This window comes from Hippopotamus amphibius, chromosome 2 (assembly GCF_030028045.1).
Source record: "Hippopotamus amphibius kiboko isolate mHipAmp2 chromosome 2, mHipAmp2.hap2, whole genome shotgun sequence".
NCBI lineage: Eukaryota > Metazoa > Chordata > Mammalia > Artiodactyla > Hippopotamidae > Hippopotamus > Hippopotamus amphibius.
The window spans coordinates 3,523,086-3,592,240 of NC_080187.1; the positions used below are offsets into that span (position 1 = coordinate 3,523,086).

Genomic DNA, 69,155 nt, shown 5'->3' on the forward strand with positions numbered 1-69,155 from the left:
GTTGCAGAAGGAAAACAAAGAAGTAAAAGCAAACATCTGAAAAGCAGTAATCCAGTGTCTCTTTGGGGTTAAAATAATTGCTTGTACTGTCACCATGGGAACAAAGACCAGAGACCTTCACCTCTGGGGCCCAGGTGGTGCCGGCCCCTCCTGCACGTCTCCCAGACCTGTGCCCCCTGAGCAAACCCCAAAAGGAAACGTGGTGCTGGTGCTGTGAATCCGTCACTCACGAGACAGAAGCTCCGTGGAAGCCCCTGAGTAGCCCTCCACTGGGGCCATCGCCTCGCAAGCCCCAAAAGCAGCTCCTGTTCTGTTTTAGTTCCCAACATGACCTGCAGCAGCCCCGCATTTCTTAACCAAACCAAAGACTTTTGGAAGTGCTCCCAGAGGTCAAGCGGTGACCCGTGTCATCTCCATGCATGGGGATGGCCCACAAGGCGTTGGGGGGAGGGGAGTGGATCTTCCGTAAATAGCAGGTTGGGTACAGAATTTCAGGCTGTCTCCAATTGTTTTATCACTACTGACAAAATACTAACCGGAGAGCCCGTGGAAATGGATGTGCCTTATTTTATGTTGCCTTTTTTCTAAACCACGACCTTAGCTAGTGCATTTAATGGCCTTTGCTTTGCTTGTCGTCTTTGTTCTCAAATTGCACCCAGGGGAGCCTGACGACCAGGTGAAGCTGCAGACTCAGAGAGTGTGTGTCTCTGCAGACATGTACCCGGGGCTGAGCGGGGCCCCGCGTGGAGGAGGGGCAGCCGGGCTGGGGAGAGCCCGGCTCTGGATCCTGAGGGTCCTAGGTTGGAGGCGGTAACCCCCTGTTCCTGCCTCTGTCTCCTCATGTGTAAAATGAAGCAACAGCAGCAGACAGACTACAGTTTCTAGCCCGGGACTGGCACAGGCTCATTGCTCAGCAAGTGGCAGCTCTCTGGCCTGTTTCTGTCCCCTGATGGCTTTTGGCTGCAAGGGTCGAATTTGGAAGGAGGTCTCCAGCCCCAGGAGGGGGTGCGGGGGGGCGCTGACCCTAAACCCCGCCGGGCAACATGGTAGAGTGAGACAATGAGGAGGCTGGTTGCCGCAGCCCTGCAGCTCTGCCGCACCTGGGGACTCGGTCTCCTCACTCTGGAAAGGTGGAAGCAGCATGGCTGAAATTTAGATGCGGTGAGAATACACTTCCTGCGCCTGAGGTCCCCAGCGCCATGGAGCACTGCGAGTTTAACAACGACAGCATCCCTCCCTCTCCCCCGACCAGGAGGAAAGCGGGTGCTAGGTAGGCTACCAGGATGGGAACCCAGGATGGCGTGCCCTGGCCTCAGGGTCTGGGGTTCACGCCAGGTTACTATGCCTGTCCCTGCAGCCCTGTCTCCGCTGACAACCCCGCTCCCAGAGCCCATCAGACCCCCAGGGGCTGCCCACTCCCAGCGCCCTCCTCCGCCTGGGGTCGTGCCCTGGACTGCAGACAGCCTCTGTCTCAGCCCCTGGACCCGGCATCTCCTCCCAGGCCTGTCACCCACGACGATGCCCCACCCAGAGCTCCTGACTCCCCCCACCCCCTTCTCTCTGCGTCTCCCCCTGCAGGGGAAGCCCATTTCATACCAGGAGCCCCAAGCCGGCTTCTAGACCATCCTCAACTCACCCAGCCCTCAGCGCGTCCCGTCCCCACTCTCAGGACAAAACACTCCATCCATGCCCTTAAACGTCTAGCCCAGGCATTGTTCACGGGACCCTTACAGCTGCCCCAGGGCAGCAGCCTCGAGTGGTCCCACTCCAACACACACCCCCACTCCCTTCTCCACGGAGGCAGAGTTTTCAAAATGCAGACCAGATCCTGTCACCTCCCTCTCCAAATCCCGTGGCCGCCTTGATATGAGAACAGAATCTAAAACTTCTCCATGGCTGCCAAAATCCTTCCAGCTCTGGCCTCTCCTGTCCCATCTCCAGTCCCGCCCCCTCTGCCCACGCCGGCCACACTGGCCGTGTCTCTCTGCCTCCCCAAAGTCACCAAGTCTCCCCCCTCCCTGGCTCCCAGGGGGGTGCTGCCAGCCCTCTCCATGGGCTCCTCGGAGGGCTGGCCTGGCCACCGTCCCCCGAATGCCCCCACCCCGCCCTGCCCAGCCTCCTCATCATTGTCCTCACAGCACCTTCCGCAAGCAGTATTTGCCCAGCTTTTCTACTTGCTTGTTTGTTTGTTTCCTGTCCCTGCTCTAGGCTGAAAAATGACCGTCCAAAAGATGTCCACGTCCTGATCCCTGGTCCCTGCGAAAGGTACCTCTTATGGAAAAGACGGCTTTGCAACTGGGATCAAGTTAAGGATCTCAGCCTGGGGAGATCATTGTGGATCATCCAGGTGGCCCTCAACGTAACCTCAAGTGTGCCTAAAAGAGGGCGCCAGGGGGATCTACAGCCACAGAGGAGAAGGCGGGGTGAAGATGGAGCAGAGGGTTTGAGGACGCTGGCCTCGAAGACTGAAATGATGCGGACACAAGCCAAGGAGCACTAGCAGCCGCCAGCCACGGAGAGGCAGGAAGGACCCTCCCTAGAGGCTCCCAAGAGGGGCCCACAACTCCTGGCGAGGGTGCCTGAGCAACAGGAAGAGGGGGATCACGGTTCACCGGAACCGGGAAGGATGCACGGGCGTGGCACTGGGTTGGGCGGGGTACACAGAGCTGTGTCCGCTCTGCCGTGATTAGACCGCCAGGGCGCTGTCGGGCTGGAAGTCGGCTGCCAGGCTGGGGTTCAGGCAAGAGTCTGCACCAGATGCAAACGGAGGACAGCGCAGAGATGTGGTTGGTGTCGGGGCCCCGAGGAAGCACCTGGCAGAGACCTTCAGGAGGCAGGAGGATGGTGAGGACCGCAGAGGGCCTGGGAGGGCCACGGGGAGGGGCCTGCCAGGTCCAGAGGAAGGAGCGGCTCCAGGGAGGAGGGAGCGCAAACTCACTGGGGGCCGCTGGTGTTTTCAAGTGAGATAAAGACTCGTTTTTGACAGCTGGGTTTGGCGATTTGAGCTGGACCACGGCAGTTTGGAGCAGGAGGCTCAGGAGAGACCAGGCAGAGCGCAGCGAGTGAAGACCTCGTTTCCGGAAAGGGGAGCAGAGAGGTGGGGTGACGGTGGAGGGAAGAAAGGGAAGGAGGTGTCCTTAATAAGAGCGGAGAAAACGGCTGGTGGAAATGGTCCCGGGGGGAGGAGCAGACACGTGTGGGGAAGGGCGGCATTAACAGGCCCACAGTCCCCTGGGACAGAGGGGGCACAGTGCCGGGACTGGGGTCTCCTGGTGGTTGCCCCGATGTTCAATGCAGTGTGTGGGGGGAGCGGACCACGAGTGTGAGAGCAGATAGGAAGTCGGAGCTGGGGAGGGGTCTGAGGCAGGACTCCTGGGAACACCCAGGCGCCCTTGGGGGGAGGGCATGGGTTCACGACCATCTGCATGGTCACAGGAGCCGTCTGGGGGCGGGGAGGCTGGGGAAGGCCGGGGGGCTGAGGGCCCAGAGTGGCTCCAAGGATGGTTCCTGGAAGCCCCGCTGCACAGGGGAAGGAGAGGCTGCGGGGGAGGGTTATGGGCGTTGCAGCCAGGAGAATGGGGGTCTCCGTGCCGCTGGCTCCTGGATGAACACCTGCAGAATGAGCCTCACCTCCCACAAGGCCTGGGGGTTTCGTTAGAGAAGATGTATAAGCCCTCAGCACGGGCCGGGCACAGCAGGGATGAGAAAGGTGTCAGTGCTGTGGCCTCTGCTGCCGTGCTCGCCCCTTCCTCCGTGACAGCGCATCACATCCAGGACCGGCCACCTTTCCTCCCCGGGCAACTCCCCCAGGTTAGAAGCCTGCTGCCCCGGCTGCAAGACGCCCCCATGCCGACGAGGGAGGGCAGCTGGGGTCCTCATGGGTGGGAGCCCGTGGCCATCTCCCGGCCGGTGCCCGCAGCCCGGAGACGGCCTCCGTGTGGCCAGGCCTGTCGCACAGTGGGTCTCAGTCAACACCTGCCACTCACGAGAGTCAGTTCCACAAGGACAGAGGACATCGAGGGAGGCTGAGAAGGGAGGGTGGAGGCCCGGATGGGGGGTGGGGCTGGGTGCAACGCCTGGAGGAAGGGGCAGCGGGCAGCCCACCGGCTCTGGGCACCGGAGGCCGGACAACTCAACTCTCTGGGTTGGGCCCCACTTGCTAGCAAATGTGCTGGGAGGAGAGGGGAGAGGTAGTGCCGTTGCCTTGGCAACCGCTCTGTCACATTCTAATGAGCCTGGAAAGAGGCCCCAGTTAAAGGAGCCCAACGCACATTGATGTGGCTTGGCCGGTGTCCTGAGGAGTCTCGGCAGGAACTCGGATCCTTCTGAGCCCTGGCCTGAGTTCCATCAGGACAGCAGGAGAGGGGCTGGGGCGACCGGGACCTGCTGTACCAGCTGCAGGGGCTTGGGGCTGGCACGGAGGGACAAGAGGCTGCCCCAGCCGCCGCTGCTCAGACGGAGCCCCACCCCTGAGTCTACCTGGAGCCGCTGCTCTGGGGGCTTCAAGGTCTCCCAGGTGGGGAAGCCGGCGGGTGAGAAGAAAGACGGGCATCTAAACTGGTCAGCAGAGAGGTGTGGCCGCCCCAGGGGCTGTGGCCACCTTGCACCCTGACTCTGGCCAACCCCAAAACAGTGAATGGGAGCAAAGAACTCAGGAAGGGCTGCCGGGGGGTCGAGGATGGGCACTGGGCCCAGAACAAGGATCATGAAACGAGGGGACTTGGGTGGCACGCGTGAATGAATGTGATAAACCCTGATAATGTAAAATAATATAAGCACTGAAAAAGCAGAGACAGAAGAGGGGGTTCAGAGGAAGGGGAGGGGAACATTGCCCCATCTTTCAGAGCATGATGTGGCCGACATGGGCAGGACAGAGGCCTGAGGCAGAGGCCTGCCCACCCTCAGACAGGGAAGGGTCCACGCAGACGTTTCTCCCTCCGTATGACAGGGTCCTTCCAGGAGTTTGTAGCTTGTGCCGTGAAGATAAACGAGCTTTTAGTTAGCAGTGTCTTCAGTTTGCCTTCGTTTTCCCATCCTCTGTCAAGTTCAAGGACAAGCTAAGATCTCCACGTTGCAAAGCGCGTGGCGGTGATAGGCCCTCCCATCAGCGCCTGTTCATCTGTCCTCTGCCTCCAGCCTGTGAGCCTGGCACCTCCTGGGCATTTCCCAGGGCTGCGGCTGCCTCGCTGCCCACAGCTGGCAGGTGGGGGCTGCCTCACCCACACCACCACAGAAGGGGTGGGTGTGACAGGGTGACCCCCCCACGGCCAGGGGTCAGATTTGGTTTTAGGGGACACTGTCTGACACGTCTTCCTGGGACTTGCTCTGCACACACGCGTGGAGAAACATCTGTATCACGACCACCCGGTCACAACGCGGCTTATTCTGGGCAGTGGGCTTTTGTGCTGTTGCTACATTCTTCTTTGTATGTTAATTTTTAAAGCAATAAAATAATGAGTCTGTGTAACTTTTTAAAACAACTTTCTTAAGATATAATTCAGACCATCCACTTCACCCACTGACAGTACATAATTCAATGGTTTTGACATATCGTTATTATTTTAATTGTGGTAAAAAATTAAATATAGTAAAATGCATAAATATATTGAGTACAATTTTAACCATTTTAAATATAATTCAGTGGCATTAATGACATTTCCCATCTTGTGCAACTATCACCGCTATTTCCAAACTTTTTGTCACCCCGAAGAGAAATTCCGTACCATCAGGTAGTTACTCCTCATCCATCCTCCCCTCAGTCCCTGGTAACTTCTAGTCAACTTCCAGGTCTGTCAGCTTGCCTATTATAGATACCTCATTTACATGGAAACCATACAATACGTGTCCTTTGGGGACTGGCTCATTTTATACAGCATAACATCCTCAGTTTTTATCCTAGAAGGCTGTGTCAGCATCTTCTTGCTTTTGAAGGCTGAATACTCCATTATATGGACATACTACATTTTGTTTAGTCATTCATCTGTCCACAGACTCGGGCTTCCATTTTTTGCCATTGTGGGTAACACTGCTATGAGTATTGGTTTGCAAACATCTCTGTGAGAATCTACTGCCAACTTTTTTTTTAATTAATTAATTAATTATATTTATTTATTTATTTTATTGGCTGTGTTGGGTCTTTTTTGCTGTGCGTGGGCTTTCTTTTTAGTTGCGGTGAGTGGGGGCTACTCTTTGTTGTGGTGCGCGGGCTCCTCATTGCCGTGGCTTCTCTTGTTGCAGAGCACGGGCTCTAGGCGCATGGGCTTCAGTCGTTGCAGCATGTGGGCTCAATAGTTGTGGCTCACGGGCTCTAAAGTGCAGGCTCAGTAGTTGTGGTGCACGGGCTTAGTTGCTCCGCGGCATGTGGGATCTTCCTGGAGCAGGGATTGAACCCATGTCCCCTGCACTGGCAGGCGAATTCTCTACCACTGCGCCACCTAGGAAGCCCTACTGCCAACTTCTTGGAGTATCAGCCCAGAAATGGAATTCCTCCATATACAGTAAGGCCCCTGCACATGAACCTTCAAGTTGCGAACTTTCAAAGATGCGAACGTGCATGCAGGCGTGAGGGACACTGCAGCTGGCCCTCCGTCTCCTAGTGCTGACAATCCTTCAGCTCTACCACCTCCCACCTCCTCTCCCTCCTCCAGTCAGTAACTCTTCTTGCCTGTTCACTCCATGCCAGCCCCGTGTGCCAGCTGTTGTAATGGACTACTGTACTTTCCAAGGTCCTGGACTGGAAGATTAAAAATGTTTTCTTTATGTCCTGTCTTTGTTTTTTATGTATTATTTGTGTGAAAAGTATGGTAAACCTATCACAGCACAGCACTACGTAACGGATTGTGTTCGTTGGGTACCCAGACTGACTTTGTTTGGAAAGGCTTGCTATCTCAGGGAGGTGACCTTAGAGGTCGCCTTTTAATAAGATAGACTGAGGCTCAGACCCAGGAGGGATGATGGGGGGAGGGGGTGGTGTTGAGGGGGGTGGGTCCAGAGCTGGAAAGTGGATCATCTGGCACTGACGGGTCTTTTTCCTGTGCTTCTGGGGTGGCTAGCAAGAGGGCGAAGAGGGAGCAGACACTGCGCACTGGGGCTTCTGTGCCAGGCGGGGTGTGTGGGTGAGGGTCTGTCCTGTGCTCGTGGCTCACGTGCACGCATGCGGGTGGGCAGCACGGGCCTGTGGGTCTGCACGGGGTTGTGTGCACACGTGTTCACATGGAAGCGGAGACACAACTCTGCCCACCCAAGATGCCTTCGCTGAACCGGGAGCCTAGGAGCATGCAGCGGGCTCCCAGACCCCCCGAGCCCAGCCTGCTGTCTTACCCCCAGGCCTGGAGATCACCCTCCAGCTGGTGAGGAGATGTACCTTCTCCCTTCCCCCCTCTGTGTCACCCCCACGCTCTCCTTTCACATGTACTCCCAGCCCAGACCCAAGTCTTAGACCCCAGGGAGCTTCTCCTGGGGGCCACAATATCCACTTAAATCCCCTATTTGGGGCGAGAAATCCCTAAGCACCTCTGTTTTCTGAGAAGCGAAGCTGGTAATAGGTATCTAGAAACATCTCTCTTACCTCTTTCCTGGTGTTTACGGTTTAGTCTCTGGAAAATAAACTCTATAAAGGAAATATCTAGCAGCCAGAGGCTCCAGACCCAATAATCACAGAATGCAGAGCGGCCAGGGGTGAGGTAGTCCAGACGTCTTACATCACAGATGGGGCAGCTGGAGCCTGGAGGCAGAGCTCACATCGGGTCACTAAAGCAGGAGGTTCCAGAGCAAGGATGGGATGCCAACTGCTGCCCCGTCAGCATCCACCCGGGCCTTGAGGGGGCTCTGCCTTGGAGGAACTCTGTCCTCTGAGCCAGGGGACAGAGCTACAACCAGGGAAGCCAGGGTGGGCTGGGCTTTCTGGTAAGGAGTGAGCTTCCAGCTCTGGAGCTGTTTAAGCAGAGAGAGTTCCTGGTGAGATGCCCTCAGGCCAGGTCGACACTGAAGGTCTGAGATGAGATGGAAGGAAAGGTGAGGTGCAGCCGTGGGGGCTCTTTTCTCTCTGCCCCTCCCCTGTCTGATTGACCTGTGAGTGCTCCCTCTCCTCCAATGAGAGAGAGCTTTTTGTCAGCCTCGTGGCCTCTGGGCTCTGGATGACCCGTGAAAGACGCTGCATTTGGACCTGGGGGGGCTGGTGCCTGGCCCTGGCCCTTCCTGGGAGTGGCTTTCGGGGCCTCACGTCCACTCCCGTAGAAAGGGGTTGAATGAGGTGGTGCTGCATGTCTCACAGGCTGTTGACAAGACCAAGGGCAGGAATGGGTAAACGCATTTATAAACCTGAAAGAAGGATGAGGAAGCAGCTGAGAGAGCTGTGCAGACCCCGGGCTCCACCCAGTCTCTCCCTCTCCCTCCGTGATCCCGCGCTGGGACAGCTGCAGGGCAGGAGAGCACAGAGGCTCAGGACAGTGGGTGCCACGGTCACAGAGCTGGGATGTGACCCGGTCTCGGGGTTTTGTTTTATGGCCGGGGAGGAAGGCTGTGTTGATTACTTCAGGTGGACTGACAGCTAAGATCTAAGTGTAGCAAGAATTGTTTTTGTTTTAAAAATCACACAATTACAGTTAGTCCCTTACATACAAAGGAGTTCTGTTCTGAGAATGCATTCATTAAGTCAATTTGTCCCTAAGTCCAAGCACGACGAGACAGAAGCCCCAGCACACAATGTCTATTCCCTCTTCGCCCTCCTGCTAGCCACCCCAGAAGGACGGGAAAAAGACCTGTCAGTGCCAGATGACCCACTTTCTAGCTCTGAGCCCCCCCCCCCCCACCTCCCCCAATCATCCCGCCTGGCTCTGAGCCTCAGTTTATCTCATTAAAGGGTGGCCTCTAAGGTCACCTCCGGAGATGTCAAGCCTTTCCATCCCGGGCCCGCACCCCAGGTGCTGCCCGCAGCTGTCGTTCCCCCCTCCCCACTCTGAGTCCACGGTTGAGTCCAAGGGGGGCCGGGTCCCCGGCGCCGGGAGGCCCCTGCGACCCGCTCCCAGCCGCCAGGGGCCTTGGAGCCCGGTCGCCGCCTCGGCCAGCCTGGGTGGAAGTTTCTCTCCGAGTTAAATTTCCCCCGCCTTTTTGATGTCACATCCTGTCCCGGCCTGCCTCCCCGCCGCCGCCGCCGCCCTCCCCACTCCCGCGCGTGAGCGTGGCGCGCGGGGCCTCTGCGCCACCCCGCCCCGCCCCCTCCCCGCAAACTTTTGGCAGCGGGGCCGCCCAGCCGCGCGCGCGAGCTGTGCGGGCGCGGGACCGCGGGGAGGAGGGGCCGAGGAGGGGCCGCGGGGCGGCCCGCCCAGCCCCGCGCCCGCCGAGCCGCTCGACGCGCTCGCGATGCAGAGCCCAGGCTCCGCGCAGCAGACCTGCTCCGGGTGCTGAAGGCGCGGGGACACGGCCGGCCGCCGCCGCGGAGCCAGCACAGCCGGGAGCGCGTCCGCGTCCACGCAGCCGCCGGCCGCCGAGCACCCAGGGCTCCCGCACCCGGGACGTTGGAGGCGGCCGCGAGACATGCACCCGGCCCGGAAGCTCCTCAGCCTCCTCTTCCTCATCCTGATGGCCACTGAACTCACTCAAGTACGTGCAGCCAACGCCATTTTCCTCCCCTGCGTGCCAGGCGCCCGCCCGGCCCGGGGAGCCCGGCAAAGTCGGGGAGCAGCGCCGCGCAGCCCGGCCCCGCCTGCCCGCGCGCCCCGCCGCGGGCCTGGGGAGGGGGCCAGGGGGCCGGCCGCGCCTGGGGCGGAGGAAGGAGCGCAGGCTGAGCCGGGACTCCGCCGTGTCCCCCAGGACCCCCAGCCCCGAAGTCTCCCTCCTGGGTCCCTGGCTGCCGGCTCCCTGCTGAGAAGTTCAGAGGGCAGCATGAGGGGGCCATTTGGCCGCTTTTGTGGTCTGGGAGGAAGACAGGGCAGGATGTCCAAGCCCCTGGCCTTTCCAGAGGTGGATCTGACCTAACTCCCACCCCCTCATCCCTCTCCTGGAGCATCCTGCATCCCTGCCTTTGGCTGTAATGCTGCCCTTGGGGCTCCCCGAGCCGGCGGTGGGAATGATGCCTTGGAGACCAGACCCGGGAGGGCAGGCGGTGTGTCTGGGGCTGGGTACATTGTGGGCTCTGTGTGGAGGGTTGGGGGTAGGGTGGGTTGTGGCCACATGCGCGGCATGAAGTGTGAGTGGCAAGCGTGTGTGGGGACCGCGGAGCATTTTAAGTGGGCTCGTCAGCCCTGAACAATGTATCAATAGAAAGCCTGTCTCCGGCTGGTGTTCTCCATTTTAAAAATGTATTTCAGAGCTGGCAGTTCTGGGAGTCTCCTCCCAGGGCTGTCTGGGAGCGCCGGGCTGGGGCTGTTGCTTTGGCACCAGGGTGCTGAGAAGAGCCTGCCAGCTTTGGGAGCCAGGCTGCTCAGAGTGACATTAAAACGCCCTTTGGTTTGTGCCACTGTGCCACCGTCCGAGCTGGGGGATGCTGGTCCTTTGGAGCTGCAAGCCCAGGAGGTGGATGGGCTGCCAGCACCTTGGCCCCAAGAGCCATCTGCCCCGACCCTCCCTCCCTCCCTCCCTCCCTCCCTCCCTCCGTGCCTCCCTCCCTCTCAGAATAAAAAAGGAAACAAAGAGAGAAGATAGAGCAAGAGGTGGCTCACAGGAGAGAAGGCTCTGGAATAAGCTTCCCTTGTTTTGCCTTGAAGCCCTTGCCGGCTCCCTGGCTCTGCCGGGAAGTGCAGCCCCAGCCCAGCATCTGGAGGGTCTGTCGTCCCACCTACCCTCAGAGACCCTGCAGGAGCCACGCAGACAGTCAGCCAGGCCCTGCAGAGAGGTTCTGCAGGGGCTCCGGGAGAGAAGTTTCCTTGGCTGTGGGGAGGGCCTGGCCGAGAGCCGGCCTCGTGCCCCGTGAACGGACACCGTGTGTATACACGTGCATACACACTCGCACCCCACAGACACGGGCACACGTGGCAGAAAGGAGCCAGGCAGCATGCGGCTTCTTTAGACACCTCAGAAAGAGATGGCTTGTCTGGGTGGCCCTGGAAGTGTCTGCCTCGGGCCCTCCAGCCCTGCTGGCCTCCTCACCTCCAGGCTCTCCGAGCCTCTGTTCCCCGCCTTCCTCCTGAGGTTCGTGTCTTAGCCTTTTTAAAGGTCCCCTGTTCTTGGAAGAAACTTTTGGTTCAGCTTCCATCGGAAGCCTTGTCTCAGTGGTGAGAGCCGTCGCCCGTCCACGCTGATGGTGCCGGCCGTCTGAGTGTGGCCAGCCCCTGTCCACACACCTGCAGCCACACCATCCCCTTCAGGACCCTGGTCAGCTCCCCGAGCCCATGGTCCTCCGCAGCCAGGAAGGGAAAAGAGGCTCTTTTCTTTGGAAGGTTCCTCTTTCTGAAGCTGAGCTATGGGCTATCTCAGGGGACCATCTACCTCAACGCAGCTGGGAGGTAGGGCCCTCCCCTCCCCCGGCCTGCATGTGAGGCTATGCTTTCCACATCTTCCCTTGGAAGCCCAATAGCCCTAATCGTGGTGGCATTTTGGAGAAGAGGCTCACGTGGCAAAAATCTCTCAACAAGTTCCCGTCTGTGAAGGGGTCAGAGAGTAGCCGGCTTGGCCACCAGCTCCAGAGATCCCAGCGACCCTGGTCCCGCCCGGGTGGCTTCTTTGAGGTCAGGCCAGGTGCCTCTTTATCAGTGACCTCTAAGGCGGGGGCTAAGATTGGCAGTGGGAGTGGGTGCAGGGCTGGGCTGCTCTGAATCTCAGAGCTACTTGGGGGACAGCCCTGCCCAAGATCCTTGCCTTCTTGATCCCAAAGTGATTCGACCCTAGGCATCCACACTGCGTGGCATCAGGAGCAATGCTACCGACACGCGTGAGGAGTGACATGCCTCTGGGCTGCGGGAAAAGGAGAGCAGAGCAGTGGTGACGGAGCTGTGTCCGTCTCCCCTCCACCCTTGCCCTCTCCCACAGCCGCACCCTCCGTCTCGGGCCCTTCCAGGGGACGTGTCGCGAGGTTCCAGGGCCACTGCGTTTATACATTAGGACCCGACCAAATGGGAACAAGTCAGAGCCGTATGGGTTTTACCTGCACTTCACGAGCTCTGCTTGAAGGATTCAGGCAGACGGGCAGGGAGGGGGGGCGTGCACAGCACATGGCCGGCCATCTGTTCTCCCAACAACACACTTACGATGAGCCGCTCAATCAGAGCCAGCTAGTGATGGATAACCTACTACGCGCGAGGCTTGTGGGCCCAGATGAACTCTGTCCCCAGACGGAGAGATGCTTGACTGGCTCTAGTTCTGTGATTTTCAATAAAAGGCTGGCATTTCAAGCTCCTTGAGAAACACCCTCGGAGCTTCCCCACAAGATGCAGGAGAGGAGTTGATCGCTCCGTCTTGGGGGAGGTGGGGCAGTGCTGCGGCTGCCCGAGCCCCACCCACCCTGGCCCAGCTCGCCTTCCCTTGAGAGAAGCACATCATCCCCTGTGTGTGATGGCATGAAAGGGGAGGGCAGCTGTGTGACAATGACCTTGGACCCGGCTGCCCTTCCCCTTCCCCATCCCACCAGCCCAGTCTGGTGACCTTGAGAAAGGCTCTGAGCTTCAGCCTGAACGTCTACCGTTTTAAAACGGAGGGAGACGAAGCTAGGTGATGCTTGAAGTTGTCGGCCCCCCAAAAAACCCCCCCTCTGGCTCTGTCCTCCTTTCCTGCCACACGCAGCTCTCAGATGCCAGCTGGTCGGGCTTGACTCAGTCACACCTGGGCTGGCAATGCTGAGCCCAAGCTTGGGAGTCTGGCATCCAGGCCCTCGTGCTTAGTGGGGAGACCTGAGGCTCTGCAACATCTATTTGTTTGAGGCATGAGGGCTCTGGGATCCAGCTGGAGGGAGCTGAGGACCAAGGGGTGCCATGTGTGCAGGGTCCAAGCTTGCACCTGGGTGAGCCGGCAAGGAAGCTGGGAAAGAACAGGTGGGCAGAGTGGGGGCTGCACACAGAGGCCGCGGCATGAAGAAGGGCCCAGAACCTCGGCTCTCGTGTCTGGAGTCCAGCAGAGGAGGGCTGAGGGATTTGTGTCACCGCGGGAGTGATGCACACCCCTTCTCATCAGTCCCCAGGCCAGGCATGACCTTTCTTAATGACATGACGACCGCTTGGGGTGGGTGGCGGCTCCAGCTGTGAATGAACACAGGGCACCCTCCCATGCCACCCGGTACCGGGGCTGTCGTGTGCCCTCAGGCATTACAGAGCGACTGTTGTAGGCTGGTCCTGAGCTTGGTTACCCGTGTGCAGGTCTCCGCACCTGAGAAGAGGTGTGAGTGGACTGCGGGGGTAAGAGGTGGGGAGGTGATGGGTACTGTGTCCAGACAGGCAGGTGTCACAGAGGGGCTGGCGTGAAGTTAACCCCTTAGCATCCCACCTCTTCAAGTCTGTTCTCTCCTCCTTAGATTCAGCCAGAGTGGAAGACCCCCAACCCATTGCCCTGAACAAACTGAACAAGAATGAGACTGTCCATGCAGACGGAAGCATGAATTCTGTCACCTGCTTGAATCAAAACTTGAACCCAATGACCCCAATGATGTCGAGTCCACCTGCCCCAGCCCCTCATCTGCCCCAGCTCTCAGTCCACATGTGCCCTGGCTGCTGGAGTGTTCATGGTCCAGGGTGTTCGGGGGTTCAGGACAATTGGGGTCTTTTCCTAAGCCAGCGGGCTCAGAAAACGTGGGATTGATTCTGTCTTTGCACTGAGGTCGGTCACTGCCTCGGGGGCTGGCCGGAGGGTCTCCAGACACACAAACGGCCCCACACGAGAGAGGTGCTCCCGTTTTTGGGCGAGAAGGCTCTGTGGCACGGGGGTGGGGGCCAGGAGCTGTACATCCTCAGCACAGGCAGCTGCTTCACCGCCAGAAGCAATTTGCTCCCCGCCCCACTGCCTTCAGCCTCCCCAGTAAAAAGAAAGGTAATTTTCTGCCTCAGGTTGTACTCATTACCAAAGTTATCAGGCCCTGTAATCAGTATTAACATCCCCGTGTAAAGTGATACGAAACTAATTACTGGCTAAACTGAATGAGACGCACGGCAGCTGTGAGCGGGGCTGCCCGGGCACAGGAGCCAGTTTGTGGCTCTGAGAGGTGCCCTGTAGATGTTCTCTGCCTCCGGAGGCAGCAGCCGTGAGGTCATCCCCACGGTGCCTCAGGTTGGGGGGAGAAAATGGAGCAGGAAAATGCACGTCTCTTCATTTCTTCAGATTATTACACTTCAGAAACGGGCCAGGAGCTTAAAGCACTAGGGAGAAAACCAGTTATGAGGGTTAATATTTCTCAAGTGTCATCGACTGTCAAACTCCGCTCCCCTCCCCAGGAGCTTAATCTGGGTCGAGTAGAAGCCGCCCCAGCGACCCTGTGTTATGGTCCTTGGTCTCGAAATGAGGACACCGAGGCTCGGGGGACGGCAGGTGGTCAGTAACCTGCCCAGTGGCCCAGCAAGTAGGTGACGGACCCCAGATGCAGCCCCGGGTCTGTCTGACACCCGAGTTCATGTTCTTGTTAAGATGGAGATGGAAGAATAAAAAGTAGAGAAATGGTTCAACACCACTGAGAACCAGTAAGAAAGGGGGCGTCTGGCGCTGTCACGGCAGCCCGTGTTTGAGAGCTGTGTCTCTAAGTGTATGGCCCAGTGCTCGGGCTGCTGTGAACTCGGAGCTTGGCTTTTTGAAGGGGAAGAGCCTGGGGGTGTCCGACCCCTCAGAGGTGGTCTGCTTCCTGCCACTGAGGCTGGGTGAGCTGGACAAGCCGCTTCACCCCAGGAGCTGGAGGGCGCCTTCGAGGGCACACTGGGTCCCTCCTCTCAGTGCCCTCCAGCCTAAAGGTGGGGTGGTTCATGTAGGGATCCCCGCATCCCTCGAATCTCCCAGCATCTGCTTGGCAACTGAGATCCAGGAAGAAAAAGGACACGGACCTTCTTAGCGGATGTAGCATCTAAGTCTCCCAGCCGCCCCACGCGCCTTCGGTCCTGGTTACACCGTTTGTTACATTTGGCGTAATTTATAATTATGGGGGAGGACAGCACAGCTACAGTGAAGAGGGCTCCTCCTTGCTAATGGTGTCGCTTTCTTCTGTACCCAGATTCAGTCCCATGACAAACACGTAGGTGACAGTGGGCGACGGGGGCTTCCTCACTCTCGAGCAGTGTTTAGAAGATGTGGTCTTCCCCAACTCCTAGCCCTGGTCTCGGCAGTGGGGGCTTGGCCTGGGTGTTCCTGACATAGGGTTCAATGACATTTCAAATCAGACAGTCAATAAGAGGGTGGGCGACGAGGAAGAGTCTGGGTTGAGGAGTGCAGGGGAGAGAAGGGAGGGAAGATGCTGAACCCCAGGCTTTGCCGCATCAGAAGCTCTCGCCTTGGAGACGCTCACCTAGGGCAGCGCGGTTCCATGCGGTCGTGTAGTGAGCACACAGGACACCCTCTGGAGCTTAACCCTCCCAGCCTAAAAGTCCCCAGGTGCACGTGGCTCTCACGGGTGGCACTGGAAAGAAAGTCACTCCCACTTGCTTCAAGTGATGCTTTGGGGGTCTGAGGGTCAAAGAAAGAATAGAGGTATATTCATAAATATTATAAATAACTCGTCACCCAAGGGTGCTGGTTGTAAATCTGACAGCGTAGCAGGACTCGAAGAAAAGTACTCTCAGGATGGTAAACACTCCTGCTCTCAGGTGGGTGGGCGCCTGTGCCCCGCCCCCACCCGCGCAGCCCCTGAATCTTGTCCTGTTGACTCTGCACAGGTGGAATCAGTGGTGCGTGGCCCCTGGGGAGAGGGCCTTGGTCGAGTCGCCCTACAAGCAACTCGGGATTGCTGCGGAGTCAGCACCAGCCATTGGCAGGGGGGCCGAGGTTTCTGAGGCCGTGTCTGGGCTCCACAGGCAGAGGGTCCTCGTTGGTCTGAGATGCTGCTGATGTGTTGAGAGCGGTGTGTGTGCTCCTGTAGAGGCCACGTAGAAGCCCCTGGAATCGAGCAGCACCCAGTCCTCCGCTCTGAGCGAGTGTTACACTCTGGGGTGTTTCCTGCCTTCCCAGCTGGACCCCAGAGCTGACTCTCAGATGCATTTACGGCAACACCACCTTCTAATTCGTGTCAGCATCGGTTCCTTATTCAGTAGAAACCAGACGGTCCTCCATGAGTTACGGCGAGCTCCCTCACCTGGAAAGCAGGGAACGTAAACCCGCCTGGGGCCCCCGGAGCCAGGCGCTCAGCCCAGAGCACCAGGTGCCCGCTGAACTCTCCTGTCCTGCTCTTCAGCGTGCCTTTCCCAGAGCTGGACCCCATTTCTGTTGGGGCTGTGGCCTCCCTCCCACTGACTGCACCTGACAGTCTGAGGCAAGGTTTATGAAAGGAGCATGGAACTTTCTGGAGCTGAGCAGAGGGTGTGGAAGGAGGCCAGGGTGGGCCTCGGGCAGCCAGCTCTCTGGCTGGACAAAGCGCCAGGACGGAGGGCAGCTGTGGCCGCCTCTCAGGGACGGCTGTCTGTCGGCAGAGCGCTCTCCCTCGGGGAGGTGGCGCCCTGTCTTGGGGGTCTGAAGGGTCATATGTCCTGACAGCAGAGAGGGAGCTTGAGCCGGAGTGAGGAGTAGAGGAAGGACGGCCCACGGCGGTCTCCCATGGCTGCTGTGAGAGAAGGTTCCGGATACCAGTGGGATCCTCCCAAGGTGTCCGGCGGAGACCAGGTCCTTCCTCGGCTCCAAGGCTATTCTTCCTCCAGCAGGAAAGTAAAAGGAAGGGCCCATGCAGGGCAGAGGGAGCGGAGTCGCTCCGTGGCCCCCCCTTTGTCTCCTCCCTCCCTTTCTTTCTGGTCTCTTTCCTCCCACTTCTCTCTCCCCTCCTTCTCCTTGCCTCCCCCCTCCCCAGCTATATGCAAACAGCTTGAGGGAAATATGCATATTCTTAAACAGCAAAAGGGCATCCAAACTCTGTCCTTTGCGGATGTCTCTCTGCCAAGGAGCATGGGGGACTGGCCCCGGCCCCAGCAGGCCCCTCCCCCGCCCCCGCCCCGCCCCGCCCCGTGGACCTCAGTTTTCTGTCCCTGGAATGGAGACGATCAGATGTGCTTGCCACTCGCCCAGCGGCTGTGGTGGGGCTTTGTTTGTAGCGCTGCAGCCCAGCTAGCCAAGCCGTCCCTCATGAGAAGGACAGGGCTGTAGGCAGGAGGATGCTTTCACGCTTACGTAACGTCAGTCCTCATTTGCAGGGCTGTGAAGCCCAGGGCTGTGGAGGTTGGCGTCCTTGTTTGCATGTGTGCTGGTGAATTTGCACAGACCCCACCAAGGTCAAGGCTGGAATGGGCTGGCGTGAGGACAGAACCCTGGCCGGTGTAGGGCAGCTCGACAGATGACCCAGCCCCCAGGCCCTGCAGGAATGGAGGAGGCAAGGGGAGGGGAGAGCTTACAGCCCTCCCTCGGGCGTAGCTGACCAAAGCCCAGGAGCGCTCAGGCCGCAGTGTCTGGGCCACCGTGGCCCGTGGAATTGTGCAGCTGGCGGCGCCTGTGGCCATGCAGATCCTGCTACTCCTGCACCTCAAGAGATTTCACCGTTTGAATGTTTGTGTCCCCTCCAAATTGCACATGCTGAAATCTTACCCCCCAAAGAGGATGGCACGAGGAGAAGGGGCTTTCGGGAGGTGCTCTGCCCTCCTGAATGGGATCAGTCCCTCTTAGCGAGGCTCCAGAGAGACCCTCGTCCCTCCTACCACGTGAGGACACAGCCAGGAGGGCCCTCACCAGAACGTGACCAGGCCGGCGCCTTGGTCTCGGGTGTCCGGTTCCAGAACTGTGAGTGATAAATGTCCACTGTTCAGTTGGTGGTCTCAGACAGCCCGAAACACCATGGCATCTGCAGGGCAGAGGTGGACCATGTCTTTGAGCTTGGCCCTGGGAAAGCAGACTCACCATGTGACCTTGGACAGGTCTTGTCATCTTTCTAAGCCCCAAATGCCTCCTCTGTAAAGCCGAGCCGGCATTGGCACTCCCCCAGGGAGGCTGTAAGGGTTACGTGAGTCACACACTCAGTTTGAGGGTGTCTGGGGCGCGGTACCTGCTCAATCAGTATGATGGTGGTTGTTCAGTGTTGCAAATATAAGTGAGCCCCAGCTTCAAGGGAAACTGTGTGGAAACCGGGATTTAAATTCCTTCCACAGAACACTTGGTGTTGGCCGATGCCATGAACCCTTTAATCCAAATGCCTTCATCCTTCGACAAGCCACAGTTTGCTTTTGGAAATACTGCGTAGCTTCTAAATCAAATTACACTTGCTTGAGGCTTCTCGGATGACTCTTTCAAATGCATTAAAAGCATTCCTCTTTCCTACCGAATCACAGATTCCAGACACTGGTGAGGACTTTAGTCTGGGATGAGATGAGTTGGAAGTGACTTACCTTGAACCTCCCAGTGGTTAGAGCAGCACAGATGTAGGTGACAGAAGCACAGGTGCAGGTCCAAGCAGCAGGGGTGCACGTCAGAACAATAGGGGTGCAGGATCCCAGCTGGGTGGGGAGCAGGCTGTATCCACCGCACACCCGATTCCGGTCCACACACTCCATCTGGGAGGGAGGGGCGAGAAGAGTGCGTCTATTCAGTTCTCTGTAGAGAACTGACAGGTAATGAGATGATGGCTAGGATTTAAAGGCATCCGAGTGGGTGAGTCAGCTTTTCCTCCCATCCCTCCCAATGCTTTGCCCTCTTGGGGTCAGCTTACTTCCCAGGGAGCTGTAGGAATTCCAAGGTGCAGCCCACATTTGGCAAGCCCGGTGTGAGTAACCCAAAGCTTTTGAAAAGACTGCTTCTCAGCCATGCTTTAGGGGATGGCATAAACCCTTTCAAGCTCCCCATCAGGACTGCAAGCTCAGGAGAAATATGATAAGGGGGTTTCATATTTCCAGGCTGGCCCTAATTTCCTGTCCCCTGGAGCATCTGGGAGAGTCCTGGGCTGGGGCAGCTGAAGGTAGCCCCTCAACCCTTGGGTGGTCTAGTCTCCAGCAGGTCTTTGGAGCAGAACTTGGCTTCATCAGCACAAATGACCTGGATTTCATTTCGTCCGCTGAGCAGCCCAGCCAGGTTGGCACTCTTCTAATTGAGAGTACCAATTGTAAATCCCATGGGACATTACTGCCATGAAATCAGATCAGAAGTTCTTCAAGATCAGGAGAGATTTTTTTTTTTTTAATTGTCTGTATCTGCTCACGTGGAGCTCACCTTTCTAGAACATAGTGCGGGGTGTTGGGAGCTGTTTTCACATCCAGCAATACCTCTTCCGCGTTTGTGTGTCTGTATCGACAGCATCCTCATGGGCGGTCTTCAGCCAAAAGCAGCTCTTAGGAGAGGTGGCGGAGGTGTGTGGGGGCATCGAATCCCAGCCCTGTCACAGGCTCACGCACTGGTCACTCAGCTCAGGGTCCCCTCCGAGCACCTTTGTTTTTCTGAAAAGCAGGGATGATGAGGATGGGCACCTCTCCTGGCTGCCATGTCTGCTCCTGCACTGATTCACTGAAGCCTCACACACCCTGCTGTTAGTAAACCCCTCTTACGGATGGGGAAACCGAGACACAGAAGGGCTAATTACCTTGACCAGGATCTCAGTCAGTAAGGGGCAGAACCGGCGCTCAAACCCAGGCTGTCTGGCCCCAGAGTCTGCACATGGAGTGACCACCCTGAGATGCCTCTCCTGTCGCTGCGTGTGCTTGGTTGGTTGTAGCGCAGTTTGCGTTCACGCACGGTGCCCGGAATCTGCATTGGTGCTGCTTCTGTCCCGGGGTTTACGGCAAGGCAGTACCTCGTGTCGTGGTTTTCATCTGGCGTCTGCAGCACACTGCACCCCACGTCTTGCACATAGTAGGTGATCAGTAAATATCTTCAGCTCTGAGATGGATGGTGTGAGGCTTTGGAGACTGGATGGGGTTGAATTTGAAGTTGCTCTAACAAAATAAGTGGTCCGTGTCTTTCTGCAGTGGGAAGCTGGTGTGAGTGATTTGGGTTGGCACGGCTTGCGGCCCTCAATCTGTGTTAAACGTTCACTGAAGGAGAAAGGAGGCAGAGTGTGGGGACTGCTGCCCCCCATGTCCGGCGGGCGGGACTCGAGCCGAGGGGACACGCAGAGCCTGCCGTACCCACGGGTGCTGGGAGATGGCGCCCTTCCCCAACTGTTGAAATTGGCTGCTTCCAACCCGGAGGCCGCCACAGACCTGAGCGTTAACCAGGAAAACAAACCAGAGGCGCCTTGTCAGCTTAGGGGTCTCACACCCGTGCTCAGGCCAGGACCATCCTGGCTGTTACTGAGTCCCCTCCACACAGGGGGACGGAGCAGAGAGTGGAGCCCTGGAAGGTGGGGTCCATCTTAGGTGGATGCCGGGAAAGCCAGCTCCTTCCTCCAGACTCTGCCCTTCAACGCCCACCCAGGAAGGGAGATTAATTTTCACCTGGCAGAGAAGAGTGCAGTGAGTGATGTGGGGGTTCTCACCTTCCCAAACGGCTGGGAAGGCTTAATGGGAGGCCAGGAGGAAGCGCCATTCACCTCCCGTGAGACACCTCCTGCAAATTCTAAAGCCCTAGTAAGATGTTTGACCCAGTCAGGCCGGCGCTTCCAAGGAGACTTACACGTGTCCTGGTGCTGATGCTGCTGAGGGCTGGGGACTTGTGCCAGCCTGCCCTGCCCCTCTGCCTAGGCACCAGGACACCCCCACCCCCCACCTCGCGGGGGAGAGCCAGTGAGGGCACCCACCCCTTCCTCCCAGTCACAGACCCCAGGTCCCTGACCAGGGCCCCACCTGCACCACACTCATCATGGGTGGGGCTGCTTTAGCAACCCTGCAGGGAGCCCTGAGCCCCAAACGCATACCCGGCTCCTGCACCCCTGCTGCCCGCCCACACCCCTCCCTCCCAGACCCTGGAGCCCACACTGGGCAGTGCCCCAGCTGCCAGCAAAGGCCTGAGGGCTCCGGGCCTCCCGGGGCTCCCAGAAGGGCCCATCCGCTTTCCCCACCCCCCTCCCCCAGCACCGGGACTGGAGACCCCCACCACGGGCTGCTTTCGGAGCCGGCCGAGAGTTCACCCTCTCTGCTGGGTTTCAAGGGGCTGCCGGGCTGGAGGAAGCAGGTCCCCAGCAGCGGGGCGGAGCGAGACCTAGGCCGGGGCGTGGGTCTCAGAGAGGTGCCCGGGCCTCGCTGGCCGGCGGCCTGGAGGGTGGACGGGCGGCGGCCAGCCCCGGGCGCTACAGCCGCCGCCCTCTGCGTGGGAGGATTTTGATGACTTGGGGGGCGGTGGTCTGTCTTTCCTCCCGGGCCACCCCCTCCCTACGCCTCGGCCACGGGGCTCTGCAGACCTCGCTGCCAGCAGCCAGGGGGCGGCGGGGAGCCGGAGTGGAGAGGAAAAATCCACCCATTTCCTGGGCAGATTGCGTCGCCGCCGCCCGGCCGTGTCCCCGCCTCCCGGCCGCGGCCCCCGCGCGCAGCCCGCGCGGCGCTCAGAGCGCGAGCCGGAGCCGGAGCCGGCGGCCCTTCCCGGCGGCGGCGGCGGGCGGGCGCGCGGCAGCGGACCGTGGGCAGCGGCGGGGCGGCCCCTCTCCCGGGCGCCCGGGGCGGCGCGGCCATGGCCGGGACGCGCGGGTCCGTGGCGGCGGCGACGGCGGCGGGCGGGCGGCGGGCCGAGGGGGCGCGGGGACACGGCCGGGCGCCCCTGCCCGCCGCGGTGCCCGCCGCCTGAAGGCTGCCCGGGGCGCGGAGCCGGCGCCGGCGCGGCGCGGGCGCAGGAGGCATTCCAGGCGCGATGTCGGTGCCGCTGCTGAAGATCGGGCTTGTACTGAGCAGCATGGCCATGATCACCAACTGGCTGTCCCAGACGCTGCCCTCGCTGGTGGGCCTCAACACCACCAGGCTCTCGGCGGCCAGCGGCGGGACGCTCGACCGCAGCACCGGCGTAAGTGCGCGCGCCGCCCGCCCGGCGGGGCCCGCTGCCCGCCCCCTCCCGGTCCCCAGCCCCGGCGGGCGGCGCGCGGGGCGCGGGGCACGGGGACGCGGCGGCCCAGGCGGCTCCCGCGCGCTGCGGTGCAGACCCTGCCCCCCACGCCCCCCGCCGCGGCCACTCCGCCGGCCGCGGTCCCCGCTGTGTGGCGCTCCCTGCTACGCCCGGTGCCCTCGCGGGGCCGGGGGAGCCTGCCCGGGGACTCAGGCTTGGAAGTCCTCATTCAACTAAGAAGTCCTGTGCTGATGAGGTTAGGAAACTGAGGCAGGGTCCCGGAGACGTGTCCAAGGTCACTCAGCAAGTAAGGGGTGGAGACGCCGTGGACCCTGGTCCGGCTGGCTCCAGCCTGGGCTCGGGGCGGAGCCCGCCCCACTTTGCAAAAGCCGGACTGGACCGGCCGGAGTGGGGCTCCGGCGGGCGGGCTCGGGAGCGCTTGCACTCCAAGTCCCAAGGCTCCTTCCTCTCCCCGTCCCCATGCGGAGGCCCGCGGGGTCCCCGCCGGCCGCGGAGGGTGCAGAGGGGCCAGGCGGGGCGGGGAGCCACAGCTGCGGAGCTCGCCCCTCGCCCTCCGCGCCCCCTCCCACCCTGCCTCCCTGAACGCTTCCCCTCCGCTCTCGATTCCCTTTGGAGGGGGTGCGGCCAGGGCTGCCTCTGGGCTGGGCTGATGTAGGTGGCGGCGGGAGCGGAGACTGAGCCGGAAGCCCCCGGGGCGGCCACCGGCGGGCGGAGGAAAGGGCGCGCCCCAGGCCCACTCCCTCTAAGCGGAAAGGAGAGGTGAAGGACACGCGGCTCCTCTCCCGCTCCCTTTTGGCTGTCAAGGGCGCCGTGCCCTGGGAGGAGGTCTCCCGGTGACCCCTTCTAAGACCGTCATGGGTTCACCTCACCTCCGCTTTCAAGAATTGCATGCACCGTTTTCTTCCTAATGACTTTGTTCCTGCCTCTGGGTCCTGAGCTCCTGGGGTTGGAAGTGAATGAAATGAAATGTGTCTACTGTGGATTCCCTCCACCCGACTTCTCCTCCCCATCCCCACGCTAAAAATAGCAGGGAGGTGACCTGAGGCCACCGGGCAGGCTGCAGGGGGTGTTTTCGGACACTAGTGTCTGTCTGCCCAGGTACCTGGCGGGTGGGATCACCTGGCCTGGGCTGCAAGGTGACACCAGCCATGTCACCACGTCAGCAGGCATGTGCAGCTTTGGTTCCGTGACAGTCCTTGAGCACACCTTGGGACTGAGGTTGGGTGTGACCCCTGCACAACATGTCACCAGCAACTTGGTGACATCTGCCAAGTGGCTCGTGGGTGGCAGCCTGTGCGGAGTTGAAGCCCAGTGTCTTCTCGGGCAGCCTCATCTGGCTGCCAGCGGGAACACTGCCGGGGCTTGGGGTCGTGGCAGCTCTGGGCTAATAGGCTGCTGGATCCCGGCTGTTACCGCGGGTGCCGCCTCTCCAGCATCAGGGAGCGAGCGGAGCGAGGCTGCGCCAGCCTCCCCTGCTCGCCTTATGCCTTAGCCTTACGGGAGAAGGAGATCTTATTTCTCAATTACATGCTGCTGTGAGTCAACCCGCCACTGGCTTTCCTGCTTTGCTCCTCAAACAGCTTGCAGCCTCCGGTCACCCCTCCCTTCCACCTAACCTGTCAGTTGGGTCAGATGCCAAAATTACAAACATCCCCTAAATGCAAAGCCCCCCTTGCATTAAAAAAATGTTTAAAGAGTCGTACCTTTTTGACTCCCTTCCAGCCCTGGGGAGCCTGATGGGAGACTGTCTGTGTTCCTCCCCATGTGTACCTCCCCACGGTCAACACACGTCTTTGGACCACTTCTTTCTGCCCTTTCCCGGGGGCTGGACGTGGATGGCCATCCCTGGTGCACTGCTTTCTGGTCTCACTTTCTCTCTCTCCCTCTCCCTCACCCCATCTGCCCCCCTCCAGGTGCTGCCCACCAACCCTGAGGAGAGCTGGCAAGTGTACAGCTCTGCCCAGGACAGCGAGGGCAGGTGTATCTGCACGGTGGTCGCCCCCCAGCAGACCATGTGTTCACGGGATGCCCGCACGAAACAGCTGAGGCAGCTACTGGAGAAGGTAAGTCTCTGCAGGGTGTGCGCTTGTGTGTGTGCAAGTGCGTGTGTGCCTGTGCCGGCAGCTAGGCGTGGCTAGCCTGCAGGGTCCATCCCAGCTCCAGGGCCTCACGCTTCCCTGGCATGGCCCACTGGGAAAATTGGTGAATGAATGAAATGGACGAATGGAGGGAGGGAGGGATGGAGACGCCCCCAGGGCTGCCCAGGAGGAGGCAGCGAGATGCTCCAGTGGGAGCCACGTGGGCATAGCGAGGGGGCAGGCGGGGCTTCTCTCCCACAGGCCTTGTCTGGGCCACGCCCACAGCTTGTGGTCCACAAGGCTCAGAGCTGTGGCCCAGCGGCACCTGGGACAGCTCCCTTGGAGCCAGTAGCAGGGCCGCCGCGTGGGATCTCTTTCCTGCTTCTGAGTGGTTGGACCAAGCCACAGCCAGGCTGGCGTTCACGCCCGTGGATGCCTTCCCGGTGCAAAAGCAGGTTCAGTGATCACCTTTGTAACCCACCTGGGAGCAGCAGGTGCAGATTGAATCTGTTATTTCACTTGACCTTCACAAGAGCCAGGTGAAGGCGGTAAGATTTCCACCCCATTTCAAGAAGTGGAAATCTGGGTCCAAGGAGGTGGACTGACTGTTCCATGGTGAACAGCTGGTTAGCAGGAAGCCAGCTCTCAAACCAGGGCCCGGCCTCCCACCTGGCCTGGCATCCTCCACCCCCACGAAGTCTGGCGCTGCTAGAACCTTCTGCCCGGGAACCCTGGGGTCTCAGATAATCTGAGCGTGGGGCGTCCTGGGTGTTGGTTACTCAGGGGAGAAGGAGAAACGGGCAGCCCTTCTGCTGCCTTCACCACCCTCCCCAGGGAGGGAGCGTGTTTTACATCAGGACCCTTCACACCCTGAGGGAGGGGGCCACACCTCACACACCACACGCACATGCCCACGTACGCGCAGGCACACAGACACGACACACGTCACACGTGCATTCACCATGTGTCACTGCACACACAAATACACGCAGACCACGCACACAAATACGTGTGCACATAGTCACCACTCACACCCCACACGTACACACACCTCACACACCACACACACCTCACACACACACACGCTCACTGACACACACAGACACCACACACCCCAGGAGAGCCGTGACTTCCCCGTCGGCTGCAGAGCGCGGGGGGGGGCCTGCACTGGGGGGGGCACCAGGGAAGGCCTGGCAGCTGGGCGGAGTCCAGCTCATCCACAGACCCTCACACGCGTTCTGGTAAAGCAGGTCCCATTCCTGAAATCAGCAGGGAGAGCGGGGGAGGGACTCCTGGGGCTGCTCTGGCTCTGCCGCCTGGAGGGGGCCTGGGGAGGGACCCCTGCCCCCGGGGCAAGAGGAGGACGAGGAGAAGCCGCGGCCTGGCTCCCTTCCGGGGACCCGTGCGTTCTTTGGTCTTCCATCTTCAGCCACCCCAGTAAATCGCTTTCAAAGAATTAAAGAAAAATGCATGTAACAGGTTCCACAAACATTTATTAACACCAAACTAGACCAAAGCCTAATTGGGCTTTAATTATGCATCATTGTAGAGGCGGGCGGTGGAGCTCGGAGGGGCCTCGGGCGGCTGGGGTCAGCCCCTCAGGCCCTTGGGAGGCCACCGTGCTCAGCTGCAGAAGCTCTGTGCCCTGGGAGCACAGGCCTTGGAGGCCCCTGCCTGCCTCTGTGCCCCGCAGCGTTACCGCTTCAAAATTGAAAGCCAGTTTTACACCCTCGTGGGCACTGTGTTCTCGGGGCAGAGCCGTTGGCTGTGAAGGGGGCCTGGCTGCTGCGTGGGGGTGGGGGGTGTTGGGGGGCGTGGCTGTGCCTCCTGCGCTCCCTCCCAGCCTCTCCTCTCTCCTTCTCCCCGGGCACCGGGCATCGTCTGAGCATTTGTTCCGTCCGTGGGGCTGGGGTCCCAGTTGTGCCTGCGTCTCTAGCCTGGCGTCCCCGTCAAAACCCACCTGAGACGCTTCCAAAGGTGGAGCCTTGGGCCCCATGCCCGCAGGTGCTGATTTGAACTGGGCTGCAGTCTTGGGAGGAGCCTGGCACCAGTGTCTCGCGAGAACCCCCCCCCCACCCCACATTAGGGCTGAGGCCCTCCTCGGCAGAAGGCGGGCAGAGGCCTCAGGCTGTGTTCTCTTTGAAGAAGCTCGTGGCCCAGAATTTGAAAGTCGGTCCAGGCCCTGCATGGTGGCTGTCTGCTGTGTGACAGGAGTGAAGTCACTTAACTTCTCTGAGCCTTTGGTCTCCTTCTGCATAAAATAAGACTCAAAATAGCGCCCCTTCCCAGGGTTTTGTAAGGATCAAGTGAGAGCCATAACACAGCTGGCCCAGCACAGTGCCTGGAACAGAGGAAACGTCCCATAAGTATTAGCGATCAGTGGTCCCCTCGGTCCCCTCCAGGCCAGCCGTGTCTGCCGTGGGGGTTGCTGCTGCCCCTCCCCCCTCCGCACCTCCTGTCACCTTGGGTAGGGCGGGGGGGAGGGGGGGACTGTGCCTTTGGTAGCCGTGTGACCTTGAACTCCTCAGTTGGCTTCTGGGGGGCGGGCGGGGAGACACGTCCTGTCCTCTCCTCGGGTAAGAGAATGGATGTGCTCAGAAGCGGGGCCTCTAGACCAAATCCGAGAAGATCCAGGAGCCTGACTCCCCCCTGGGGCTCGATCAACTGCTTTCTGATCGGCCGGATGGGGAGGAGGTCATCCAGCCTGGGAAGGACCATAGGAGGGGTCTGTTAAGGTGAAGGAGTAGCTTGGCATCTTTAAAATGTGTTTCCTAAATTTTAATTTTAATTTTAAAACCTTTAAGTTTGTTAAAAGCATCTTTCGGTGGCAGATGGGTAGCCCAGAGGACCCTGTGTGGCCCTGCCAAAGGGCCAGGCTGAAGCCAGAGAGGGTCCAGCAGCTTCTGCTTAGCAGATTTTAGTCGGCAGGCTTGTGGGTTTTGCTGTCGCATCAAGAATCCCCCTAGGACGGGGAGGAGGGGTCTCGAGTGGAGCTGCCATTTTTGTTCCTTCTTCCTGCCCTATGGCCGCGCATTAGGTGCTGGGCCTGGCGCTGGCTCACAGGGGGCCCGACCCCCTCCCTCTGTTGTCCAGCGAGGCGGTGGAGACAGGGGTGTGGGTCACTGCTGGGCAGGCATGGTGCCAACAAAGTGATGGTGTTTCCACGTAGTGTGCGGCCACTTCTGGCTTGGCTGCTCAGGGAAGCCTCACTGGAGGAGGTGGCATTTGGGCTGGGCCTGGAAGGATAAAGGAAACACAGCTTTTCTCAAAAGAAGTCCATCCGCGGTTATTGAAAGTGACAGAACAAACTGTTGAGTGGGGACCGAAAGCCCTGATGTAATAGAGCAAATATATCTCAGTTTCCTCTAAACATCGAAAGAGAAAGGATCAGAGCAAGTCAGAGTCACCACACACTGTATTTTACAAACGTCAATTTTTAAACTGAATACGGGTGCGTTACGTTCCAATAAGAAGCCATAGGATCCCGCGTTGAGTGGTATCAGTTTTTCTCCTGCTGAGAAGCCTTTAGGTTGGTCTTTCTCTTTTATATTATTTGCAGGGGAGGGGGTGGGGGTGGAGGACATACCTTGAGAAGTGCAAACCACACTATCACCTCTTCTTTTACTGACCAGGTAAAGCTAAGCCTCACACCAAATGATTTAGGTCCGAAAAGGGAGGTTATTTGCAAATTCAGCAAAAAAAATCAGAAATGAAGATTTTGCAGTTTTGGAGGTATCTTCCCTCTAGTAATTGGATTCCATTCTGAGAAAATGACCCAAACGGCCCTTCGGCAACCCCGAGCCTCCTCCTACCTCCCCGCCACCCCAGAGGCATTGGCACGGAAGCACCAGCCAGTTTCCTGAAAACAAAATGCACTGGCAGGGGGCTGCACTGAAACTGTTTTTCTTTTTAGCTCTCTGCAACCCTGTTGAATATTTAGAGTTTCATCTTGAGGCTAGACTCGATCCAGATCTGCCTGTAAAGATGTAGACCCGCGATTCTTCATTTGCTGGGTGACTGTTCTGAATGCACAGGTTTGCAGTCATCCACCTGTGGGACTGAGGGACCCGAGGGACAGCCTGCAAGATGCAGAATCAGGGAGACCAGCCCCTGCTTCCCGAGTACGCGCTCAGCACTCCCAGCGAGACAGCCACAGAGATTTAGGGGGAAAGAGACGTGTGCCTGGAGGTGGGGAAGCCTAGCCACGCTGTTCATCTCTGTTGGTGTTTATGCCTGCCTGACTGATTTCATCCTGCAGAATAGAGAGACTAGAAATAATCACCTGCCCCCCTCAAAAAAGAAAAATATCACCCAAAGCCATATGCCTGGAGCTATGACCAATGGGGAACCAGAGGTCCCTGCACCCCTGGTCGTAAGAACAGGTCCCAGAAGATGGCAGAGGAAGTGTTGACCAAACCGATTTGCTGTTTGGGGGGGTTTTGGTTGTAGCCATCCCTGCTACGGGTGACGGACCAGTAAGTCACACCTGGGCGGCTTCTGGCTCCGGTGGGCTGGCCACGTGAAGAAGGTCACCGTCCCCTATTAGGAGGCAAGTAAGGTCTTCGGGCACCGGCTGCGGCTCCTTCCTTGAACCTGTTGCCTTTTTGACAGGTGCAAAACATGTCTCAGTCCATAGAGGTCCTGGACAGGCGGACTCAGAGGGACCTGCAGTACGTGGAGAAGATGGAGAACCAGATGAAAGGGCTGGAGTCCAAGTTCAAACAGGTGGAGGAGAGTCATAAGCAACACCTGGCCAGGCAGTTCAAGGTAAGTGTGCTGCTCCCCTCCCCCTCCCCCTCCCCCTCCCCTCCCCCTCCTCCCCCTCCTCCTCCCCATCTTTCTGCCCACTCCCCCCCTCCTCCCCCTTTTCCTCCCCTCCCCCTCCTTCTCCTCCCCTGCCCCCTTCTCTCCTCCTCCTCCTCCCCCCTTCTCCCTCTCCCTCCTTCTCCTCCGCCTCCCTCCCCTCCCCTTTCTCCTCTCCCTCTCCTCCTCTTCCTTCTCCTCCTCACCCCTCTCCCTCTCCCCCTTCTCCCCTGCCCCCTCTTTCTCTTCCCCCTTTTCCTCCGCTCCCCCTCCTCCTCTCCTCCTCCCCCTCCTCCTCCCCCTCCCCTCCCCCTCCTCCCCATCTTTCTGCCCACTCCCCCTTCTCCTCCCCCTTTTCCTCCCCTCCCCCTCCTTCTCCTCCCCTGCCCCCTTCTCCCCTCCTCCTTCTCCTCCCCCTTCTCCCCTCCTCCTTCTCCTCACCCCTTCTCCCCCTCCACCTCCTTCTCTTCCCCTCCCCCTCCTTCTCCTCCCCTGCCCCCTTCTCTCCTCCTCCTTCTCCTCCCCCCTTCTCTCCCTCCACCTCCTTCTCTTCCCCTCTCCCTCCTTCTCCTCTGCCTCCCTCCCCTCCCCTTTCTCCTCTCCCTCTCCTCCTCTTCCTTCTCCTCCTCACCCCTCTCCCTCTCCCCCTTCTCCCCTGCCCCCTCTTTCTCTTCCCCCTTTTCCTCTGCTCCCCCTCCTCCTCTCCTCCTCCTCCCCCTCCCCTCCCCCTCCTCCCCATCTTTCTGCCCACTCCCCCCCTTCTCCTCCCCCTTTTCCTCCCCTCCCCCTCCTTCTCTTCCCCTCCCCCTCCTTCTCCTCCCCTGCCCCTTTCTCTCCTCCTCCTTCTCCTCCCCCCTTCTCCCCCTCCACCTCCTTCTCTTCCCCTCCCCCTCCTCCTCTCCACCTCCCCCCCTCCTCCCCCCCCTCCTCCCCCTCCCATCCTCCTCCTCCCCATCTTTCTTCCCATTCCCCATCCTTCCCCTGCCCCTTTTCCTCCCCTACCCCTGCTTCTCCTCCCCTCCCCCTTCTCCTCCTCCTCCCCTTCCCCATTCTCCTCCCCCCTTCTCCCTCTCCCCCTTCTCCCCCTCCCCCTCTTTCTCCTCCCCCTTTTCCTTCCCTCCCCCTCCTCCTCTCCACCACCTCCCCTCCCCCTTCCCCTTCTCCTCTCCCTTTTCCTCCCCCCTCCCCCTCTGAGACCACAAGATTTCCCTTCTTGCTCCCACTGTCCCTCCAGAATAGCAGTTTGAGGCCGGGAAGGAGCCTAGCAGGGATTGCTCTTCTTGCAAAAGGCAGACCTCCCTGTACATAGAGAGGCCACCTGTCCTTGCCCTGGTGTGGCAAAATTCACCCTGAAAGGGGCAGAGTTGAAGTGCAGTTTTCACACCTATTAGCTTCCAAGGCCAGGGCCCCAGGTCCCAGCTTCTGCAGCCAAGTCGCTGATTAGCTGGGAAGGGACGCGGCTGGTCCTCCCCAACCCACAGATGCTGCAGGGGATTCACATTAGCCAAGGATTAGCGTAATTGATTAGAGCCATTTCTGAGCAGGGATCACTCAGGGCAATTCTTCACATCCGACCTAATTTAGCTGTGACAGGGCTCACTGCAGGGCAGGAAGAGAGACACGAACGTCTTTCTCACTTCCCAGTTAGTGTTCCTTTTCTCCACGTAACTCTGGACATTAAGGCCAGAGTTGGTTTGACCTAAAATTATATATACATATGTACCATATGTATATATACACCTAGCGTTTACTCAGCCTCAAAATGATTAAACTGACAAATTATATGCACCTTAATTAAGGTATACATGCATGTTAATTAGAAACCTGGCCCAGATGTACATGAGGGGGTCAAATTCCACAGCCCGCTGGATGGGAAACTGCGGAGGCTCCTAGGTCTTCCTGTCTTTTTTATGCTAATGCTTCCTTTTGATGTGCTCCCCGCCCGAAGCGAGAACTAATTCGCTTATAAAAGCGATACGTTATACAGACACAATGGCAAGCTAATGAAGTTATCAACCTGTATCATAAATAAAATGGTAGCAGGTTGATCCTGTTGAGGAGAAATGAGCGGATCGCTCTTGGTGGGCACAGGTGGACGGGTCCTTACTTCTGGCACGTCACCCTGAGTTATCTCCGAAAGAGATTTTGACCTGCCCAACCCAACAGAGCTCGTGTCTCTCCTCACAAGGCCAGCACTCCCATCTCTGGGGTAGACTCAGATTCCTCTAAGGGTGTCTTCAGCATCCATGGGCTAGCTCCTCTTTGCAGGCACTCTTTCCTAATCCCCAAGTCTGGGGCCCTGTGGCTCCAGGGGAAGGAAGGCAGCCCTTGACTTTGTCCACACTTTAATTGCCTTAAACACTTTCAGCAGAAATTGCTGCGGGGGCATCTCAATGCGTGTTAAAGCAGCTTGTATGGACTGACTCTACCCGTGAAGTGTGACTTTTTTTTTTTTAAGTGACCGTGAAAATATTTGTCTGTTAATGGCTATCTGTTTAAGACAGGCTAGTCAGCTAGCTCTTCAACAGTTTTCATTTTCTTGCTTGCAGGGCTAACTTAAAAGAGTTTTTTCAATGCTGCAGTGACTGAAGAAGCAGTCCACTCCCATGTAACCATGACAGAGGGCCAGAGAGCTTTTTTGCACCCTGCATTTTTACTATTATTTCCCATTACTTAGCACCCTACCCCTAAGGAACCTTGAACACAACCAGGCTCTCTTTGCATGCGACTGTAGATGCATTTCATGGATAGTTTGAACCCTTGTCAATGCATTTTTTGAAAAAACAAAAACAAACAAAAAAAGAAACTTTGTGTATGTGACTCAAAGCATGTAACCTTAAGATGTTGCATTCTCAACTGACAATAAAGACCTTTCCCAAATACGTTGGTGTCCTGAAGACTGTTTAATATGCTCTTCTAACTCCTGTGGACCAGAATAAATCAATCTGTAAATAAAGCGGGAGTGTGGACATTTTCCCTCGCCTAGGGAGAAGCCAGGCCAAGGCAGGGTGTTACAAGTTTTTGCACGCATCGCACTGAACCCAGCTTATTTTAACCTTGCAGGCGATAAAAGCGAAAATGGATGAACTTAGGCCTTTGATACCTGTGTTGGAAGAGTACAAGGCCGATGCCAAATTGGTATTGCAGTTTAAAGAGGAGGTCCAGAATCTGACGTCAGTGCTTAACGAGCTGCAAGAGGAAATTGGCGCCTATGACTACGATGAACTTCAGAGCAGAGTGTCCAATCTTGAAGAAAGGCTCCGTGCATGCATGCAAAAACTAGGTAGGCCCAGAACCCTGCGGGGCGGGGCACCGCGCCGCCCACCTCCCGCCCAGCTCACTCATTCAGGCTTAGGGACTGGTGCTGAAGTGGACAGCGCCCGCCTGGGGTCAGGGAGCGATGGCTGGCCAGGGCTCCCCGGTAGGGCGACCCTGAAAGACAGCCGAGGAGCGTAGGCGGCACCTGTCCTAGGGCCTTGTCCAGTCCTGTGCAGAGGCCAGCTCACAGGCCCCGCTGAGTGGCACATCTGGAAAAACGATGTCAGATGTTACATGCCATCTGAAGAATCTGTGTGTGTGTGTGTGCGTGCGTCTGTTGGGTGGCTTTTTAAGACACAAGTTCCATAGCGCTGGAAACATACATCTCAGATTCCCTCCAGCTTGCGAACGAGGGCTGATGAAGCCCCCTGAGATACTGAATCATGCAGAAATTTCCATCACGTCACAGTGGAAGACTTGCCACTGGCAACAGGCAAGGGAGTCCTTCCTGGCACCTGGGAGGGGTGGGACCGGCAGGTGGTGGCCCCCTGGGCTCCTTTGGAGTTTTATTTGTGGTTGACACCCACTCGCCTGATCAACTTTCCTGTTAATTGCTTTAGCAAATCTTAACATATCAGCGTCGGAGTCCACTTCTAAATAGCACATTTTAAATCCCGATTCCGTTTTTAGATTTTCTTAGGAAAGATCGGCTAGCCCTTCTCACCCAATGTTTTCTAACACAAAGGCTGTTCGTTTTCATATTGTTTACTTTTTAAAGTAACTTAGGGTAGCTTTTAGGGTAATTCTGCTGTTCAAAGAGGTTTCCTTTAGATTTTATCTGATGTTCTAACTTCATTCCCTTTTCATCCCCTGTCCCACACACACTACAGATGCCTTAAAACATCCCCAAAGAACAAATACTTAAAAAAAAATCCCCAGTGCTATTAGGTGGGAGAGAGAGAAAACGTTCAAAGGGCAAGGAGATCAGGTCAGCCAGCCTTTTTGTTTGAAGAGGTTCCCACATCCAGGTTATTTTTAATGCTGTTCTGGGTGCCCTAGTAAAGCTCCCCAGTCCTGGAGAGGGCAGTGAGCGATGCTGGGAGCATAAGGACGAATCCGTTGGGATGTGTACACTTTGGCCGCATTACGTGGTGAAATATCTGCTGTGGTTTTTCAGATGTGCCTCAGTCCTGGTGTGTCCAGGGCTGGGTGACCTGGTACAATCCCACGGTGGGAGGTGGGGGAGGGGGCTCTGGACTGGACAGTCTCTACCAGCTCTTCCCATTTCAGCATCCAAGAGTCAGCGGGAATGTTTGAAATATTACTGGTTGTTGGGCTTATCAGTGGTTATGGGGCTATATGATTACTTCCAGTGGGCACTGTCTTTGGGTTTCTACCCATAAGGACCCTAAGCTCCTGTCACTTCTCTCCAGACCCTCCAAACGTTCCCCCTGGGGGCCCTTAGCCCCTGGGGCTTTCTTTGTTACTTTTTTCCTCACAGCAGCGTTTTTATTCCAGTACAGACAGACCATGTAGACCAGTGAGAAACCAAGATTAAACCTTCACATTTTCCAATTAACGGGTTAAGGGAGCAAAATGGAAATTCAGAGTGAAAAGTTGCAACTGATGAGAAGCTAGGGGTCTTTCCCGAATGCTGCCCATCCCAGGAGAGCAGCCTTCCTGTCCAAACTTGGCCTATTTTTAGAAGCTGGGTGAATTCACTTTAGGGCTTGGGATCTTGGGGCTTTCAGGCGGTCCCCCTTGGACAGCTGAAATGATCGACTTGGGAGTAAGGAGAGAGGATGAAGAGGCCCCCGGAGCCCTGTTCTCCACCACCGAGTGCAGTCACCTCTGCGCTTAATTCCTTCTTCAGAAAGACCTTGATCTGTAGGCAGACCTGCTGAGTCTGCGGGGGGCGTGGGCGGGGATCTGTCTTGAACCAGCACTCGGGTGGGTGATTTGGGCGAACACCAAACTGAGAACCCCCTCCTGGGGAAGGGCAGTGTCCGAGAGTAAGTGCCACTCAGTGGCCTTGTGGCTCAGCCAGGGCACTGACCACTTGGAGTTTCAGCTGCCTTTTCATCTGTAAGATGAAGGCATAGGAGTCCCTGTGCCCTGGGGTCACTGGCTGAGTCCCCAGACACCATTCACATCACAGAATAGGTGGTGCTAGGACGTGTAGGCAGGTGGGCAGGTAGTAAACAATAGCTAGATATGACTGGTAGCTAGAGAGACAGCTAGACAGGTGATAGGTAGGTCAGTAGGTAGGTGGACAGGTAGGTGGGCAGGCAGGTGGTAGCAGGTAGACAACAGGTAATAGGTAGATTTAGCTGCTGCCGCTCCTTCTCCCAGTTCCTAGGTTTTCATTCAAGCTCGGTAACTTAAAAACCCAGCTAATACCCTGTGGCTGCTTAATTTAGTCTTTATTTTAGCCTTGAAGACGGGTACCCTCCTAGCAGCCTGTTTCCTTGCTGGGAGAGGCCGGTGAGCGTAGACCAGGGGAAGCTGCCGCCTGCACGGACGCTGCCTGGGCTGCTAGGACTTCCGAAGATGCCGCGTCTCAGAGGCCGGCACTTCCTTGCTCCGCCCCTCGGCTCAGCGCCTTGGCTCCCGGGTCTGAAGTCTGACTGTAGGTTCCTTGCTCTAGTGGACAGCGTCTCGGTTACCTCGTGGTGTAAGAGTGAGGGAGGGGTCTCCCTGCAGTTTCCCGAAAGTGCTCTTAATTAGGTCTCTCCCTCTCTTCAGATCAATGTTGCTGACAGGTCCTGACCCCCAGCCATACACCGGGGAAGAAACACAAGGGCTGCAGGTTCCACTGGTTCTCTGTTTCCATTTTTAAATCCCTCTCTCAGTGGGATTGTACGTTCTTCCGAATGACCCAGCCAGAACTTGAATCTGAGACTCTGATTTCTAGAACTGGACGGTGGGCTCAGCATCTCTCAAGCATCACCTGGGAGGCAGGCGGGTCCTCATGGCCCCCTGCCGCTCCTCTGGTTCCCAGGCAGAGAGGCAGCGCGGCCAGGACCCATCCCCCTGACCTTTCCCTGCTGCTCTGTGGACAGCCTGTGGAGTCAGAGGCCCCAGCAGCTAAACCAGCTGAAGCCAGAGACTTAAGATCCAACACAGAGCACCGCTCGCACCCATCCATGTGTCCTGGGCCCGTCGTGAGCCCATCCGCGTCAGGCCTCAGTTTTCCTGCCTGTAAAATGAGCGGGGGCTAGCAGATTTTAGGGCTTCCCGCAGTCGGACCCTCCTGACACTCGGGTGCTAACGGCCTCTGTAGGAAAGGTAGAGGAGACAGGGAGAGGGGCCCTTACCTCCTCCCCAGGGGCTGGGATGGAGCCGGGGCTGGGGCGGGGGGAGCTGCTGCCAAGGACAGTGGGTCATCTAGCACTCGCAGATTTGCGCTGGGGATTGAGAGGGACGTTTCGGGTGTCTCGGTCTGCAGGGGACTGACTAGAAGGGCAGGAAGGGAGGGGACTCAAGTCCAAGGGCTGCTCCCAGCAGTGGCCCCAGTGGGGTCCCAGCAGACAGGCAGGCATCCCCCTGGGTTCCTTCCAGGAAGTGCTTGGGACTGCGTGTGGTGAGAGGTTTCCCAGCGCCTCCGTCCCTGCCCAGGCGCGGAGGGGAGACAGGCGTCCGGGGCGGCCCCTCTGGGCTCTGGGCCTGGGCGTGCAGGGAGGCTGTGCCCTCCCAGGTTGGCTCATCTGCAAGGACATGTGTCTGTCTGAGCTCCCAGCTCTGCCATCTCTTCCGGCTTAACTCTTCCCCATCTTTAAGGGATAAAAGCTGGGACAAAGGTAGATGGGCCTGGAGACCAGGTGGCCCCGGGACCAGTCTGCCCACTGCAGGGCAGAAAACCCCCTCAGTCTGGTCTCTGGCCTGACTCTTTGGTGGGCATGTCGCCCTGGGCCTGCTCAGGCTCCTGTCAGGGGTCGTTCGGGCTGCTGTGCAGAGGTGGCCCCCTTCTAGGACTAGCAGGGGCCAGGGGTTTACACCTGCCGAAGCCGCTTTGCCCCAGCTCCCGGCTTTGCAAGGAGGCCTCCCTCCTGAGACCCGTCCTGGGCGCCCAGCTGGGGTGCTGTGCCCGCAGCCCAGCCTCCTCTGAGATGCACCTGCTCAGGTTCTGAGCCTCCCCGCTCCCCTCCTTTCCCCTTCCCTCCCCTCCCTTCCCATGCACGAAGCCCAAGCTCTCGTGACAAGAGAGGGACACTTGCGTGAACGGAATGTGCCAAGACTCCGCCTCGAGGCTCTGCTGCGGGGCTTTTTTAGATCCTGGCAGTTCCTGAGGTCTTGGCAGAACCAGTCTGGACGGAGAACCAAAAATAACTCTGTGACTCAAGCAGGGCGTGTAGCCTCCATCCCTAGTGGAGAGCTGAGCCCACAGCCAGGAGTCTGAAGAGCAGGCCTCCCGGGCCAGCTGGACCCTTCTCTGCTGACTCCTCAGCCATGATTTTAAGTCTCCTTCCGGGGTCCTGGGGGAGGGTGGGCTCAGCCCCTTGGGCCAGGGTGTGCTTGGGGGAGACCTCAGCCCAGGGCAGGGCGGGGCTGGTGCTGCTGCAGACACCCCCCGCCCCCCTCGTTCCCCACAGAGAGTCCCCCCTTCTCTGCAGCCACACACGGGCCAGACATAGTGGAACCACCCAGGGCAGCCCCCAGCCCGGACTTGGCCACAGTGTGAATCCAGGGCTGCTGGCCTCACCAGGCACTTACGGATGATGGGCATCCTTCTAGAAGCTCCCCACAGGTTAACAGCTTTAATTCCCTCAACTGCCTCTGAGCTGGGTATCCTTATGACAGATAAGGAAGCCCCCCTCAGAAGAGGCGGCCCACCTTCACCCGCATCCCCTCTGCCAGCTCACATGGCAGAGCAGTGGGCTGGTGAGGATTTTCTGGGAGATGGATAATTATACCTCTCAGCTCCTGAGAGGTGAGTCAGTCATTCATTCATTTGTTCATTTTGGACAGCTCCCCCGGCTGAGCTTTGTGGTGGAGGGCGGAGGAGGGGGGCGTCCTACCTGGGCCCGTGAGACCCACACACCCAGGTCCACGGCCAGGGGGTGTGCGGGCCCAGCCTGTGTCGGGGAGGCAGGGTGAGCGCCATCCAGAAGGGAGCAGGGTCTGCAGGGGCATCAGTGTGGGTCCAGCCATAGAAGACGGGTGGGCAGGCAGGGGGCAGGGGGTGGCCTGAGCGAAGGTGTGGAAGCGGAAAGAGCTGGGCGGGCGGCCGAGCTGAGCTGGGCGTCCACCTGCCACCTCCGCCTTCTGGGTGTGATGTAGAGGGTAGATGCCCGTCTCCTTCGGGGCAGGTCATCCCAGGCTGGGTGCGGCCACTGAAGGCTGGGCAGAGCATCGGCGTGAGTGGACAGCTCACTGGGAGGTGCGCCCATGATGGAGCTCAAGCGGGCATCCCACCCAGGGCCCCCGAACCGTCACACCCTTGGGGCCACACTGCCTTGGGACTTCTCCTTCTGGTGACTGATGGGACCCCAGTCCCTAGCACAGTGGCAGGGAGGCCCTGCACGGGGCAGTCACATGGGGCACTTTGCTGGCCTCCGGGCGGCAGGGAGGAGGGCTGCTTCTGGTATGCAATGGCCCCTGTCAACATGTCCCATTTCCCACCCAGGTCGGGGGGTCTGCTGTCTCCCGGGGGCAGCCCAGAACCCCCAGCATCACAGGAACAAAGAGGGTGCTGGGGGGAGCCAGCCTAGTGTCCTCCTCCTCCCCTGCCCTCCTTCCTCCAGACGGAGCGCTCGGGGAAGCCCACCCCGAATCCTCAAGACCCTCTTGGGATGAGAACTTGGTCTGGAGCTCTCATGGGCAAACATGCTCTCGCGAGATTTCCAAGGACCCACATGCTCTTTTCTTACTTCTGGTTGCTGTAGATGCCAGCCGACCTGGTCGCAACGTCCAGGCCCTTTGTCCTCTGTCTGTCCTCCCGCAGGGTGTGGACAGGGCCAGGCACGCTTGCCCTCTGCAAACTCACCTACCTGCCCTGCAAGCCATGGCCTCGGGCCTTGAGGGCACAGTATTTCAGTGGGAAAGTATGTAATTCCTCCTGAAAGGGGAACAGGCAAGATATATACTGGGAAGGGTTGGGTGAGTAAAAACAGTTGAGTTCCTTTTCCCCAGAGGCAGCCGCCCGGGGCGTGTGGCCGCCAGGGCTTAGGAGCCGGGCAGCTGACTTGATGGGAATTTGGGTGTAAAGCCGCCTTTCTTCTGCCTGCAGTTGGCTCTTAATCCCAGCCCAAAGCCTCTGCGTTGCCCAGATACAAGCCCTCCTGACAACACAGAGACGGCTGTGCCAGGCGCTGGGCTGGGGCTCCGGAGGGTCCACCTCTCCAGTCTTGTTCAATGATGCTGATGGGATATACTTGCCCCACTTTAAGTTTGGGGTGAGAGTGGGAGGCACCCCAGACAGCGCAGAGGTGGGCATGGGCGCTCCCCAGGGCCAGCTCCCGAGGCCGGGCCCACCTCGCTTGGTGGGAGGACCCCCGGTTCAACTGCTATTCCCCAGTTAAGTCACTTGCGATCTTCTGAAAACGCGAACACCTCCTCTGAACTTCGCAGACCTAAATCGGCTAACATGGCGGCAGTTCAGCAGAGCTGGGGAGTTACACGCAGGCCTGGCCTGGAGGAAAGGGGGGGCGTTATGGACAGCACACGTCCCTGCAGGGCAGTGCCTGCTGCCTACGCCGGGGGCCCGTCGGCTTCCGTGGCTCAGGAAGCTTTTGTCTCTCTGAGGCTGGCTGAGTTTATTTATTCTGGAAGGCTTCAGTGGCTGTGCACACAGGTTGGCGTTCAGGTGGCAGGAGGGGGATTTCTGCTGGACATGGTGGCCGCCCGGGGCCATCAGGGGGAGGGGGAAGGACGCTGGGCTTTGGGGAATGCCCGCGTGGCGGTGTGGCCCCGAGCGCATCCCAGCCCGTCTCCGGCCTCCATCTGTGCAACAGGAGGGAGCCGTCACCCCCATGCTCTCTGTGACTTAAAATCCCAGCCCTCAGGCCCCTGGGCGCCTCCTCCAGGCAGCAGGGAGCTGTCACCCTGCGGGGAAGCTCACAGGCCCTCCAGCGGAAGGAGCGGCCCTCCTCCAGGTCTGGTTCTGTCAGGCGCCCTGCATCCCGCACTGGACCTCGAATGCACTTTCTCCAACAGCCTTAGGAGATCCAGCTGCTGCTGCGTCCGCTTCCCAGAGGAGGAAACTGTGTCCGGGCGAGGCTGACCCCCGCCCCGGAGATGCAGCTCTGCCACCCCTGCCCGAGGCCCAGGGGACTGTGCTCCCTCTCCCCTCCCGCCCTGGCCTCAGTTGCTCTCTGCTTGGGGAGGCGGTGGCCTCTCTGGCCTTTGGGGCTGGGGGTGTCGTGGGAAGAGCAGGGCAGGAGCTGCTGTGGAGCCGCCGAGGGAGGGGCAGGTGTTGGGGCTGGGCCGAGGCCCTCACCCTCCTGTGCTGTGTCCTCTCTCCCAGCATGTGGCAAGCTGACGGGCATCAGTGACCCCGTGACCATCAAGACCTCCGGCTCGCGGTTTGGGTCCTGGATGACGGACCCTCTGGCCCCAGAAGGTGATAACAGGGTAAGTGCCTCCTTCATAGGGCCTGGGTCTTGGGGGGATGAGCTGTGGATGAGTGAAGCTTGGTGCCCCTGGGGTGGGGTTCCGGGGACTTTGGGGAGCGGCCCAGGTCCCTTGTGAGGTCCCTGTACTAACTCCGAGTCACAGACCACGGGGCGGGTCTGATGTGAGGATGACCGTGGCAGTGACAGAGTCGGGGGAGGCCTGTGACCCCCCCTCCCCAGGCGGCTGTGCCCCTGGGAGCGGAGGGCTGCCTCTGGGTGGAAACCTTCCACGCTCGCCGCCCTGCCCCTGCTCCACTGGAGGAGAGCGTGGCCAGGCCTTCGTGTTTTAATGACTCTCATTTGTGTTTCATTCGCCGTTCCTCTCATGGCTGATGGAAACGTATGTTCTTTTTTGATTTAGGAAAAAAGCCACGTCCTTTTTTTTCTAGACATTTCCCCCCTGGGTAAAGACCTCATAAAAGGAGAGAAAGTGTCACGTTTGTCTTGGTCGGGATGGGAGTGGGGGGCTGGGTCCTGTGGGTGGAGTCCCTTTGGGGTGTGGGGAGCAGAGGGCTGGCTGGCTAGGAGGGCGGCACCTGGCCCGCTCGGCCCGGGTAGCATCCGTCACCACAGCATCCTCTGGGAGCATTTCACCAAAGGGAGCTTCCGAATGCCCAGAGTTCTGGCTCTTGGGGGAGGAGAGGAGCTGTGGGCACCCCTGCCCCTTGGTGGTCTGCCAGCCTGACCACTGGCACCCAGAGTGAACCGTCCAGCAGTCTTCCCACGACACCCCCAGCCTTTCTTACCCAGCCCCTTGCCTGCAGGACATTTAGAAAATAAACACGTAAAAAAAGCTCAGCTCTTCCCCTGGGCAGATTGAGAAAGGAGCTTAGACACGTGAGATCCTCTGTGCTTCGTCCAGGGGAGTTGTAACGGGAAGGGATCTTGAGTCTGCACCACCGCCCCTCCCAACCCCCACACCCCGACCCCGTTCCCCCCCTTTAGATGCGCGATGGCTTCTGTTTGGATCAGGAGGTGGCACCAGGCCTCTGGCACGCTTCTCCTTCCGGGGGAGACGCCTGGGGGACCACGACGGGCTTTCCAGCGGCCTGGGCATCTGTCTTTATGTGACAGCCTCCAGTGGGAGGACCCCCACCTCTCCCATCCTCCACCCCCCCCAGCAGGCCAGCAGCCTCTTCCCAGACCTCATCCCCGGGTCTGCCAGCAGAGAGTTCTGGAAGGGACGGCTACAGGCTGCAAACCTAGGAAACGACCTGGTCGGGTATCTGGGGGGTGAGGTTTGTTTTTGTTTTATTTTCTGAATCGTGACGGCGAGCTTGTGCTTAGAAGTGTCCTAACAATTTAATTGGCCAATTAATTACCAGGTAATTACCAGTGAACCATTTAATTGGCCAGTTGTTACCCTGCCTATTCTTCAATTTCATCCGCATCCCCCTGGAAAACGCCACTTCGGTTCCGAGTTTGGTTAGGAGTGTGCGGCAGGTGTTGGCGATGTTACCGGTAACGCAGACTTGAACACGAGAGGCAGCTGCAGCCCCTGAGCACGTGTGTCTAGATGCTGACACACGAGAGGTACTGGTTTCCAGGGTGCAGCGACACCCCGTGTGCCCGTCTGGTTTGGTCCCACCGCTGCCCACTGGCCGGAGATCACAGTTGTCTCTGCTGTGTTGATGAGAAAACCCAGGGCCAGCAGGGTCACGTGACTCGCCCAAGGTCTCTGGAAAGGCTGGTCGGCGGTTTTGTTAACCATTTATGAACCACGTTGTTCCAGGCTGAGTCTCCTCCGTCGCCTTCTCCCTCCTCTTGCCTGCACCCTGCCCGCCCCACCGCACACACCCCACTGGCCCAGCAGGCCTCTGGGGACCCCTGAGCTGGAACCAATGAGCGTTGTACTCCGGAGGATGAACCCCAGTCTAGAGGACTCCCCCCCATCTGACGCCGCAGATGTGCCTCTTGGTCCACGTGCTGATGTCAGTTTCCTTTGTTGTAGTGAGTTCTCGTCATTTATCTTTTCTCAGATGTCAAGTCTCAGGGCTCCTGGAAGCCCCCAGACCATGAGCATGCAGGTTTGCAAAGCTGTCGGGGTAGTGATGATGCTTTTGGAAATTAGACATCTCTTTTCTGCTTCATGAGTCGATCACCCTCCGGGAAAGGGGGCCCTGGTGATGGACGGAGCGAGAGCAGGAAGGCGGGGGCGGAGGGTGGGGGCTTCGTGGGAGCTGAATGCATGGGGAGGGAGGGAGGGGACCAGCTCGCGGGCAGGGGACCCTGGGGGCCTGCTCTGAAGCTTTGGGCAGTCGGCAGCCCCGCCCCAAGCCGTGAACTCAGCATAGCTGCCAACTCACAGCCTGCTAAGTGACGTGTCCCCAGGTCCCACCATTGATCTGGAAGGGCGCTGTTTTGTTTTGTTTTGATCTTTTCCATTCTCCCATCCAATTTTGATCACACACACAGGAGACCAGTAACTCACTCCAAAAAATAAATCAATGTCAGCTTCAGTGCAGGAGGTCGCAGGGTCGAGGTAAGAGGGGTGTGGCCAACCAGCCGGGGTGGGGATTTGCCTTGGGACCCTTGTGTGAGAGCCCTCAAAGGGGCTTTTGGGTCCCCCTGCCTTTGTGCTGAGCTGTTAGAAGCAGGTCAGCTCATTCATCGAGCACCACCTGTGTGCAGGCAGTGTGCTGGACCAGTCTTCCACCCTGTCCAAAAGCTTCTGATGGAGCCTGGGCTCCGGAAGCCATGTTCTCATCCCCCCAGGCTGTGCCCCTCCCCTGGGAGGCCACCAAGCTGAGAGGCATACCTCTGATTGTGGACCCTTCCAGGGTCCAGCATCCGCCATCCCTCTTACGGCCACGCTTCTGCCGTAGAAGTCCTAGGCCCGCTCCCATCAGCCCTTGGTTAGGGGACCAGCCAGCCTCTGGCCCCCAGGAAGTTCACGTTCCTAGGGTGGTCTCATCGCTGGAACACTCTCATTTCCCAAATAGCAGGGAGCTCAGCTGAGTGTTTAAAAGTCTTTCCCTGGGATCTAAACAGTGTCACAGCCATCCCGGTATTTTATTCCTATGGAATTCCTTTCCCTGAAGGTCATACTATCTGAACTGCATGGTCACACTGTTCCATGTGGTCAGGACTGTCTTGGGGCTGCAGACCTTGCCCCCCTTTCAACCCACGCTCCCCAGTGAAGCCTCCCATCTCCGCCTCTCCCATTCCGCTAAGAGCTCCCTTTAGAGCATCTTTCCCAGCCGCACCAGCTCCTTGAGGTCACGTCCTGTGGGGAGGATGTGTGACAGATGCCTGCCCAGCCGGAGGGAGGAGTGGCTGCGGCCTCCTTACTCAGCCAGGCCCTTTAGGCGGCATCCCTCCCTCCCCAGCCCCATCCCGCCCCACCCCTTCCGGGTACATCCCTGCATCACGTAAGGTGGGGCCAGACTGGACACCATCACCCTGCCCTGAACCGAGATGGCCCTCTTCACTGAAAAGCGCACGAAAATAATAGGGACGGTCAGGAAAAGCCCATGTTCTGCATAAACTGCACCACGTGGAACAGAAATGCAGTGAAGATGCAGGAAAGCCCGGGTTTTCTTACCAGGGAGGCGGGGTCGGGCGTTTTGATTCCAGCGAGCTGGTGGCCGCGTCCACTCAGGGTGTGGCATTTACAGACCACGACTCTGAGGTTGCTTTGCCTGATCTTTTCTGGCAAAGGGACCCTCATGCGTGGGGAGCACGCACCCTGGCCTCAGACCTGCCAAGGGGGCTCCTCTCACCGGCCGCCCTGGGGGCCTTCCTTCTGTTGGGAGAGGCCCCGTAGTGGAGACTCTGAGCCCTGCTGCCCCGAGGGCCGCTTTCTCCTCCGGCTGCCCTGGCTTCTCTCCCCGGTGTGTGCTCAGCTGTCCCCCTCCTCAGCCCGAGCCCCCACGGTCCTTCCCGCAGGACGACAGGCACAGGGGGCTGCAGCCTGCGGGGAGCGTGGCCCCGAGGTCACCAGCACCCAGAGGGAAGGGACCACGTTCCCGTTACCTGGAGAACTCTGGGCCACCCGGGCCGCCGGAGCCAAGCGGCCAGGCGGTGGTGGGTGAAGCGGGCGTTGTGATCAGGCCCGGGAATGGGCGGGTGGAAGGCGGCCGCTTCCGTCCGTCCATGCCCATAGACAGAACCTGCTTTGTGGGGTCGGTTGGGCATTTTGGAGGGTGGCCTCGGGGGTCTGGGAGGAAGTGGCCCAGCGAAGGCGGGCAGGGAGTGTGTCCTGTGAGAGATGCAGAGTCGGGTCTGCTTTCTGGTGAACAGACCATGGGGCCCTGGGCGAGACCCTCACCTCCTGGCCTCTCCGAATTAAGGACTCGGAAGAGGCGGTCTCGGGGACCCTGCCGAATCACGCGGAAAATTTAACCAGCCGATGCTAGCTCCACCCTCAAGGTCTGTGTCATTGTTCTGGGTGTGAATGCTCCCAGGGGGCCCGGCCAGGTTGAGGACCCTGGTTCCAAGCCTCAGCAGTTCAGATATAGCGGTTCTGGGTGGCATCCTAGAGGGGACGGGATTCCATCTGTGCCTTGGGACGCGGACAGGCGGGGAAGGACAAGGCATTTGAGGTGAGGCTGGAGGGAACGCAGAGCTGGGGGGCTGGCCTGCTGCCAAAGATGGGCTCTCATTACAGGCGCCTTGGGGTCCCATGAGGTGCTTCTCTTATGCACAGGGGGGCTCACTGGTGGCTTGAACCCTCCAGGCCGAGAGTTGGTTGTTAAACATGTATCCCCTGTGCTGGTTTTCCCTCCCACCCTGAACTGCCTTTTCCATGTGTTGCAACCTCTGACCAATTTGCCAGTTTATGGGAGGAAAAGGCAATTTAAAAATCCTTAGAAATTGGATGCTGACTTCACCCAGGTCTGCTCCCAGGAAGGAGGCACTGGTTCTTGGGGGTCCAGGGATGCATCCACCCAACCGGGTCCCCCAGCATCAAAGACCCACTCGTGGGGGCGGCAGAGAGAGCTGAGATGGGGGCTCAGGAGAGGGTGCAGAGGGAGCTGTCACTTGAGCTAAGACTTGAGAGAAGCAGTGAGCTCCCTGTCTGGGAGGTAGCCGGGAGGAGGCGAAGTGTCAGGGAGCGTCTGCACATCGCCCTGCGGACCTCCGACACCCCCACCGAGCCCTGCACTCGCCCTGTTCTAATCCGTGACCCACGTCACTCAGGGCTGCTCTGACAGGCGCTAAGGATAACGAAAAGCCTCCAGTGAGACCCAGTTTTTTAAAAAAATCTCGTTAAAAACAAAAAGCACATCTGCCTCTAAGCATCTGAATGGATGTCTGAGGAACAAGGTTACAGTTTCTTGTTTTTTTTTAATTTCTAACGCATGTGTAATACCGCGGCTGAAAGCTTCCGCACCCTTAATCCCTCCTGCCGCCAGCAGAGCCCTTGACGGATAAAGCAGCTGTCTTATTGCCAGACAGATGCGCCGGGAATGGCATTGGTCCGGCAGATTTTCCTCTGACGGCGTTGCTTTCTAATTTGCTCCCATATTGGCTGAAAATGACTAAAGCGTTTTGTACAAAGTCTAGACAGCTTTGGAGTCAACTGGCATTTAAGCAATCGTTGGAAAGCTCTTCCTCTGTAACCCCAAGCTTGGGCCTCTCCTGGGTTTGTTATCTTGGTTGATTTGAGCAGTCAGAGCCTTCTGGAAGCCCAGATTCCTCAGGGACGAGGGGCACTTTCCCAGGGCTGGGCGCGACAAAGTAATGACACTCAGAGCATCCCAAGTGCCAAGTTAATGACGTCCCCCCGCCGGACCAGTGATTCCGTCTGGCCCGCTGTGAGGGCCTGGCCCAAAGGAGGGGCCTGACCCACACGCCCCCTGGGGTGCCGGGCATCACCCTTCCTGGCGACCCTGATAACGGGCATCCTGCAGACTGCCCGGTGCGGTGGGCGCTCCTCCTTGTGCGGGCTCAGGCTGCCGTGCGCTCTGCCACCGCGTCCTGCTGGGGGGCAGTGTCACACGCTGGTGCAGGCCCAGGCTTCCCAGGTGACCCACTGCCTGGGCGCACCCCAAACAGACGCTCTTGGGGGCCTGTAGCGGGTTTCCTTGCCACCCACTTGGCAGGAAGAGCGGAGGTTGGCTGGCGGCCACGCCCACCATGTGGCTGAAGGTCCCAGGTTGTTGGTTCCCACACCCACGCGCACGGTGTCCTTTCTCCAGACTGGACGCTTCCTCCCCTGGTGGGGACACAGTCCCCTTGTGAAAGGGGCCCCGTGGGTTTGGAGGAGGGGCATGACGTGTTCAGCCTGTTCTCTCCCGGCCTTCCCAGCTCCCTCTCTGGGTTCCGAGTCACTAAATCCCAAGTCCGGGAGAGGATGCTGCCCAAGCGGGGACCCCCTCCCTCAGCACCCCTGACACGTCTGCTGCCTCCGCAGGTCTGGTACATGGACGGCTACCACAACAACCGCTTTGTCCGCGAGTACAAATCGATGCTGGACTTCATGACCACGGACAATTTCACGTCCCACCGCCTCCCGCACCCCTGGTCTGGCACGGGGCAGGTGGTCTACAACGGCTCCATCTACTTCAACAAGTTCCAGAGCCACATCGTCATCCGGTTCGACCTGAAGACGGAGTCGATCCTCAAGACGCGCAGCCTGGACTACGCCGGCTACAACAACATGTACCACTACGCCTGGGGGGGCCACTCGGACATCGACCTCATGGTGGACGAGAACGGGCTGTGGGCCGTCTACGCCACCAACCAGAATGCCGGCAACATCGTCATCAGCAAGCTGGACCCCGTGTCCCTGCAGGTGCTGCAGACCTGGAACACCAGCTACCCCAAGCGCAGTGCCGGCGAGGCCTTCCTCATCTGTGGGACCCTCTACGTCACCAACGGCTACTCAGGGGGCACCAAGGTCCACTACGCCTACCAGACCAACGCCTCCACCTACGAGTACATCGACATCCCCTTCCAGAACAAGTACTCGCACATCTCCATGCTGGACTACAACCCCAAGGACCGCGCCCTGTACGCCTGGAACAACGGCCACCAGATCCTCTACAACGTCACCCTCTTCCATGTCATCCGGTCCGACGAGCTGTAGGTGCCTCGGCCTGGGAGCCGAGGGTCCGCGTCCTCACCCACCTGGAGATTCCTGTGGAACGGCGGCCAAATTACTGTGGGTGAGACGAACAAGGCTGATTTTGAAAAAGCATCAGCGACGTGGACCCCGGCCTCACGGGGCGGCGTTGCCCCCGTGTCTCTCCAGCTCCAGCCGGAGGGCGGCCGATGTGGGAAGAAGCCCCCGTGTCTACGGCTGGAGCTGCAGCCCAGGGCTCCCTGGCTCCCCCGCCCTGGTCCCCTTTCTGGTCAATATACTCAAGAAGTAAGGCGCTGACTGTTGGCCAATTCTCACCGAGAACAACCCACTGTTAGGATCGCATGGACTTGTCCGTAGATCGTGGTCAGCTCGATGGACGTGAGTGTCGGTGTCTCATTGAAGCCCCCCCCCCGCCCTGCCCCGGCCACGCTCAGTGGCGGAGGGGCGACGTAGGCTAGTGTAACTCGCATCTCATCACCGCTGCCGTCCTTGACCATGTGTTGTGTCTTAGATGAACTGTGCTGAGACTCCAAGTAGCCCGTGGACCCGAGTCTAGTCCCCGAGAGCAGTGGCCGGCACGTGTGGCGTGGACAGGCGCAGGGCCACATCGTTCAAGTCCGCGTACCCCGTAGATACATCGTGCAACGTCCGTCTGTTGTTTCCTCGAGGTGGTGACTTGTTTGTTTAGTTGATGCCATGAATGTTTAAATGCAATGCCGTAGTTTGGGTTCATAAGTGGATGGTTTTTGTTTCTAAAAAGAAAAAACACATCAGTGTTCGCCCTTATAGAGATCAAGTTCATGCTGGTAGTAATTAAAGGAAATACCCTCTTCTCGTTAAATTATCTGAATAGTGTAACCACGGATGAGAAGGGCTCATCTCGGGAAACTTTGGTTTCCAACAGGAAAGAAATGCTGCTGAGGGCAATAGTATGTGGAAAGTACATTTTTTAAGTAAAAAAGAGGGAAACTTTGTACTATCCGGTAATCTAAGGAACAATAAAAATATTAGGAGATGTTTTTGCTTCATTTGTCATGTTGGAAGGTTTTAAAAATGACCGAGACTTCCAGATCCTTGCAGATGTGTTCCAGAGCGGGTGCCCCTCTCAGAAGAGGACAGGGCACGGTCTGGACACAAGCCCCACTGGGTCCCTAGGCACCCAGCCCCCCCGCAAACGTCGGAGCCCGAGAATCAGCCTGGAGGTCCCCACCCCTTGGGTGGTGGATCTGAATCCAAGGACTACACCGCTGGGAGACCCACCCACCCGCCCCATCTCGCCAGGCTCCTCCAAGTCATAGCTGGAAGGAGTCTGAGACAGGCACCCGCCTCCAAAGTGGCAGGGGGGTCAGCAGAGACCCTACTGAGAAACAGGCAAAGGTAAACCCAGGCCCTCTCCGGCCAGTTCACTCACTAGGGGCACTGGGGGTCCAGGAGGTGAGCAGCCAGCCCCGTCTGCGGTCTGGGTCCCTGAGCCTTGGAGACAGGGAGCCTCGTGCATCAAAGGAGCCCAGACCACCATGGCCAGGCCTGCAGATGCCAAGCCAGGCTCCGCCTCTAAGTGAGCCCTGAGGTCTCTGCAGGACAGAGCTGCCCTGGAGTGCCCTGGGGATTCGAGTGGCCAGAGAAGGAGCAGGTCATAGTAACTCTCCTTTCACAAGACAGTTCAGGACTGGACTTAGCACTAGAGGCCAAGGCAGGGTTTGGCACGTGGGGGCCACCCACTCCTTCCCCTGCCGTTCCCTCTGCTCTGGGGTGGCTGGCTGCCTTGGCAGGGTGGACAGGGGAGTGCAGTGGGCCTGGCGAGGAGCCAGCAGCCCCCGTGAGCTTGGCCCAGCGGGCACTGCACCCAAACCAGAAAGCAGAGGAGCTGAGGCCTTTCCAAAAGGGTCTTTTTCAGTTTCCATCACTTGTCCTGGAAATAAGCTGAGCCAGTCCCCAGGCAGGGCTGCTGGCAGCACTTAGAGGGGGCGTTCTCGGTGCTAGTGCCCTTGGAGACAGTCTGAGAACGTCTAAGAACGTTTGACTCCATCCCTGGGGCCCCTCGGAGGCTGGAGCCACTGAGATGGGGAGCCAGTCCGGGAAGGAGGCAGCCGGGCTGTGGGGACCCTGTCTGCTGGTCACAGTGGGTGCCCTTGGGATCCAGCCAATCGCTGGGGAAACACGGGACGAGAAGTAAGACAGAGGCTCCCTCACTTGTCTTCCTCAAACCCCCAGGGAGTGGAAAAGTGCTGGGGGTGTGGACCAGCAGAGTGGCCTGGGGGAGGGGCGGTGGCCTGGCAAGGTCAAGGTCAAGGGCCACTCTGGGACCCTCCCCCATCCCACCTGCCCCCAGGGCCACGTCTCCACCACACACTGTGGGGCTCACAGGTCTCCACCTCAGGGCACAGTACACCCTGAGGCCGCGCGGTACCCTCACCTGTGCCCTCCCCACGTCCTTCCTCCCCTCCCCAGCTCAGAGCTCCCCACCTTCTGGAAGATTCCTGTTGCCCATCTCCGAGGAGGGAGTCACTGCTTCTTTCCTGTTCCTTTAAGTCCTTCATCACCCATGCTTTGGGCCGCCCTATCTTCCCAGCATCTGTGATTCTCATACCCAACGTATTCTCTGAGATGAGTCTTTTTTTTTTAAGATTTATTTTATTATTTATTTATTTTTGGCTGCATTGTGTCTTCATTGCTGCACACGGGCTTTGTCTAACTGCGGCGAGCAGGGGCTATCTTCCTTGCAGTGCGTGGGCTTCTCACTGTGGTGGCTTCTCTTGTTGCGGAGCACACGCTCTAGGCGCATGGACTTCAGTAGTTGCTGCCCGTGAGCTAGGTGATTGTGGTGCACGGACTTAGTTGCTCCACGGCATGTGGGATCTTCCCGGCCCAGGGATCGAACCCATGTCCCCTGCATTGGCAGGCGGATTCTTAACCACTGTGCCTCCAGGGAAGCCCTGGGTTTTTTTTTTTAATTGACCTAGCCCAAGACAAAATAATCCAAAAAATCCTTTCTTGCTTTCTTGTTGATACTGGGTTTCCTTCACCAGCTACTCTGAACCATGAGGAGGAAGGGGGGTGGGGGAGGGTAGGAAATGCCTAACCCTTAATTAGAGCCTCATTAGTTCCCCAGGCAAGAGGCCCTCACAGGCCACCACCACTGGCTGCTGCCACCACCACAGAACAAGCTGCAATTAAAACTTTTAGAAGGGGGAGGCATTTTCCTACTTTCACATTTGCAAATTACCCTAGAGGGAGCTGACTTGCAGTATCCTCCCCCGGAGAGACGGGAGCTGGCTCTTCATAAAAAAGCCCCGACTTCAATAAGACAGGCCACCGACTCTACTCCCCACGGGAGGCCGCAATGGGAGTCTGTCCAGGCAGGACCAGGAAGGGGTGGTTGCGTAATTACAGCTGTAATTATGGGCCGATCTCTTCGTAATGTCCCCTTGATGACACAGGGGACAACAAAGGTACAAATACATGCTCTGAGTCACCAGAAGACAAAGTCACGGCCTGATAGGTTCAGAATGGATTTGTTGTCTGCGGCTGAGTATTGCCGGGGAAAATATTCCTCCAGGATATTAAATACACAAGAAAAATGGTTCCATCTAGAGAGCAAATAAAACAACCAACTTGCCACTAAATCTCCCAGATTCCAATAACTGAATATATTGGCTGGGGGCAGAACATCTGTAGATGAATTTTCTTTATTAAAAGTTTGGCCTGGAATCAAAACCCAGCAGTTCTTTGCAGGGTACCAGAGGCCAGAGCCTGAGACGCCCGGTCCTGGGTGCAGCTGGGTGGGCCTGGAATTTTCCTAGTTTCTGCAGGGTCCTTCTTGAAGGAGGCCTATAACAGGTGACCCCACACAGCTGCCCGTGGAATTCACCCCCGGCTCCTGGAGTCATGATGCCCGTGTAGTTTACAGAAGGCGTGTGGTGAGGGTGGCCGAGCTCTCGCAAATGACCAGGAAGGAGGCATCTCTTGGGTTCTTGGGAATCTCAGAGTCTCTAGACAGGGGTCAGACTCCACCCGTGAGAAGGGAAAAGAAGGAGATGGTGATTTCGGGTAGCTGAACAGGCCGGGGTAGGGATAGGATGCTGTCTTTAATTGGAACATTTAACGTAATCCCACCTGCAGGTTATAAGGGGTAAAGATTGGCATTGACACTGTTCAGAAGCCGGCGCTGACATCTGCTCCCCCCATCCCTTTGACCTCACGCCACCTGTAGAAGAGGCACTAGGCTCCCTGCCCTCAGATGGAAACTCTCTCAGGACACCTGAGCTTCTGACCAGCAAAAGAGCTTCCACGTCCACAGGAGAGCCCAGGCCAACACGGGGACACATCGGAACCGTTCGGGCCCTTGTGGGTCCCTGGAGAAGGCGAGCGGGTGATCGGGTAGCAGCTGGGCCGGGACGGAGGGCTGCGGGGCGGGGGGGGGTTCCCTCGGTGCTCACAGGGAAATGAACCCCCAGAGGCCGCTCCTAGAGGCTGGAGCCAGGATTTGGGAGGGAGGGGGACTTGGGTCCAATCACTGTCCAGACATCTGTGTAGACGTGGCCCAGGAAGACGTGACACATTTCACTGAAAGAAGCGTGATCCGGGGACCGCGGGCCCCTGAAGAGCCCAGGAGCTCGAAGCCAGAGTCCTTCTGATACTCTGTCATGAGGCCCAGGCAGGGGAGCGCCTTCTAGGTGTGAAGGGGCCGGTCTGCTCACCGTCATGCAAGATGTCCCTTCCTTGGTGGCCCAGATCTGCTGTACTGAGGAGCAGCTCTCGTGAGAGACACCTCCATTTGATTTCCTGGGGGTGAATTGTTTCTAAAGCGTTTCCTGTCACAGGATTTTGCTTTAATACATCTACTGTTAGAGATTATTTTCACAGGCCATAAGAGATATAGAGTCCTTTGAACCCAGTAGCAAAGAGAGGCATCAATTGGTGCCCAAACCCCACGTGTAGATTACTCTGCATCTCGCTGTTTTAACAGAATTTTCCCTGAAGGTGACATTAGGGACACGGAACTCTTCCTTTTCATCCATGTGCGTATCCCCTTGTGCAGACGTGGCACGGTGTATGTCACCAGCACCCCCATGGTGGGTGTCTGGGTTGTTTCTAAGAGTCTGCTCTTAAAAACCATCCCACCGTGAATAACCTTGGGTGACGTCACATTGCGTATAGCACATGACGTGTGTCTTTGGAATGAAGGGTCTGAGGGTGAACCTTTCTGTTCTTCTGCCTAGTATTGTAGAGTTCCCTTCCACAGGGGTTGCACCGCTTTGCCTTCTTCCTAGCAGCGTATGAGAGTACAGGTTTCCCCATGGAGGGCTTGGAAAACCTTTGGGAGTTTTCCAGTCTGGGAGGTAAGACGTGGTGTCTCCCAGCACTTTGAATTTTCACTTCTCTCAGGAGGGGTCAGGGTGGCATCTTTTGTATGTGTCAAGGCCGTTGGCAATATTTATCTGGGGACTCTGAGTTCATTCCTTTTGCCCATTTTTCCCTACGCAGCTGTTGAGAATTTTCTCCCATATAAACGTTAGGGGCTCTTTGTATGTGTGGGAAGTCAGCCTTTGTCTGCGTTTCTGGGAGCTGCGAATATGTGTGGTTTGTCAGTCTTGATTGTGGTTACGGTGGGTTTTTTTAAACATAGTCAGAATTATCAATGACCCTTCTCACGCTTTTGGCACCTGAGTCACAGTAAGGCCGTCATGATGAGTGGTCTCATTTTCCTCTGGTGCTGGGGTGGGCGCCCTTCTCAACGTTAAGAGCATCAGTGCCTTTGGGGTGTGTGTAGCGTGAAGGGTGGGTCCACGCTGACCTTCTACCCGAAGGCTGCCCTGCTGTCTCAACGTGAGTTACTGGATGGCCCAACCACCTCCCTACCCCCCCGCCCCCGAATCCTATGCTGAAGGTCCCACGTCCTTAGGCCCCTTTTCTGAGCTCTTCTCTTTCTGAGTCTGTATTTGATGCTGTCACCGGAAATTCTACCATTCCCATAAATTTCCATACATTTGCCTACAGGTGAGTCTTCACGGCCTCTGTGACATAGGCACTTACTCCACTGCTTTTGAAAGTGCTCTTTCCAAGGCCGTGTACAAGGATGTCCAATCCCTGTGATTGTGAAGTCTCACCCCAGGGATTCAATCTGAGTGGGATTTTTTGGCCTTCACCGATTTTGTCACATCAGCAAAGATTAGAGTGGTTTCGGGATGCTGTGTCTCCCTGAGGCCGTTATCTGCTGTTCTGAGCAGAATGGCTAAACCCAGAGACTTGGCCAGGACTCTGAAGAAGCTGAGGGCCCGTCCTCTGGAGGATCTTCAGGGAAATCCCTCGCCCCACGTGGCACCTCAGTTCGGCCGTCCAGCGGCTGACACGGGGACACACAGTGCAGCCAGGGCTGGTCAGAAGCGACCCTGGGGCTGCCGCGCCTGTGCCCTGCTCGCCCTGCCCTCGGCCGGCCAGTAGCACACACGGCCTGTCCTCCAGCTGGTGAGTCACCTGACGCTTATTCATCACACAGCAGGCAGCGGAAGGTGCCAGAACGGTGTGCCCGCAAGGATCCGGGCTCACCCCGCAGCCCAGCCCCAGGTGCCGGTGAGTCACTGCTGAGGGCGCGGAGCAGGGCAGCGGAGGGAGGCGAGGCCCCGGCCAAGGAAGGCAGAGGGCTGGCATCTGCCTCTGCTTCTTCTTTGCTAAGGAGGCCGGCGGATGGGGGATGGGTCCTCTCCTCTCTGTGCCCTCCATCCTGCTGCCTCCCACGTGCTCACACCTGCAGCCACCTGCACACACCTGCACCCACCTGCACACACTGGCTAATTCCAAGCACCTGATCAGACTCAGAGTAGCTGCAGGTCAGCAAGCCAGCCTTGGAAGCCTCCTTGGCTGCTCCTTCAAGGTTTAATCTCCACTTTGGCAAAAGGGGAGGGGCTGCCGCCTGCTTCCATGGGAGACAGCATCCTGCCTGCCCTGGTCTGGGCCTCCCAGCCTGGTCTAAGCCCTGTACTGTCACCAGAGGGAGGGCAGAGCTGAGAGGTGACGTCACAGGACCTGGGCTGCAGTAGGGGCCTCAGGGGGAGGGGTGCGGAGGCAGCATCCCTCGACTTCCAGGCCGGCGGCCACGTCTCTGTGACCCTCCACTGGGGCTGGCAGGAGCACCGGGCATCACATTGGAAAATCTCAGGGCTTGCAGCCTCGAGGCAAGGAGCCCTTTGGCCTCTCAAACCTCCCCCTTGAGCCTGGTGAAATGTGCATCTTCATTAGATGATCCCTCAGCCACTTGCTCCTCCTCAAAGGCACCTAACCCACAGAGACTGGTTAACACCCTAAAAATGTAGCACAGCTAGTTAGTGGCGGACCTGGGACAGGCATCCCCAACACCCAGCCTTGGGCTTCTGCCAGATGAAGAGCGGTGTTTGGAGAAATCGCTGGGATGTCATACACTGTCCACTAATTGGCCCAAGTCCCCAGAATTGCCGGGAGGGACGCAGGCTGCCCCTCCACCCCGGGCAGCTTTTGTTTCCCCAGTCAGGCCCCGGAGAGAAGTCGGTGACAACACAGGCAGCTCCAGCAGCTGACTGAAAAGAAACAGTAATTTCCTTACTGATCTTTTCCTTCCCACTACGGGTTTGAAAATAAGGCCACCAAGAACGATGTTGCTGGTCGTGTTCATTGTTTTATTTTTGCTGATTGAATCTCGAGTTACTCCTGGAGGACCTCCCCCACCCCTGCCTCCCGCCCCACAGCTTCTCCCATCAGTGGCGCACGAGGGTCTCCTGAACAGCGTGGTCTTTGCCAGCAACCCCAGCCCAGAGCCCCTGGCTGTCCCGGAGGCCAGAGGCCACGCAGGTGCCCACCTCCCCGCGGCATCACCCACCCTGCCCCTCCGCCCGGCACCCGGCTCCCACCACCTCCTTCAGTTAGCGGGACAGGCTCTCCTATGAGCGGCTTGTCTCATTCACGCGGGCGCCGGTGTCCCCGCTATGTTGGCGGTGGCAGAGTCCATAATAAAGAAGACAAGCAGCAGCTGCATCCAGCCATCCAGGGCAGCTGACGTTCACTCGGGAAGGGCCGGGGACGGAGACAGTCGATTAGCGTTTTCCCGCAGCTCAGCGGCTCCAGGTCTGGGCTGTGAATCTCGGAGCTTCAGAAAGATGTCCAGAAGGAGAACGTTCTTCGGTCCTCCCTCCCAGGAGACTGTCCATCTGCACCAGTCCCGGGAAGGCTGGTGTGAAGGCCGCCCCAGGCAGTTAGCCCTGCCCAAGCTCTGGGCTGGCACCCGGCCCTCAAGGCGTTCCCGGTCCAGCAGAGGAGACAGAGATGGTTCCAGAAGGTATCACAAGGCCCCGATTCTCAGATACAAACCAGCAGCTGGTTTCACCCATAGGAACGCAATAAAATAACAGAGAAGTTGAGGTAGACTCTCCCAGCCCTCAGTGGTTCTATAAATACGGGCTTAGAGTCACCTGAAAGGTGATTTTCTGAGTAGGAAACGTCACCGTTCTCAGGCTCCTACCTCCTGCTCTCCTCCCTGCACGGGCTTTCAGGGGGAGCCATCTTCACAAAGAATCTGAAAGGGACCTGTAAACTTACCCCCCCGGAGAGTCTGAGGACAGTGAAAAAGACAGTAGTTGCTGGAGGTCAGTGTGACCCGGTCAAGACCCTGTTCCAGCACTGGCCGTGGTATGACGGTGGCCACATCTCTGACCTGGAGGGGCAGGATCCCCATAGGACCCACCCTCGGGACACCACGAGGGACACCTGAGCCACCAGCCCTCCGGAAGCACCCAGTCAGGGCCCTGGATGTGGGCGCTGGGGCTGGGGCTTGGATCAGGCAGTGGGGATGTGGGGGCCGTGGGTGCCGGGCTCCAAGCTAGGTCCTTGAGTTCATGACCTCATGTGGGCATCACCGCAGTGCCCGTGGCCCAGGTTGGGAGGCTCAGGTGGGAGCAGTCAGCTGACCTCCTACAGGCAGGTTGGCGAGCTGACCACCTTGCTGTGCTCACGGACCAGCCTCCAGGACCACAGAGTGACGGCCAGAGCCACAGCCCGTCTCGGAGCCACAAGGCCACGTGTTCTAGGGGACACTGCCTGTGTCGGTCTGGAGGCGGCCATCTCCAGGGCATGTGGCTGAAGCCTCACGCCCTCTGGCTGCCTGTCCTCTCCACCTGGCAGGTTGGCCCCAATGCTCACGTGGCCAAATGCTTCTCCACCTGAAGGTCAGTTCTCCTAGGGGAGGGCATCCATCAGATGCCAGCTGTGGTGTCTGTGTGTCCAGCCGCCCGTAGACGACCGCGTGGGAGACGTCCGCCTGCTGCGTCCCCAGGGCCCAGCTCTGGGCCTGCACATAGTAGGTGCACAGTGGACGCTTGCTGATGAGTGACTGGCAGCTGTGCCCCTGGTGCACATGAGCACTGAGGAGAGGACAAGGCCGGGCGAGCTGGGAACGGGCTTTCCGACTGCAGACCAGAAACTGGCTGGAGTCACCTCTCCGTTGCAACGGAACCGATCCTTCCAGACCTCCAGAGAGACTCACATTGAGTGTTGAGCCCCTGGGAACAAGGAGAGGTTTTCACCCCCACCTTGGGCACACCCATCCCATTGCGCAGGGTCTCAGGGACCTGGGGACATCCATCCAGCGATGAGTCTCCGTGACTCTCAGAGTGAGGTCTCTGCACATCTCCTTTCTGCGTCTCAAGTCTCCAAGCTGGGCCATGGCACAGAAAAGAAGGACCCAGGAAGCCCCGAGTTCCTCCAGGGGAAGCGGAGGCGGCAGGACTCCAGCGCCCCGCTCCAAGTCCATCCCAGGCCTCCCCACGGCGCAGCCTCTCCCTCCATGCCCAGCAGTAGGAGCTGGAGCAATCTGAAGGAGGTAAATTATTCACAGCAGCCACATGAAAGGAAGACCCATGGCTGTGTGCAGATACAGAATCAGAAATCAGATCCCGACTCAGAAGGATCTCTAAGGTTGATCTTTAGAACAAATGAGCGGTGAGTTATTTGATTAGACGTGACCAGCTGTCTTGAGAACAATATTCATAAATCGTTCTCCTCCAACCGGGGTGAACCAGCTCTGCTCTGCAGGCTGACACCCACCCCCCAGGTCCCTGTTTTTATCATACGCGCTCCTGGAGGACAAAGTCCTTTCCGACAGCCTCACCGCCCAGTCCCCAGGCCTCACACAGCGGCTGGTACGTCACAGGTGTCGGTAGATCTCCTTGGGACGATTTAAGTCAGATTTCCAGTTCTTTCTCATGAACCCCTCATGTACGTCCCCACCCTGACCCCAGACTATGTCCCTGACCCCACGAAAGCCCACGCCATGACCCCTACCGGCCTGATGGGGCCCAGCCACGGACCTCACCAACGTGCCCCAAGGCAAATTGGGACGGAGGCCTTGTCGGAATCGAGACCCCCGTTATTACACAGTAACCCCAACCTGGTGCTGCCGGCTTGGGGTCTACAGCTTGCTGGGGGCACCCCCACCCACTACTCATTTTAGCTTAGCTGTCGAGCTCTTACTTGCCCCGAGACAGGGGCACCCCCTATGGGAAAGTGGGCGCAGAGCGATGGTGCGGGTGTTAAAACGATCAGGTAACAAACACGCCAGGCAAAGGCCTCAGGCTCCAGAACGTGCCCTGCTTGCAGGGCAGGGTGGGGGGGACACTGGGTCTGGCCACCCTGGGGAAGTACACAGGGGCACCAGTTGTCAAGGTGGCGTGTCCCCTCGAGCCCGGGACGATCTCTGCCTGACTCCTGGTCGACACACAAGCGTGAGAGGGGAGAGACAGGCATGCCCAGGACCTGGAGGGGCGGGTCAGGGTCTCCCCAGCCCGGGCAGGCTTGCCGGGCCCAGGCAAGGCCATGGGTATCTCAACCCCTCTCCCCTTCTGAGCTCCAAGATCGAAGGCCCTTCTGCTCTGATGTCCCAGGGTTCCATGCACAGGCACCTGCCGCGCGGAAGCCCCACCCAGAGCCGTGACCCAGGTGTCTGCACCGGGAGGCTTGTGCTCAGGGCTGGGAAGCGGCTGTCCTGCGGCTGCTGTGATGCATTGGCTGACTGGGGCTGTGAGTATCTGCTTCTGGGCTCAGTTAACAAGAGACCATCCACCCTTCACTGCCTCCTGACCGCCTACTATGTGCTGCATGCCGTGTTGGGCACTGGGCACACAGTGATGAAGGCAACGGCAAGGACCCCCTCTGTGGGCCTACTGCATGGCAGGGAGGGGGGAGGGCTAGCCAGAAATACCAGGTGTGGTGGTAGAGGGGAAGGAGCAATGGGGAGATGCCGTTGAGGGGCCCGGACAATCTGGACGGGTGGTAGGGAGGCTGGCACCCTCCTGGAGGCTCGCTGGTCCAGCCGGATCCAAGTCCCCAAGATGGATGCAGACCTGGCGCGTGTGACGCGAAAGCCAGCCCGCAGGGTGGCTGGATCCCAGAGGGAGGGGAGAAGATGGGGTGAGGGACCGGAGCCAGAGACCCATGCTGGCAGCCCCTCCAAGGGGCTTTGCTGAGCAGGGGAGGCGGGGCAGGTCTGTCGACGTGGAGGGTGTTCACGGCACCATCAGAGAGAAGGAGAAGCCGGTGGTACAGGAGGGAGTCTGGGCAGTCAGGAGAAGGACGCTTAGGATGTCCAGAGGGGAAGACGCAGGAAAGTCGGCCTGAGATGGGGGCCAGGAACAGCAGGGGGAGGCAGTTGCGGGGTTCTGGGGGGATAACAGGAGTTCCTTCTGTTCCTTCTCAGTGAACTGACTCAAGGTCAGTGTTGGTGGAAGGAGACAGACGAGGGTGGGGTTGGACTCCAGGGAGAGGAGGCGGAAGGGCATTGGTTTGAAAGGCAGGGCGACACCTGGTCCACTGGCCACATTGTCAGACACATTTGGGATCTGTGGTCAGAATTCGAAGGAAATGCATAGCTCCGCACACCACAGCGCCATTGCCCCGGGAGCTCCCAGCTGGTCCACCAAGGCACGGACTGTTGGAGGGCCGGGCCAGCGAGCAGAAGAGTGAGGAGGGCGGCTGGATGGCACTGGCCATGACAGAGTCCCGGAAACCCAGCGGTCCGGGGAGGAGAGGAGCCACACTTCATAGTGAGAATGTGGCCGCATCCAAGGAGCTGAGGTCTGAGACAGAGGCTCGGAACATGGATTCAGGAGGAGCTGCCCCCAGGGTGTCGAGGGCTCAACCCATCGCCAGGGTAGCCAGGCTGGGGGCGAGCAGACCCTCGGAGTTAGGAGCTGAGGGGCCCCTGGGATGGGCCCGTGCACAGAGCTCAGATGGGGCCGCAAGGGAGGGCGCTGCCCGCCACGGTTACACGGGAGGAGGTGCGTGAGTGGCAGAGGGGAGGAGAGAGGGTTTGATGACGTGGAGAAAGGAGGGCCCACCCATGGGGGGCCGGGAAACACAGCCTCCCCTAAGGAGGCTGCAGGGAGCAAAGCCCCAGCTCTGGGGATGGCCGTTGTCCAAGCAGGAGGGTGGAGGGAGGCGTCTGTGGACGGCAGCCCTAGTTCAAGGCTTCACGGGGGGATTCGGGAGGCCGGGGTGAGTTCAGATGGGGGAGAGCGTCCATGTCAGATGTGACGAAGGGAACCGAGGCCCAGAGCTAGGACAGGGAGAGGCGGGTGGGAGCCTGACAAGCCCCATGACTCAGGTAGGAGCTGGGCTGGCCACCTGCAGTCTCGGGAGCTGCCCCACTTCTAGATGAGGAAGGACTGGACCCTTTCAGCCTTAAGAGGTGGAGCCACCAAGGGGCCTGGCAGCTTCGGGGAGCGGGTTCGGGGACGGGGGTTTCACCCCCGGTGGTGAGCTTCCCGGCACTGGCGGTATGCAAGCAGAGGTGGGGCCCAGGGAGATGTGCCTGCTGTGTGAAGGGAGGTGACCTCTGTTTCCCTCCTTGCCCCCATGGTGTGTCCATCCGAGTCTCCAGCAGCCTCGAGTTTATTAAGGGGGAACCTGCAGGCTGCAGGGCCCAGCTGGGTGGGGATAATTTCCCTGGCACTGCTCCTCCGAGGGCATGGCCCCGCCCTGGAACCATCTGCTGTGTACAGTGCCAGATCATTTCTCGATAACGTCAGCATCACGGCTGAGAAATCTCTCTGGCTCCAGACGGCCCCACCCGGTTCCTCGTGGCCAGAGTGCCCCCCCCCACCCCGCCCCAAGATGACATTTCAGCCTGGTCTCAAAGTCAGCAGAATATGATTATATTGATTGAGATGCTGGGCTTGTCGATTTCCAACGTGGAGAGAAGTACGCACTTTCCCGTCGCTTCCTTAAGTCGTAAAGTGGATTGTGCATATAAAAGGGCGACATAAAACACTGGCCACGGCAAGCTTTGTGGAATCGCTGACTTTATAAATCAGGGAAATGAGCTGCACTGGAGGCTTGGTCTCCCTTCCTGGATGTAAAATGGTTGAGTTCTAAGTTGGGAAGGAATTCGGCCCAGAAGTCACAGAGGCTGCCAGAGGGCACAGGTCGGAGCTCGGGGAGGGGGGAGGGTTTCCCAAAAGGCACCTGCCAAGGAGGGGGTCTTTTAAAGGCAGAGGACAACAGCCCCATGCCTCAGGGATGGGGAAGCGTTCTTGCTTGGCTTGGGGAAGCAGCGGGGCCTGCCACTGACCTTCCAAGCTCAGTCAAAGTCACTCACCTTCTGGACATATCATATCCAGGGAAGAGACCCCCCTTGTGTGTCTCTGACCCACAGACCGATGGGCTGTATTAATTTTTCTGATACTTTAATGAGGAAGGGCAGTGGACAAAGGGCCCAGGTTTCCTCCCCTCCTCTCCCTTCCATGTGGGGCCGAGGGGATCCAGAGTCTCCATCCCTCCATCCCTGAGCCTGCAGGATCTTCTCAGCAGGGGAAGGAGCGGGACATGCCACGTGGTTGCCAGAGTCAGTCTGTGGCCCCAACCCGGCTGCAAGGGAGGCTGGGAGATGTAGTTTCCTGGATTCCGGGGACGCAGGAAATGGGCAATGATGGGGACCCGTCCTTGCCACGGTTATTGACATAAAGCTGTATCTGGGGCCACACTCGGGAAACACTGCACTGGCTTCAGAGAGGCTGGAGTGCAGTGCTGGGTGATCTCAGGAGGCAACTCACCCTCTCTGAGCTCGTGTCTGCATTACCCCAGTGGAGAGGTTCACCAAGGTTGGCAGGGCTGTGAGGGCCGGGGACCAACCCCAGCCAAGTGTCTCCGGTACATTTCATCTTCACGTGCAGCACAGCCCCCACAAGGTGACCTTAGCAGACGCCCCTCCCTTTACCATTCATCCCTAAAGGAGGGGCCGGAGGGGACTAGCTCCAGCCCAGCACCCGCACGGTGGGTACGTGGCCGAAGGAGGTCCCTCCAGAGAGGGAGCGGGCTTTCTTAAGGACCCAGCCAGCGTGCTGGGGCTAGGCCCGCGGTGGGCGCGGTTGGCAGGCAGAGCACGACATCCCTGGACCCTGGCTGCGTGCCTCCCACAGTTGGGCCTCTCCACCCCGTGACCTGGGTGCTTCCGCTGCCCCACACGTGTGGGTGGGCACACTGAGTGGCCCAGGTCCCCATCCGAGCGTGTCCCCTGCAGAGGGTCTCCCTCCCTAGGCAGCGGGCAGCCCCAGGGGCGCTGAGCAGGCAACAGGCCACACCCGGGTCCTCAAGGAGACGGGTCCAGGGCGGATGGGGCGAGGCTGGGAAGCAGGCCGCCTGAGATCACCACGCCTACTTCCACCTCGGAAAGTGGAGATTCAGTGGCTCCTGAAATCCAAGAAGAGGAGGTCAAGCCGGAGCCAGGACTAGGCTTGGCCTGGATGGACCGAGCTGGGGCAGGATGGAGGGGTGGGGGGGTGCTCACACCTGGGCCCCTGTAGCAGCAGCACAAGCCAGCAGACTCCCACTCCGTTTCTCCGAGGAACCACACCGGGGCAAAGGAGGAGCCAGGCGGGGAGGGGCCCGCGCCCAGGCCCGGACGGCAACCGGGCAGGGCCCCGGTAGAAGCCCCTGGTGGGAGGCTGTGGCTCCTGCCGGCACCCCGGGGGAGAGCCGAGAGCCGAACAGGAGGGGCCTGGTGGGGCGGGGGGCCCGGGCACCCCGATCAGGGGCGGCAAAGAGCCCTCCGTGTCACACACCGGCTGCTGGGCCTCCGGCTCGGCTCTGGTGCTGCCGCCGCCGTCCGCAGCCTGTGTCCGAGCGTCTGGCCGTATTGTCCAGTTGCTTAATGATGGCGGGAGAAGCAGGGGCCCACCCCCGCGTTAACACGTGATTTACTCCACATCCGTAATGACGTTTTGCAGCCAGTAATGAAAGAGCACTGCCTCCCGCTTAGCCGACGGCTGCCAGCCTCACGCCCCGGGCCTTAACGAGGATTGGACCCCTCAGAGCCTCAGCCGGGTGGGTCCTTCGGGGCCCAGGGGTGCTATTCTCAGGCCCACGGAAGCTGAGGTGACGAGGGTCTGGCTGGGTCGCACGTCGGCAACTGTGACTCTACAGTAGACAGAACGAGAGCCCTCCAAGAGGCCCACGTCCCGATGCCCAGAACCTGCGCTTCGGTGACTTACTTGTCAAAAGGGACTCTGAAGACGTGGGAGAGTTACAGGTTTTGAGATGGGAGGTTACCCTGGAAGAATCGGGTGGGCCCACTGCTACCATGAGGGTCCCTACTAGACAGGGGAGGAGGTCGGAGCGGAGACAAGACATGAGGATGGAGGTCAAGCTCGAGAGGGAAGATGCTGCCGGCCCTGAAGCCGGAGGAAGGGCCGCGAGCCGAGCAACGGAGGCAACGCCAGAGCGGGCCGGGCCAGAAGATGGACGTTCCCCGGCAGCCTCCACGAGCTACGCCCACACCTTGATGTTAGGACCTACACGTCTGAGTTACCTAAGGCCCTGAGTCTGGTGATTTGCTACAGAAGCCCCAGGAAGCTCACACAGGCCTCTCCGTGCCTTCCCGCTGCCCCCTCAGGTCTGGACGTTGCAGGGAGAGATGGACCACGGCGGGGGCTGGAGGGACGAGGGGCTCTGTCCAGAGACACCAAACGCCCCCGGCTCAGACACCCTCTCTGGCTGCTCGCAGAGAAGGGAATCCCGGGCTTCTCCTGACAGAGCCACCCCTGCTCCCACAGGCGGGAGGGGGAGCAGGTGCTTTTAGGCAGACAGAAAGGGGGTGTGCGTTGGGGAGGGGTAGGGAAGTGGACCAGGAGGGGCCCCGGGCGGGTCGGAGGGAAGGGGAGACAGCAGGGAGAGGAGAAAGAGGTGGAGGGGTCCAGGAGGGAGGGTGCCCCTGGCCTCCGAAATCAGCTGGCTGCAGACAGAGCTGAACGTTGCCCCTGACACCCCAAAGAGCCCCAGAAAAGCTGAGGGCTTGTCAGTCCTGAACCTGCAATGATGGATTAATTGAGGGGGACCACCTTGTTTTTGAACATCGAGCCACTGCTGGGGGTTGAGGCCCCACCCCCCAGAGAGAGCAGGGAAAACCTGGGAGGGAGACTCAGGCATCTGTGGCCACACCCCCACCCCGCAACCGGCCGGGAGAAATGTCTGTCCGACAGGGGCCCAAGCCTGTCCAACCAGGAAGGCAGAAGTTGCTGGAAATCACCCTCTAATCCCTTTTCTAACCGCATGATCTAATTTCCCGCAGGATTGGGCTAAAAGACACCTCGGGGGTCAGGGACAAATTTAGCCCGCGTGCGAAAGGGCTGAGTCACGCTTGCCTGTTTGGAAAACAGAGAGAGCTAATTAAGTTACTGCCAGGGAGGAAGAGGCCGCAGCAGAGGAGGCAGTGGAAAAAAACCCCTGTAACTCGGCGGCTCGGCTGCACGCCGCTTGCGGAGGACCGTGAATCGACCACCACGGCCACCCCCAACCCCAGGCCTGGCAGAGCACTCCGGGGGGAGGCTGGGATCACAGGGCAGCCCCTCGTGTTATAGACAGTGAGGCCTCTGGGAGGGAGGAGCCCAGGCCCCTCTCTCCCAGGGGAAGAGGAAGAATGAGGGGGAAACTCTGGGGTCCACCTGGTAAGTCCCGGGGGGCCCGCAGAGTGTCGGCTTCTGGGGCGGGGCTGGGCAGGACTGGGATTTCCAGCACCGGACCCCCTCCCTCGGCCACCCCGCCTCCTTCCCCCCGTGCACGTCTGGGGAGCATGTCGGAGCCAGGCATCTGCTCGGTGCGGGGTGTAAGCCTGAGCAAGTTTGACCCTTCAGAGCTTACAGTCTGGCCATGACGAGGCCTAGGGGGCAGCCGGCTGAGCGATTCGGTGTGGGTGCCTTGGAGGACGCTGTTGCTGGCGTCCAGTGCAGGAAGGGAATGCGTGGGTGAGCCCAGGTCGCAGGAGGCAGGCAGGGATGGTTAGAGCCCGGATCTGGGCAAAGGAGAGGGCATTGGCGTCGGCTCACTTAACAAGTGGCTGCAGGTGCTCATCTGGGACAAACTACTGTGGGGAGTGAGCCCAAGGATGGACCGATCCCCCCCTCCCCAGGAGCCCCCGTCCAGGGGGCGTGGAACAGGCACGTGACGGACAGGAGGAGACTGAAGCGGTGTCTTCTGCTCCCAGGACCCACCCCGTCTTCCAGGGCTCACCTCCCACCCCCATTTATCAGCGCAGCGCCTGGTGAATGGGGGCTCGGAGAGGGAGTGAGCCCACCCAGAGCCTCGCCTCCAGGTCGGTCTGCCAGGCTTCTTCTGGGAGGAGACGCCTGTCGCTACCTGCCATGGGGAGGGTCTGGAAAGCCACAGCATCGTGGGCACTGACAGTCCCTCTGCGCCTGGAAGGTGGTCCCTGCACAGCCCAGCTCACCGAAAGCAGGCCACAGAGGCCGATTTTCAGCCATGGGGGCTTTTCCGCATCAGGAGAGAGGGGTGTCGGGGGGGGGCTGACTTCTTGTAAATCCCTGAGGGGCTGCGCTGGAGCCTGGAGCCCGGGACCCTGCCCAGACCTTGTGCCTGGGGCTCCCCTGGTCCTGCCGGTGGTGGGCACCTCAGACACTCCCCCTCGGTGGCATCTGGAGCCCCTCCCAGGGGACAGAGCCCCCCATTCGGTTTGGGGGGACTGTCATCCCAAGACTCCTGTTGCCTTCACCGGCAGGTGCAGGCGACCAATACAGAATCCTCTCCTGAGGACAGGTTTGCAGGGTGGAGGCGGGTGGGACCATCAGGTTGTTGGCTGCACAGACCTCCAGGCCCTGCTCTCTACCCCCAACAACCTCCCAGCCTCAGGCCCTCAGACTCTCCTCCCCACGCCCCAGCCAGTCTCAGCCATGACGTCTTGCTCTGACTGCCAGGCCTTTGCTCAGGCCGTTCCCTCTGCTGGGAATGCTTTCCCCACTCTAGGCAAGCCGACTCCCTAGTCCTCCAAGTCTCAGATGAAAGGTCACATCTACAGGAAGGCTCTCTCCTTTAGGACCAGACTTGGGCAGCCCAGGGATGGTTTGGCAGCCCAGCTACCAGGACCCAGACCTTTCCAGCCTCCACTCTGCCTTCCCTAGGATGTGGCCTTTGTCTTCATGGCCCAAAATGGCAGCCTGAGCTCAAGCCATCACACCTCTGTTCTAAGCAGCAGGATGGAGGATGGGACAAAGAAGAAAGGAGTCACAGCCTTTTAGGGACTGTTCCTAGAGCTGTCATAGGACAAATTCGCTTATCCCATTGGGCAATACCTAGTCACATGACTATCTGTCATATGAGGAAGGTCGAGAAATGTTTCCTCCACTGAAAACTGATGTGGTTGGCCTCCCAGGCTTTCCCACCAAAGCTCCTGCTGGCAGAGGACAGAGCCTACAGTGGCCAGACCTGGACCAATAGTGCTTTGAAGTTTCGATATCTCAAGACGGCGGGATATTCTAAAGTCTATTGCATGACAGATATGTATCTGTTTTGGTAGCAAAGCAATGCTTCCACCTCCTTCCCTGCAGATCTCTGAGTGAAATGGACTTTGTGGGACATTGCACAGTGTTAACCTGTTGGCACGGGCTGCCCAGCACAGTGGATTCAGGACCCAGCCTGACAAGTGCAGCTCAGGTCACTGCCAAGGGCCCCTCTGGCTCTGAGGCAATGAGGCGACTGAAAGATGGGGACAGTAAGGACGAAACACAGTGTGTATGTGCGTGTATGTGTGTGTGTGTGTCTTCCTTGATTCTCCCAATAATGTCCACGCTGTGTATTTTATATTTAAACACAGCATCACATTTGCAGCTGACAGCATTTTCACTCTCATTGGTACGTTAGACTCCATCATCTCCTAGAGGAAAGGCAGTCTTTTGCAGATGAGAAAACAGAGGACCAGAGAGCCAGGTGTCTCGCTTGCGGTCACGTGGCTGGTCATTGGTGACGTCAAGTTTAGAACCCAGGTCTCCAGGCCTGGAGCACGGAGTTTCATCACCAGGAGCTCTGAGGGCCATACTAATATGCAGACGCCCTTCCTGAGTCTATAAAGCTGAGCTCGGCTGGAGCTGTGTCCAGCCTTGGCTGAGGCCCTGCATGTGGGCACACGGAGCCCGGAATAGGGAAGGAGACGGAGGGAGATGTCGCAGGCCGAGACACCCACCCATACCACTCCCAGCTGCTGGGTCTTTCAGTAAATTATCCTTCTGTCTCGGGAAGAGCTTCAGAACCTGGCCACAAGGCCAGCTGGAGGGGTCAGACCTGTGAGCGTGGGGAAGAGTGGGGAAGCGTTGAGTGGCCTTGAGCTTGGGAGCAGGACCGCAGCACCAGTCAGTCTAGCGGCTGCGCCCGCCCCGCCCCCTGAGGCCCACATGCCCAGCACAGGCAGGGAATGGAAGGCAGCCCTTGGGAACACGCGTCCCCTCCCGGGAAGTTGCTGAGCTCAAGAACAGGCTAAACAGGCAATGACAACAGGTGACATTTTGCAGAAGCCAAGTCACAGCACAAGGTGGGGGGCTCCAGGCAGTTACAGAGTCTTCCCTTCTACTGTTCCATGAGTCCTCCCTCCCTCGTCCAGTCTCTGGGGGGAGCAGCCTGTTGGGCTGTCCTGGGGGCCCCCAAGCATTCTGGTGTACTGGGTGGGGGCTTCTCTCTCCCCATGTGCCCCCCACCGCTTTGTCCTGCCTCGAGACCGCTCTCACGGACCGGCCAGCGCTGACGCCACTCAGCTCCGCACCTCCTGCCTCCTCAGCTGCACTAAGGGCCTGTCGTGTTCCAGCGTCACCTTATCTTAACCTAGCGGTTACACCTGCAAAGACCCTGCTTCCAAATGAGTTGCATTCTGGGATCCCGGGGTGAGGATGTCGCCACAGGGAGTTGGGGGACACGGTTCACCCTCTACGAGCTCCGTCCTGCTCTGGCCACTCACGTCACACTTATTCCTCCTGCTCGATCTGTCCCACGTGGTCCTCACACGACCACCTGGATACTCCCTTGGCCTCCCCAGGAGCTCAGGGTCCCTCTAGTCGCCGCAGCACCCGCCCCCCCACCCCGAGTCCACCACAGACGTGGGCACCCAGAGGGCATCAGCTGAGGCTCATGGATGGACTGGCATGTGCTGTGGGCATTTTTCTCTCCACCAGATCCAGCCCGAGCCCCTACGGAAGCCTCTTTAGTCCAGCCAAGGGGAGGATCCTGTCGGGTGATCAGGAAGGAAACCAGGGAGACCCACAAGTCCCGGGAGGAGAGGGATACCCCCCCACCCCCACTGCCAGGTGGGCCCTGGTGAGCCGGCCTGGAGGACACGATGACAACGGACGGTTCACCCTGGACCGTGTCTCTCGGGATCCCCCCAGCCCCACCCAGGCTGGGAGCTGCGAGACGGAGTGTGCTGGGTGTTTCTTTGGAAACGAAATCTCCTGTGTTTCCAGAAGACTCTCCGGCCCACAGCCTCAACCTCCCCTTGGCCCCCCAAGGTCATTCACGGGAAGTCCGGCCTTCCTGCTGCCGAGGTGGGGGCAGTCAGCACCAGAAATACGCCTGCAGGAGACCGCGCTGGGATGCAATGGCTGGGGTAAGCTGGCCCCCAGATGATGGAATTTCCTGTCTCTGGGGGAAGGAGCGTTGCCAGGGCCCGAGGGTTGGCCATGGAGCTCATCCACGTCAGGTCCCCCGGCTCTGACCAGGGCCCAGAGGGAAGCCCCGGAGACGCTGAGTGGGGGCTGCAGACCCGGCCTCTGGCTCTCCTGCTGGGCTTCCCGGGACCCGCCGGCAGGCTCCCCAAGCCACGGGCTGGTCCAGAGGCCTCATCCTCTCTGGCCCCTCCCCTGGAGAAGGCCCTTCTCTTCCGTCCTGAGGGCTGTCCCTTGCCCACCTCCTGTCCTTCCCTGTCCCCTCCAGCTGGGGAGAGTCTGGAAGCCGACTGGCCGGCGTCCGCTGGGCACCCTCCGTGAGCCAGACCCTTCCAGGTGCGCAGCCCCACATACCCTGGCCAGCCCGGCCGTTCCTCCTCACTGCAGATTCACACCTCAGCTACCCGCCACTGTGTGCACTTAACAGGGTCTCCGTCCCCAAAGCCCCGGCCACCACATTCCTCCCACTGCTCAGACCAGAATCCCGGGAGATTCCTCTCTCCAGCACCAGATCCCAGCCAACATCAAGTGGTGTCGACTCAGCTCCCAAAGCACGTTCCAAATCCATGCATGTCCCCCTCCCCCCCAATTCCACCTTCACTGGAATCACCTTCAGCTCCTGGACCCGAGCCAAGGCCACCAGAGTTCCCGCCACCACCACCTCCCTCTGTCACCAGACACCAGGGCCGGACCTGCTGCTCCCGCTGAGCTTGGCAGCCGTACCCGCCCTTTCTTAGAACACCTGGTGCACCTGGGCCCCACCCGGCACCCTCCTGCCCACCAGCTTTGTCCATCAAAGCCCCCTCCTGAGCAGAAAGCTCCTCTACCTGGTATGCCCTGCGCAGACCTCAGACCCCGATCTCAGAGGGGCCGTCTCCTCCCGTCATTAGATCTCAGCCTAACGCCACCTCGCGGGGGACCGCATCCCCAGACTCACCCACACGCAGCACCCCCGACCCAATATACTCCGCCCACCTGCATCTCTACTCAGCCACTCCTACTATGATCTTTCCCTCACTTGTTTGTTAACCCCCCACATTGGATGATAAGCTTGACAAGGGAGAGTCTGCATGGGTGGGTGGTCTCACTCACTGCTGCCCCCCCACCCAGGCCCCCGGCCACTCCGTGATGTCACTGAGTGTCGCCCAGGACCCCACAGCTGGGAGAGGGCAGAGCCTGGGGCTTCCTCTAGGGCCTCCTGTCTCAGACTAGGCACCTTCCCCGAAGCCTCCGGTGGGCAGGCCATGCTGGCCTCTGCTGCTTGGAATTCTTCCTGCTCTGAGTCCAGCTCTTTACTCCAGGCTGGCGCTTTGCTCTCACGGGGGCCAGAGATGCTAGAAACTCACAAGAAGATGTAGCTCAACAGTGTGCCCCCCAGACCCCAGCCCCCAACTCTGGGCAGCCCCTTCCT

General features: G+C 58.9%; 1 protein-coding gene across 2 annotated transcripts; it reads left to right on the forward strand.

Moving 5' to 3' along the window:
- The first annotated feature begins 9,213 nt into the window (after nt 1-9,213).
- Nucleotides 9,214-47,805, forward strand: OLFM1 (olfactomedin 1). Of its 2 annotated transcripts, none has more exons than XM_057725016.1 (6): nt 9,214-9,600; nt 23,922-24,071; nt 28,698-28,853; nt 31,953-32,172; nt 39,613-39,719; nt 46,119-47,805. In XM_057725016.1, exons 1-6 carry the CDS (start codon nt 9,535-9,537, stop codon nt 46,791-46,793), a joined length of 1,374 nt encoding a protein of 457 aa, XP_057580999.1. In that variant the 5' UTR covers nt 9,214-9,534; the 3' UTR covers nt 46,794-47,805. The 2 variants fall into 2 exon arrangements, with proteins under 2 accessions (XP_057580999.1, XP_057580998.1); XM_057725015.1 differs by lacking the exon at nt 9,214-9,600 and adding an exon at nt 21,700-21,948.
- Nucleotides 47,806-69,155: the final 21,350 nt, after the last annotated feature.

Coding starts and splice junctions, on each gene's coding strand:
- OLFM1 (XM_057725015.1), top strand. CDS start 21,799: ATGTCGGTGCCGCTGCTGAAGATCGGGCTTGTACTGAGCAGCATGGCC. Junction 21,949..23,921: donor CGCTCGACCGCAGCACCGGC/GTAAGTGCGCGC, acceptor GCCCCCCTCCAG/GTGCTGCCCACCAACCCTGA. Junction 39,720..46,118: donor CCCCAGAAGGTGATAACAGG/GTAAGTGCCTCC, acceptor CTGCCTCCGCAG/GTCTGGTACATGGACGGCTA.